Genomic DNA, 53,858 nt, shown 5'->3' with positions numbered 1-53,858 from the left:
CAAAATTGTCAATCTGAGACAAATGTCCTCACAGGGCAAGAGCCTTCTGTCAGGTAAAGGCACTCATCTTTCTCCAACCTCACAAAGCTTAAAAACAACAAAGCTAGATAGCTTACAACCACCTTCCTCTCATTAAAACCTCCAAATCTGACTTGAAATAGCTGCAATTTGAACCTATAAACCCCCAGATCTCTTCAAATGCAAACATAATCACTGAAATGGTGACAGAAATTCTGTTTTGCAGAATATTTAGAGCATTCTTAGTAGTGATCTTAGTAATTATTGTTATGTTCACTAACTGGGCAGTTTTTATTAGGTAAACATTGCTACTACTGGGTTGAACACCTTTTAATTCTTTGTGGTGTAGATTCAACAAGGCGTTGGAGTTTTTTTGGTCCACATTGACATGACTGGCATGCTATTACATGGCCAACAGCTTAAACTGACAGGGTGGATCCATGCTTTTCAGGCTGTTTATGCCAGATTCAGATCCTACCATATGAATGTTCCAGTAGAAATGGAGCCTCATCAGAACAGGTAGTCTTTCCAGTCTTCTGTTGCCTAAATACAGTGATAACCATGTGATGTGACTGGCTGATTAGATATTTGCATTAAAAGAGGTTGAACAGGTTTCCCTAATAAAAGTGACTATAAATGGCTTACTCTAGAATTATTGCCCTTATTCTATAAAACAAGCAAATATTTCATGTTTTGTACGATAAATCAAATGCAATTTTTTATATTATATAAATAAAGTATCCACATAAGTATGAAAACTGCACATTGTTAGTATTTTATATGTAATTTCATTTGTAACAAATCATTAGTGGATCTACTGCACATAGCGAGGAAGTGCAACAGGTAGAATTTTTTGTCAGATGGACTGAAAAACACATGCTTTGAAGAGTTATGACTTTTTAAATATTCTTGCACAAGTTTCTTTGCCTCAAAAATGGAATTTAGTGAGAATAGGGACAAAATAAAGACAATGGAAGAATGCAGGCTGTCAGTGCAATTAGAAGAGCTGTCTGTAGGGTGAAATGAAATACAATGAGAACCAGGTGCAGCCACAATGCATCCCGCTCTGTGGTCCTGATAAAGAGAACCAGATGATCACTGTGTATGAGAAATAGAGGATTTGTTCTGTTTACATGTGCTGTGCTTTAAGTGAATGAATGTGAGAGAAAAGAAGCTAAGAATAGCATAAACAAAGACACATAAAGAAGCTGCTATCTTGTTGTTTAAGTGTCAAAACAGGTCGTGTATCAGTTTTTGTAATAATGATACACAGTTAAAAGGTAAAAACAGTAAGAATTCACCTCCCCGTTAGCACAACAAAGTGATTTTTCATAGCAAATACATCATTTAAGAGACAATCATGATGTCAGATTTCATTTCAGACAGTGTACCAGCTTACATTTACCATGATGAGAGATCTTTGGGTTAAGACCAAGAATAACAGAGTGAAAGCCTCCTTCCGCTGACTTCACAGCACCATTCATATTACACTTTGCACGAGAACACTGAATTTCATACAGCTGTGCAGTCTCCAACATACCAAATGAAGCCCAGGTGTTGAGTTTAGTGTTTTATATGTAAGATTACAATGACATGCTAACATAATCAAATGCACAACAGCCTCAGGTCAGTATGAGGTCGCACATGATGACATCACAAGGGGGAGGACACGTATAACATCAGTCTCCAAATCATAAACACAGACAAAAGATTTAAATTTGTACAAATATATTTGTATGCATAGTAAATTGAGATAACTGACCTGCCACGATGAACAAAAAAACTCCAGGGACCCCCAACCTTCTGGTGACCACAAAAAACTTGTTCTAATCTGAATAGAAGAGTATTTTGGAGTCTGGATTGTGAAAAACATTGTCAGCTAGGTTTACTGAAAAGATAAACAACTCAAGGTAAACACCTTAAAAAAGCCCCTCACTAATATTGACCAAATCCTATGAATTGGACCTCTGTGTCTACCTTTGTGACATCATGAATTTTTTGTTTTGCTTATATGATGCCTAGTAGAGCCACAGAGAGGGTCACCTTAAAGCAAGGACATCCTAGTTATTAACAGTGGGCATGCCAAGTATGCAAAGTGCACAGCTGACTTTGTGACTATGTGAGACTGTTACATGTGCACAAATTAATGCACATGAATCGCACACAATTAAATCAACCTCAGTGCAAGTCTCAGCCCTGAAAGTTGGCCCTAAGTATATATTTTTTAATCCAGGTCCCCAAGTAAGCATCTGTAGACCCATGCAAAAGTGAATTTTGTAATGTTTACTCCAAATGTAGATGGGGCTTCTCATAGCTCAGAATGAATCTTTCTGGGGTAACCTGAGATATAAGCACATGTGGGTCCTCATACATTGCATTTTTCAGTGCTTTGAAAAAATATCCGACCTCTTCCTGCTTTTTATTTGCAGAAAGGAAGGGGTATATACTTTTTCACAGCACTGAGCATGCATTAATGAAACACAGCTGGCAATAGCCTATTTTTTTGGCTCAGTGCTACTTTGGGGAGACCAAGAATTCCTCTGTGCAGGAACAAAAAGAATGAGAGTATTGGCTGCGGGCTGCTTTATCCACGAAATGAAAGCAAATGCGAATAGCAACACAAAAGCTGTACAGTAAACTCTATGAATCAAGCGGAGCCTCATATTTAGTAAACTGTAGTAGAGCGCGCCTCAGTGGGGCCATGCAGAGTTGCACCTTCAACGTTTTTTTATGCATTTTTCAGGTACATTACAGAAATGTGCTCATTAGTCTTTTCCAGCACATGGAAAGGCTTCACCATAACTTTTCGTCTGATTTAAGGCTGTTAAGGCTGTAAATCTGATGACCTATAATATGTGGAAAAGTTATCATAAAGCATAAAAGGAAACGTTGACAAGACAGAGAAACGGCACTGACAGTAACAGCGCAACATGCGCCGCCTGATATCCTCTGACGCATCTCCCGTGGTCCAATCACGTCTCTGTGCCGGCCGCTTCTCCTCACTCCTTCCGGGTCGTCGCAAAGTTCGCCTGTGCTGCACAGAGCCGGGGACTGTCTTCAAAGGTCAGTCGAGTTATCAATCGTTAACCTCTCCACTCTCGCTTTCCACCATACATTTGTTTCGGTTTGCATTTCTGCGAGTGTGCGAGGGGCCTTTTTGACTCACACGTCGCCTACATGTATGAATCAGAACCATATGACTTTGTATGCAAGCTAGCGCGCTTTATGTTAGCTCGGGTTAGCTTCCTTACCCCCCCCCCCCCCCCCCGTTATATATTTTGTCACGGGTATAGACAAAAAGAAGCGAGCAGCCCGCCTGGATTGTGAGCGTGTTGTCTCTTGAGTCGCAGGGGAAGCTGTGTGAGAGCTGGCCCGCCTGAAATGCGTTTAATGCACCAGCTTTTATGCTCCAGATTCTTTGAATGACACCGCTGTGTTGTTGTTATTGTAAGGAAGCCATTGATATGTGGTTTTGTTTTACTGGTGACTCACGAGGTGGTGGAAAGGTTAAGGGTGCTCAGAGCGGGTTAAGCATAGAACACAAAGCAGCAGACCCAAGCAGCTTGATGATGATGTTGGTGGTTATTTTTATGTATCTTTAGCTAACTGTTAGCTGAAACTCAATGACGTGGTAGTTACAGGTTAAAAAAAACAAACAAACCCTCAACTACTGCCTTTAAATGATCCACAATTAACTTTTATCGACCTTTATTCGTGTTGTTATTTATTTATTAATTCATACACGTAGTTCAGTTTGCGTTTATGTTGCCACGTTTCATTCAGGCCTGTTTAACTTCAGCCTTGGTTTACTGAGGACTGCTGAGCTTTTGTGCTCCAACTGAATGCCTGAAAAATCAATAATAATGATGATAATAATACTACTAAAAATGTCTAGCATGAATATCCAAACAGTGTATGCACATCCAAGGCTGTACACTGAGAGATCCCATTGTTAATGAGCTTCTTAATTATCAGTAAACATCAAATGATTGTTTTTTGTTTATGAAGTTGTACAGTTTGGTTTTCTTGGGTAGTTTTTGAATATTGTTGGTCATATGTGGCCTGTTACATTTTCACTACTGTTTAACTCTAGATTGAGAGCTTAATTCAATAATGAAATAACAATAAATAACTTAATTTAAAATGTTTGCAGGCATACTCATTAATGTGCCTACGCTATGATTGTATGACTGTATTTAGATTTAATGATGTATTGATTGCTGTTTATAATTTATCACTTGTGTTTTTTGTGTACTAAGACATTGTTATTAGCTCTTTAAACTTTTTACAAAAAAATTACGAACAGCTCAATTAATAGCATTGATTGCAGTTTACACAGTAACTATATTTTCCACTCACAAAGGTGTAGCAGCAAATAATATGATTTTTTTGCTTGACAAATTACTTGAAATATTGAGGATTCCTCAGTTCATTGAGTCCCTTGAACGCCACTCTCTGCACTAATGATTGGTGCATGTTTTTAACCTTTACTCAAGACATAAAAAGTGGCACAGTAGAGCTTGTAGCCAGTGCGGTCTAGTTTGAACCCTTCTGCACCAGCCTCCTCTCCTAGTTTATCCCAGTCATATTATCTTCTTTTAAAGCAAACATACTACGCCACATATGCTGTTTACTGCCTTTGAATCATTTGGTTTGTTGCAATTAAAATAAGTGATTGTAGTTCTCTGTGGCTTTATTAGTGCACAGTTAGGTTGATATGCGATCAAACAACGCACTCATAATAAGGTGCTGAATTTTAGTGCAGCTATGTGACCTGTTGCATAAACAGTGGTCACTTGCATGTCCTTGATGTGCAAGGGAAGGACAGTTTTCTGTGAAAGGATTTGGCATGTGTGTAGTTGGATTCTAGTTCTGGGATCGAGAAAAATATTCAACATGCTTATTTTTTCCTCTCACTTCAACATAGTTTCATCCTGCAGTTCTTCTTAACCTCTAACCACCCTCCCCTCTCTCTCTTTTCATGTCTCCTCCCAGGAGGGCTGTTGTCTGTCCTCTATAGCTCCTCCTGCAGTGTGAGTGTCAGGTGTGTGTGCGTGCACCATGGCTAGCCTCCTCCGAGTTGTGGCAGCCAGCTGCTCAGCACCTGTGTTCAGCGGGGTTTCTGCTGTAAAGCTGCAGAGTGGCCGTACCATCAAGTCAACATGTCTGCGTTTTTTTAGGACCCATCAAGCCCTCGGGCGATGTGCTAGTCCAGGTAAGGCACTGCACAGTGAGGAGCGTAAGTTAAAGAATCATTAATGCTATAATCAGTGTGGTGTGACTCTTTGTTTTATTGACTGTCTTCGTAATCCATAAAATGGGCAAGGTGACCCAGGCCTGGAACAGTGTTTTATTGCTAGGTGTAAGCTTTTGTGACCTAGTGTTCCTATATAAGAATAATGCCATGAAATTCACAATTATGTATGATTGGTCATTCTTTAATAGCAGGCTGGGTTTTTCTGCTGTTTCATTGAGACATGTCTTTGAGATATAGGTAGATATTTAACCGCTGATAGCCACAGGAGCAACACCACCTGTAGCATCCATGTCTTTTCTCAGTGTCAGGTGTACAGCATGAGTGTTACAGGTGTCTGCTACGCATTATATAAAACAGATAGAGGGTTATTCAGTTCACCTTAATCACTGTTGTAGCATTCTATTCATTCATTCTTGCATGCTTGTTTTGAAGGTCAGCGTTATGAAATAGTTAATCCAGAGGACAAACTTCAGTCTCATCCAGCAGTTTTTCAGTTTGGAGTTTTGCTTTAGAGTCGGTGTTGCATACTGTTTAAATATCATATAGTGCATAACCCAGTTTCAGGGACATTCTCAGTTTGAAGGCTCTGAGGCAGCAGGTGTGATGACTGTGAAGCCAGTACCAGCTGGTTAGAGGAGCTTTATGTCTGCGTGTGCTGGTTTCCTTTGCTTCATGGTGACATGGGTTGATTTTCTACAGTTCAGCTCGCTCCAGTAACAGCTGGCAGCGTTTATTCTGGACACACAAGTGTCAGATTATGATCTCATGTAGGAGGGGCACACATGCTTACGTGTGATTATGCTTTGACCTCCAGAGAACCTATATACTCACAGCATAACCTGAAAGCATGTGTTTACGTGAGACGGGTTTTGTTCTTTAAAGTGGACAAGATCAGACTTTGCTGCATGTTGTGTATGGTGTTGGCATAACTTGCAAGCAAGCTTACAGACATAACTGACTGTGGGATTAGAGTTAGCAAATGAGCACAGCATGATGCTTCTGACTTCTTTTGTAAAATTGTCAGAGAACTGCTTCAGCACTAATCTAAAAAAATAAAAATCACCGTAATCTTATTTGTAAGTTTTTATCTCAGCCCAATCAATGATTATAATGTCCCTGTATAATAAAAGGCTGGTTTGCCGTACGTCTAAGCATCCCCTCCTTTGAAACAACCCAGGTCTGTCAGCCTCTCAGCATTTCCTCTTGTCCTCATTTCCAAGAAAATCGGCACAGTGTAAACATGTTTATTTAAAAACAACAATCACGTGCCTCTGAGGGTCTGCCCTTTTCAATGTTTCATTCATAGGGGAAGGTGTCGAGGCTGCAGGCTCAGGGTTTCAGTCGTGGAAGCTTTCATTGCTCTCACAGTAACGTAATAAGTTATCTTCAACTCATAAGACTATCTTCACTTGTCTTGTCTCTTGTGTCTGCACCGGGTCTTCCGAGCACGTCTATGTTGCAAGTGTTGTTGATATGTGAAGGGATTAACACGGATCACTTTGATCATCATCATCGATCTATCCGTATGTTTGCAATCGGACTACATTAGTTTAGTTTGTTGAAAATGTCACGTTACATATGCGGTAATTGATTAGGTCTTTAGCAAAAAAAGGTAATCAACAGCCCTTGGTCACTGCTTTTAGTGAATGGATTTATCTGCTTTTGTCTACTCAGCGTGCTTATTCAGAGCATTTTATTTTGGTAGATAGGGTTCTTATATCAGTACTGACCTTTGATTTATAGACCATATTCACATGGTTGGCTCAGAAAAATAAATTCTGAGCCGTCTTGTGCTGCAACGCTTCCTGTAAAAGTGGCCATAGGATGGGTCACTGCAGCAGCAGGAGCAAAAAAGAGTAAAGGTTCATGTGTATGGGTTGAGGAGGCAGCAGGAAGGAACTGCAGTGGAATTTCCCATAGGAGCCAATAAAGCATGCGCCTGCCTGTCACTTGAAAAAGAAAGTATTATAAAAAGACTCTGACGTTTTCAGTTTGTTCTTTCTGTTGTTTTCTTTTCAGTTTCTCTTTTGCTACTAATTTATCCCTTGTTATTCTCTCATATCATACTCCCCTTTTTATGTCACCATTTGAATCAGTAAATGATTTGATTAGTAAATGAGAGATTCAAAATAACTGCAAAACTGATGAATTTACCAGCAGTCCAAGCTGTAGTTTGTGTTTACTGCTAATTTGCAAATGTCACATGAAGAGAAAAATCTTATCAGGAATGCAAACAAAGGCCGTTATTTATATGTTTATGGTAAACTCAGCTAAGTTGTCCTTTCATGTAGTAGTAGCAAAGATCCATAGCATAAGCAAAATGTTGTGGCTTGTTTATTGTCACTATATCTTTCTGCTGTTTTGGAACATGGCATCTTCAGTCGTACAAACCCAGAAACACACTGCACATTTCTACCATCTTTCTTCATTAAGGATTCAATATTTATTTATTTCACCTTAGCTTTTGTAGCTCATTAAAAAATTTCCTTCAGTTTGTGAGTTTCACCAGATCATTTTCCCCTCTCTAGGTATTCCATACAAACAACTCACAGTCGGCGTTCCCAAAGAAATTTTCCAGAATGAACGCAGAGTGGCGCTATCGCCTGCCGGCGTCCAGGCACTCATTAAACAGGGTTTCAATGTTGTTGTGGAGTCCGGAGCTGGAGAGTGTTCCAAGTTCGGTGATGAACAGTACGCCCAGGCTGGAGCAACAATTAAAGACCTCAAAGATGTCTTAGCCTCTGATGTGGTGGTTAAGGTAAGTCTTAAATAAAGAGAGGGTGTGTTGTGTAGAGAGGGAAGAGGAGGCCACAAAAGGCGGTTGAATGAAACCTGTGCCAGAAATGTATCACTATCTGACTGACTGGTTAAGAAGAGGTAATGAAGGATAATAGAAGGAAGTGGGGGAAAGGAAGGAAGTCATAGTTTTGATGATGACAGCAGCTTTTGGCGTGATGTGTGTCTTGTGGTGTAAGTGTAGGAGGATGTGGAGGGATGACAGAGTATGTGAATGCAGGGAAAAAAAACATGTCACTATCCCAAAACAATTAAACTGTCTGTCTTCACGTCAGACATGGTGGTTGAGGATGAGAAAAAGGCAGCGATTCTAAGAAAATGAGAAGCAGCTTCATGCTTTTACAGGTTCTTATTTGATAATCATTTATAATTAAAGGTTTGTTATTTTATAATCTAAACTAATATGAAAGTGGAAAAATGTCAGAGAGAAGTGAAGGTTGCTGTGGATGACTTACTTTAAACAGAACCTACTGGATCCTTACTTCCTTGGATACTATACGTACCAGTATGGACCTGAGTTTTAGTACATTGGTCACTCATGAAAGAGCCTTGGTAACTGTAATATACTACTGATGAAACCAGTGGGTGAGTCTGGACTGGAACTGATGGTGTTAACTTCATAGCATAAAAAAAGTCAGAACTAAAAAACACTAAAACTAAAACACTGCACTGTAGTTGGCTGATGTCGAAGAAAAGGTAGAAATATACATATCTATAAAAATATAGGAAACACTTGCAGTATTCTATAGTAGCTTTGATATATACTCTGGGATAAACTGATCTCGATAAGATCTGATCAGTTATTTCTGGTCACACTACGTTCGTTTTGAACTATGTGAGCTTTGTCTGCTTCCAGGTCCGTGCTCCTATTTTCAACCCTGCTCTGGGTGTGCATGAGGTGGATATGATGAAGGATGCATCTACTTTGATCAGCTTCATCTATCCAGCTCAGAACCCTGAGCTGATGGACATGCTGTCCAAGAAGAAAGCAACTGTCCTGGCTATGGACCAGGTGCCCAGAGTCACCATTGCCCAGGGTTACGATGCACTGAGCTCCATGGCAAACATCGCAGGGTATGTTCACGGTGCCTTCAAGGCATGTATTGTTGACTGCTTGCGTCCAGTTGAATGATCTGCTCCTGTCTTCCTGTACTCTTGTCTTATAAACAAAATGTTGAATTACAGACCCAGACCAGAAAAAGGAAAACATTTCTTCAGATGTTTTAGCAACTGCTCAATTTTTCTTTCTTTTTTGCATGTAGCACATCTATATTCATTGTTTTCTTTGTTATGAATTCCCTGTCTTTTCAGGTACAAGGCAGTGGTGCTGGCAGCTAACAGCTTTGGACGGTTTTTCACTGGACAAATTACAGCAGCCGGGAAAGTGCCTCCTGCAAAGGTGTGTAGTCTGAGTCCGTGTACTTTTGGAGGTAGCATTTCTTTTATTTAGAAGGTATGCGTCTGTGAATGTGACTCTGCCAGTTTTAACTTTAAGCATGGGCCATAACTCTGGTCATCCTTAACTAGTATTTGTACGCCTTCTTTAATAGGTGCTCATCATTGGAGGTGGCGTGGCTGGGTTGGCAGCAGCGGGCACCGCCAGAGCCATGGGAGCCATTGTCAGAGGATTTGATACGAGGTTAGAAAAGTTATTGACTGTAAAATATTATTTGTTATTGTTTTTTGTTCACCAGCTAATATAGTCAGTATTATTAATTTAGTGTAGAACTAGCGGCTACAATGGCAACATCTAATATCGCAGTTAATCACAGCGACAAAGGCGTTGTGTCTCCTTTGGCTTTTTCACAATAAAAGCTGTCTTTGGCAGTTGAACACTTTGAAGCAGCAGCAGTAAAAAGCTAAGAGAAAAGTGAAGGAAATGTGCAGTAATGATGTAAAAAATGGGATAAAATTATGACGCATGCCTTCTTTCCTTTGAGTTCCTTATACCTGCTATACATGGAAAATTCAAAGAAAACAAGGGCTTTGTAAATGTAAGGGCCTTCATCCCTTCATATACTATACCGTTCAGTTTTATAAAGTTAATTCTACAGTCATGCTAATTTTCTGTGTGCAGTGAACTTGCTGTCCTATAGATTTTATTTTACAGCAGTTAAAGTCAGCAACCAGATCTCGGACTTGTCTAAGGAGCTTGGAAAGAAAAGCGTCTGGACTTCTTTGAGTTGCTTGAAGAGAAAGAAGTCCAGACGCTTTTCATTCCAAGCTCCTTAGACTACGATGACCTGGATGACTGAAAACAATCACAGACAGATCTCTGACTATTTGCAGACTTTGTAGACCTAACAGATAAAGTCAAAATTAAAGCCACTATTAAGCCAGATTCAGTCTGCAATCTGTCTGCGATTGATTGGGGTCCAGCTGGCATACTCTGTTTGTGATAATATAGTGATTAGCTGTGATAAATTCAGTCACAACCTCATCAATAATGGGGACGTAGTTGGTGCAGTTGGTAACCATCTGAGTCACGTTCCCTACTGCAAAAACATGCCAACGATTGCATCTGAGAATGGCTGAGTTGTGCTCATTAAGGGTGTTGTATGCTTAACGTCTGGTTGACCAGCTTGTCGCCACAGCTACTGCACAAAATTCAGTGCAATCACTAGACAACCACCAATTTTGTTTTTCCTAGTCACAAGGTTGGCTTCCTATTTTTACTCTAGTGTGACTGAGACATTAACACATGTTATTGCTGTAACACAGTATTCACAGTGTGTTTCTCTTCAAGTTTTATGGACATACAGTGTTTCTCATATTGTACCACATAATCATTTTTAGAAGTGATTATTCTTCTGATATTTTCATGATTATTGTTTTTCTTTATTGAATGTAGTGCTTGTTATCTCTCATATCCCAACTTGATATCTTGATTTGGGTGACAGTTACTTTATTTTCATGCACAAAGTGGAAAATAAAGTTCTCTGATTTCAGAAGGCAGAACTGCTAAATGTTTGGGACTTTTTCCTTTAACAGAGCACAGGAAGGATGGTATTTCCTTCAGTAAATGGTTACCAAATAGTTTTCCATTAAATAATATATTAATCTTTGCAGTTTTTATCACACGTGTAATGTGCTCTCATCTGAGATTTCGAAATTACTAGTAACCTCTCATTTTCCTCTCTCCTAGAGCTGCAGCTTTGGAGCAGTTTAAATCTCTGGGTGCAGAACCACTGGAGGTGGACATTAAGGAGTCAGGAGAAGGCCAGGGAGGCTACGCCAAGGAAATGTCTAAGGAGTTTATAGAGGCAGAGATGAAGCTGTTTGCTAAGCAGTGTCAGGACGTGGACATTGTCATCAGCACTGCTCTTATCCCTGGTATGCAGAGAAGCGCAGTGTCAGGCAGAATAAGAATGTTGGCTGTGGCCACGAGCCCTGTCCTCAGCATCAAGGTTGCATAAAGAGATTTCTCTCCATTTGAAATAGGATTTGAGATGTGTATTCTCGTCTCAACTCTTAGAAAAGTGCCCATTAGCTCCAATAATCTTTTGGTTTTAACAATTTTTAAATGTAGTGTGGGCACAGTAAGCTTAACTGCAGTGACTATGAGTTACTTGCTGGGTTATACTTTGAGATTGAGGTTCCATTGAGGCTGATGTGATATGATACTTTGTAAATGTGGGCACATTTTAATCATCTTTCCAGTGATGCATTAATAGCCTAGTCATCTTTGGTAAACCATACATTGGGTGTGGGGGAAGACTACCCTCTTTATGACCAAGGATGTTGTTCCTGCTTTTAGGTTTTATGACCCTTTGACCAACACACACACACACACATTCTCACATAACACACACACATTCTCACACACACACACACACTCAGTGTATACATTTACATACAGTGCCTTGTCTTTGTAACCAAAGGGGGGTTGCAAGGGGAGGTGTTTTGTAAACTATTGTTTGAAGTTTGTCAATAAAAGGCGGCGAGAGGAGGCCACCAGGGTGGTCATTTCAACGTGCTGGTCACAGACGAGAGGCCTCCCTTGCGCAAGAAATCGATCGAACACTGTTGCCTTGCTTTTCTTTCATGGGAATAAGTCTTGGATACAGCGGGGTCTGAGTTTAGACCCAACACTAGTCTTTCTGTTTTAACAATGCAGGTAGGCGGGCACCCATCCTAATCACCAAGCCAATGGTAGAAAGTATGAAAGATGGCTCGGTGGTGGTGGACCTGGCTGCTGAGGCAGGTGGAAACATTGAAACCACAGAACCTGGAGAGCTGTCTGTATACAAGGTCAGTGCATACACTCTTCAGACGTTCTCACACTTAAACAAAAGGAAGTTTTTGTTTGGTTTTCTTTAATTGATTGGCTTAGTTTAATTTTTTTAAATATTAATTTTTTTGTTACAGGGCGTGACCCATGTTGGCTACACAGACCTACCCAGCCGTTTACCAACTCAGTCCAGCACTTTGTATTCCAACAACATCACCAAGTTGATCCGGGCGATCAGCCCTGACAAGGAGAACTTTTACTTTAATGTCAAGGACGAGTTCGACTATGGGACCATGGATCACGTTGTCAGAGGATCTGTTGTCATGGAGGTATGAGGTCTTGTGCAGTCCAAAGCCAAACGTGCTGGTATCGCCAATGTGATCTTTGGCTGGGTGGACATTTTCTGCCTTTTCTCTGGCTGTCCTTACCTAATATTTTCTAGCTGTTCTTTACTGGTCCTTTCCATCCATCCATCCATCTGCACATGTTGTAGGATCATGTCTCAGTCACTAGATGTCACTCTTAGCATGCATTCTTCTTGCATCATAGTCTCTATAGAGCTGCAAATGAAGCAGTGTCCTCTCATTACACCAAACCCCAAGGCAAATTAAATCTTTATGCCACATGATATACTCTAATTTCTATGTTATTTAAATATTGCAGTCAGAGGTTCTCATTTTTGCTTTGTCTAATGATTTACAAGCAACGCTACCATCAAGTTTATTTTTCGCCTCCTGTTTATGGAATTCTTCTAAGAATTTTAGGTTAAGCAAAGTTAATGCAATAATCAGCTGAAATATTGACTACAATATGGATGTCCGTATGCAAACCACACTACAGCTGCTGCAGATTTCTTCAATCCATGTTTTTTAGCACAGGAAAAGAGAGATAAGAGATTATTTTGCTTATATTAGTCTGTAATCTTATTCACTTCTTCAAAAGAGCAGATTTCAGAGATGAATTAACTCATATAGTAATGGTCTTACAAATGCTGCTGAAACACAGCAATTTTTTATTGTACCTGCCCATTAGCTTGCCTCATTGATCTGAACAGTTAAAAGGGTAAAGATTGACCATTCGTGAGGGGGGTCAGGGTAGAGCTGCTATCCCTCCACATCGAAAGGAGTCAGTTAAGCTGGCCTTGGGCATCTTACTGGGATGCCTCCTGTTATCACCATCAGTGAGGTCTTTGCTTGGACTGCTTTCATGATAAGTGTCATATATTAAATTCATAACTTTGCACCGTTTTTTTTTTTTTTTTTTAAATCAGACAAAGATCATCACCAGCTGAGCCATAAAAATGGTTTGCTCTTTTTGTTTCTCTATTTGTCACCTCCAGAAAGGAAAGAACCTGTTCCCCGCTCCTCAGCCTCTCAACGTGCCCGTCGCAGCGCCTCCTAAAACGAAGAGCATCCAGGAACTGGAGGCAGAGAAGGCTGCACAGATTTCCCCTTTCAGGGCCACACTCACCAGCGCTGGGGTTTACACTGGAGGTTGGTTGTTGCAGATAACTGTGGGTGTACCATTAAATTTAGATTTAGGGTGGAGTAATTCAACTAAAGTGTGCTTTAACACAGTTTACTCTCATATATTTTAACTGTCATCAAAGGGTCTTAGGGGAGGTCGAGGTCTTTCAGCTTTTTGTTAACAGTTGGAATGTGTACAGGAGGCGAGAAGTGACAGAGGCAGGTTACAGATGCACACACCGGCACCCTGTTAGTGTCAGGAAGTGTGCATTGTAAAAACAGCATCACGCTGAGTGTTGGTTTGAAGTAGAGCTGTGGTGAGGTGTTCCTATGGTGCCTCTGTGTCAGTGCAGCACATGTAGTGGATGCGGTTCACACATTGTTTAGGTGCTTGAGTAGTTTCCTACTTAACACCAACACACAACTACTGATGTTAGCTCCTCTTAATCAGTGTGGACTGCCTGTAAATACCCATTTATCTGCAGCCATTTAGATCATCATGGATGTGCATTCAGTGTGTAAAAGAATAGTCGCCAAAGTAATAAAATAAACTTGTCTGCTAAAGTGAAGGGAATTAGGACAACATGGGTGGTCAAGTGCCCACCACATATGCGCCCTTTATTTTTCCAGTTACGTATATTTGAGATTAAAATGAAGACAGAACTGTTTTCTTAGACTTCAGCTCCAACATAAACCAGTCCTGACAGTTTCAGCTCCTTCTATAGAATATTCCAGGAAAAAGAGCCAGCACATTTAAAACACTTTCTCCACCTAATTCTGTGAATAATAAATAGGAGCTTCTCAGTAGGCATACATTTTGCATTTCACTCTTAATGTGTCCTTCAGCTGTGCAGTCAGAGCTACTCTACTTCTTTTATTTCCTTAACTTCTCTTCTCTCTGTGCCAGGCATCGCCACCCTGCTTGGTCTGGGCCTGTCAGCTCCCAACGCTGCCTTCACTCAGATGGTCACCACCTTTGGTCTGGCTGGCATCGTGGGATACCACACAGTGTGGGGAGTCACTCCTGCTTTGCACTCTCCTCTCATGTCTGTCACCAACGCCATCTCAGGTCAGTTATTTGCAATGTGTCTCATTACAGTTTGTGAGTTAAACTTCCCATAACGGAAGTCATTTTTCTGTCTAGTATGAATGAAGTCATCGTTTCTCCCCATCTGTGTAAGCACAAATCACAGATCCACACAGTGCCTGATTTATAGCCGCGTGATACACATTTATCACGTTTACATTTCTAAGAATAATTGTAATTACAGACATGAATATTGATGTTTCCTTATTCAATCTGAATCACACGAACCGGTAATTTTATGCACTTTTTGACTGGACGCTGGATGTTTTAACTAATAAAAAAAGAACTTTTTTGAAAGTTTGACTTTAAGCTGTTTAACCAAAATTATTAATCATGTGTACTCACAAGTGTCATTAATCCCCACTGACACCCGTACATCTTTACTGTCCAGCAGAGTAGAATTTACTGAAACACAACATCCTCTACCTCGTGGTATATAGATATAGAATAGCAATACATTAATTAAAAAAAAAAAAAATTATATATATATATATATATATATAAGCATTAACCTTAATCTTTGATCGATCACACCCAGCTGGCTGCTGTAACCCTGCTGTTGCCTTTTTGCCCTTCGTTCTAAAACTTTCAGGATCGAGTTCTTATTGCGGCTGCTGCTTAACACAGAAGGGTTAAGAGGTTAGAGAGGTAAATGGTACGTGTGTGTTCTCACAGCTTTGATCACTCCACAGCTACACACTGAGGTAGGAAGTAACACGCCGTTGGTGATCTCTGAGGGTCAGGGAAGTCTTTTGCTCGTTTACTCGTGTGCACAGCCGGACATCAGAGCTCGCCTGCAGAGCCAAGCAGTGTAATATCTAAGAGATAGTTTTCACTTTCTTTGAAATTTTATTAGCGACACCTATATATCATTTACCCTTCTGTGAAGTTTGTCCAGTGCTGTCTTAAATGAGATGGCTCGAAAAGGCACATGGGGTTCGTCGCTTAATATTGGTAGAACTTGATAGATTTCCCGACACGTTTTTTTGTTTTTCTTTCCATCTTGTCTGCTCCCTTCACCTCCTTTCCCCTCTCACCTTCCTCTTTGTCCAGGTATTTTTTTCCTCTCATATTTGGCAGGGACTCACTGGCTTTTTTAAAAACCTCTGTCACTGACTGTGGTTATGGAAACAGTGAAACCTGCAGAATTGTTGTTGTTGTGCCAGGCATCATAAAGACACACACACACAATAACTTACAGACATTAGGGAATCATGTTGGAATTTAGGGTTGCAATGAGGGACAGTTTTATTCTTTTCAGGACATTATTGTGTTACAGCCAGTAGTGACTCCGACTGGTGGGTCATCTTAGATTCTTCAGATACTGGTTTCACATCCAGTGGCTCATTGAAATGTATCTTCATATCTGGTGACTTATAATAAGGCTTTAATCTACTTGAGAGCCCTGATTTACTGCCTGAAACCTAATGTTTGATACATAGACACACACACAGGGCGTTAGGCCACCCAGTGCAGACATCTGTTGATACCTTACAGTTTGCATGTGTCCACTGATGCCTATTGGCTTGCTTTTGGGCTTATCCGTTCATTAAGTTGGACAGGAATGTCTTTGATCTCCACCTACAAGATGTAACTGCATCTGTTTTCTTTTCTTTAAAAAAGAAAAAATCAAATTCTCATTTTCCCCCCTTTTTCCATTGTTAGTGACTAGTTGCAAGGAGTTAACTAGTTATTTGCTGTCCTCCTAGTGACTGATCAGTTTATTCTGTAGGTCCAGTTTAGTTTTATTTATTTAGAAGTATTTCAGAACAATTAGCTCAAGGTGCTTTCTATATTAGAGAGAAAACCCCAGCAGTCACATGCACAAGCCCTTGGAGATGGTGGGAATGAAGAACTCCCTTTTAATAGGAAATCTCCAACCAAAACAGGCCTAATGGCACTTTTATCCTCGCTGTTAACCCCATCTTGTTTGTTTCTCCTGTGAATACTGCAGCAGCGGCTTGTGTGTTATTGGCGAGCATAAAAAGACGTCGGTTTTATCATAACAGTGGCACACAAGGCGACCAACATGGCGGGTATACTGGAGTCTTAAGGAGGGGCACATTCTTGCCATGACTAATTACAGCATGGACTTTTTTTTTTATTGTGCAGCTCAGTTCCTGTTGACAAGTGGCAACATTGCTTTTGTTTGTTTTTTTGTTTTGTTTTTTTCAGTCAGGTTGCATTTGCACACATTATTCATTGATCAGGAGCAGAAAGAAGTAAAGACCGTAGTGCCCTAATGTAACTCTTTGTTGAGTCGTCAAGGCTTCTAACATCAACATATATATGTTGACATTAGCTGTAGGTAAAACAAAAACAACACACACAAAAAACCTCCCCTGAGAAAATGCAAAAAAAATCCCATTCAGATTACGTTTAGGAAGTGGGCCCACCTGGTAATTTTATTTAACCATTTAACCATAACAGATACCCATCTATATGGCAAACAAAAGGACAATAAACATTAAAATGAGTATGTGACCTAAAAAACAAAGTAGAAAGAGGGAAGGAAACTTGAAGAATAAGCTTGAAATAATCAAGGCCATGCTTAATACGCTGCAACTTAAAAGCTAAAAGTTTGTTTGTTATCAAATTTAAAGCAAAGTTGGAATTCTAAGGACATTTTTAGATATTAAAAAAAAGAAAATACAGTTTAAAAAGGCTGTTAGTTAAAAGAGGTGAAAGCCAAAGAAAAATGTAACACACCTACTGGACGTATATACTTGCATCTCAAGAAATTTGCATGTGGTATAAAAAAGTTTAAAACTATTTGGTTGTTAAATTTAAATAGTACCAACTTCAATGTATTATGTAACTGTTGCTTGTTAAAACCTCAGTATTCAAATTTGACTTGCTTACATTGTATTAGTATCTGTCGGTCTAGTTCAGCACACGCAACCACATTCATGCAGAAGACCGCTGACTTGACAGATGATTGTTATCAACGACCAGTGTCGAGGCTGGCTGTTTGCAGAATGCTGTAGTAAGCAAATTAATGGAAAACTGACTGGATCAGCGTGGTTGGAAAATGTGGACAGTTACAGGGATCATCACTAGGTTACATACGTAAATACAGAACATGGATTCAGTTTGTGTGAGATGTATACAGAGTGCATACGGTCACTTTGTTCATGAGAGTGTAACATTAATCATTATTAAAAGAAGATTGATTAGTGGCACCCTGACTCATTTTTTGCTGGTTTCTGTGGGGTGATTAAAAACCAACTTTAAAGTATTAATGCTCCAGGTTATCCTGCAACAGTGGTTTCTATTTGCGACAGCTAATTTAAAATGAGGTTGTATTTACATAAATACAAGTGGCGAAAGAGTGTTTGGCAGCTTTAAAAGTTGAAGCCGACATACAGGCGTGTTTATAAAGCTGCATTTTGTCTGAGAAAAAAGGAGGTCAGACTTCCTTTTTTCCTCATTTGAAAGTCCAATCTAACACTGTTGACTTCAAACACACAAACACACACACTACCTGTTAGTCAACCAAAATAGCACACAGTCACAAGCCCATGTGAATGCAGGCTCCAATGGTAGTTGTGCATTGCATCCTACTGCCTGTAAATCATTACAGGACTGATGTTATCGAGGTTTCCTGAGTCTCTTTTGGTAAAAACGCACACACTCTTTTCCTTTCCATCCATTTTTTTTTATCTCCGTATCTTTTTCCTATCTGGAAAACAAACAGTATTCCGAGGAAACTGTCTGATTAAACCAAATCTAATAAGTGTCAAGATTAACTTTTTATTTTTTCGACAACTGAATTCATGTTTTGAAGTTCTGTGCTGTTTTTGTGACATCTTCACCAAATTTTTGAACCCCCCCCCCCCCCCCCACTGTATTATGTGTATTATGAAAGCGTAGGTTCATGAATACTGAAATGTCTGTGGTCTACAGGTCTGACGGCTGTGGGTGGTCTGTCCCTGATGGGAGGGGGCTACGTCCCAACTTCGACTGCTGAGACACTGGCTGTGCTCGCTGCCTTCATCTCTTCGGTCAACATTGCTGGTGAGTCACCCTAACACAGACACCTCACGGTAACCCCTGCCAGTTACAGCAACCCAGAGCCAATAATATATCATCTTGGGCTGAAGATTGAGGTGTTTAATATTGATTGTGCAATAACATCATTTCAAACCCAAGTTTTGCAGCTGCCCTCTCTGCCCACCTGCTCAGCCCAGAGTCGGTGGCTCTCGCTCGGACCACACACATCCATTCCTGCTATTAGCCTCAATAATTTCCATTATAATGACAAACTGTTCCTGGAGTCATTATAATACTCATCGCTCTGTAATAGTCCTGGGAAAAACAGAGTGTTCCTCCAGGGCTGAGCCATGATTTAGTTTTAATTTCTCCTATTAGCTCACTGCTAGACACCAGGACAGACTTTGATGCAAGCAAATAAACAGTTGATTTGCATAACAGATACATTTGGTTTGTTTGTTAAAATATACTGATGCGTCAGTTGAGTGTTAGAGATGCAGAGGGCATTAAGTGGAATCTTACCACAGATCAATCATTGCTTCCAAATGCATCACTGTACAAACAACTTTTTAGCGCTTTCACTTAACTTTGCTCTTTCTTCTGAAATACCACAGCCTTCATTGACATACCTACCAGTTATTTTTTTAATGTTCCCTTTGAGTTGGGTTCCTCAGACATATTTCATAGCAGTATACCACATTACCATAACCCCATGGGAACAAACTTAACACGCCATGGAAACGGACAAACACAATAAAGACAGAGCGCAATTAGGTCTATGTAAAATGTGAACATGCTGCCTTATCAATTCCATCTGTTAGCAAAAATCTGAAAAATGCCTGAAAGCTCCAGTGTGGTGGTTGCACTGCAAGAAGGGTAAAAAACCCAGAGCTACGTTTTTCTAAGCTACCGAACTGAAAAAATAAAACCAAAAACATGCAAAACTGGGATTCTGATATCTGCATGTTCAACAGGCACTTTCTTGCTGATAAGTCAAATATTCAAATGCCTCTTTAAAGCTAATATCAACTAATTGGCCAGTTTATTACGTATACCTGTTTTACTGCTCACTAAAAGCAAATTACAGTAATAGAAGCAAGTAGCAAGTAAGTATTAGTAGTAAATAACTACTTGTTACAACCAAAGTACGCAGAAAAGTATCAAGAATGAACAGCACGTCATATCTTGAAACATATGGGCTTTAGCTGCAGAAGATCATACCAGGTGTCACTCCTGTCAGCTAAGAAACAGGAAGCTGAGGCCACACTTAACACAGGCTAATCAAAATTGAACAACTGACAATTGGAAAAACGTTGCCTGGTCTAGTGAGTATAAAAAAGCTCAAACTGGTGTCTTGAACAAGAAAATTGGTTCACTGTACTCCATAGTGAGCAACTGTGTGATGATGTCATGTCAACATGGACTAGAACCTCTGAGGAATCTTTCCAGCACCTTGTTGAATCTGTGGACCAAGGAATTAAGGACCAACCAAGTATTAGCAAGATGTACCTAACAAAGTGGCCATTAAATGTAGTCATGTAAGCGAAGCAAAAGCATTTTGACATTTTAAAGATTGTATAATTGATGTTTTAACATTTTGAGTATTTAATTTGTTTGCTATCACGTGATAGCACGATGAGCTTTTTTTAACAGCTAGTTGCCTTTTTCTTAACTTTATTAACGGGTCAAAGTTTTTACTGGTCTTGTGAAATACCTCATCTTTTACTGAAAATAACAGGCTAAAAATGTTGTATGTACATTCTTTGGTTACCGGCAGCATTCCCAGCACAGTATTTAGCAGATGTTATCATGGTGAGGTGCTAAATGAAGTAAGATAAGCAGTGTTTATCAGAATTTCATAACTCTGTTATTGCTTAATCTGACACAGTAAATCAATATTATGCTGTCTGAATGAGTTCAAGCACAACTCTTCCAGCATGAGTGTAAACTCTTAATCTTGTTTATAGGCTGTTTTTCTTGCAAGCTTTCCAAATATAGTGCCACTAGCCCCATTTTTGGTTAAGAATTACCCCCAAAAAGAGACCAATACTGGCTCAGCCCATACACAGACGTTCCTCCATATTAATATACAGTTAGATCCATATATATTTGGGCACTGAAACAAGTTGTTTTTTGTTTTTGTTTTTTTTAAAAACCTGTTTACTGAAACATATTCCAATTATAGTTATATAATGGACATGGATATGATGTGTACACTCAGTTTTCATTTGAGGGTGTCTACGTTCAAGAGGTGTAGGACAAAAAATGAACGACACTCTCCAGGAGGTAGGCGTATCGATATCTAAGTCTACAATAAAGAGAAGACTGCATGAAAGTAAATACAGAGGGTTCACTGCAAGGTGCAAGCCACTCACAAGTCTCAAGAATAGAGAAGTTTGACTGGATGATGCAAAAAATCAAAACAAAAAAATCCCCAGCAGTTCTGGAAAAACATTCTTTGGAAGGATGAAACAAAGATCAACCTCTACCAGAACAATGGCAAGAAGAAAGTATGGAGAAGGCGTGGAACAGCTCATGATCCAAAGCAACCACATCGTCTGTAAAACACAGCAGAGGCAGTGTGATGGCTTGGGCGTGCATGGCTGCCAGTGGCACTGGGACACTAGTGTTTAGTGATGATGTGACACAGGACAGATGCAGCCGAATGAATTCTGAGGCGTTCAGAGACATACTGTCTGCTCAAATCCCGCTAAATGCACTAAAATTGATTGAACAGCGTTCCATAATACAGATGGACAGTGACCAAAACATACAGCCAAAGCAATCCAAGAGTTTATTTGAGCAAGAAGTGGAATATTTTTGATTGACCAAGTCAGTCACGTGATCTTAACCCAGTTGAGCGTGCATTTCACTTGTTGAAGACTAAACGTCCATGAGTTCAAGACTTCAGACTGTTATTGCCAGCAAAAGGTTTTCAACCAAGTATTAGAAACGAACGTTTTATTTTCAGTTATTTAATTTGTCCAATTGCATTTGAGCGCCTAAAATGAAGGGATTAGGCTTAAAAAATACTTCAGTTCCTCACATTTTATGCAATCTTTTTGTTCAACCCACTGAATTCAAGCTTAAAGTCTACACTCAAACTGCATCTGAGTTGTTTCATTTAAAATTCATTGTGGTAACGTACAGAACCCAAAATTAGAAAAAAGAAAGTTGTCTCTGTCCAAATATGTAACTGTATTGACCCAGTCTAGTCTGGAATAATAGTCGATTATTAGTACATGTTTTAAATGGGACATTATGTGACTAAAATTACATGTACGGGACAGAAAGAGATGCTAACCTCCGATTCACCCCTCTGTGTATTAGTGCATGTGCATGCACGTGGCTACAGCCATGCCAGAGGGGAAAAGGGAGGCATACATGCAGTAATGTGATCTTGTCCTGTAAAGCAGTAAGACACTGTCTGCTCCCGGTTTGACACTTTTGAGGTTTTCTACTTGAAATATTTACCCTGACATAAAGTAGACTCATTAAATTCCTAACATTGGTTATTGGGCTTGGCAACAAATTTTAGCTATGGCCTATAAAACACCTGTTAGTCTAAAAATGTAGAAACTGTTTTTCAGGTGCGTCAACTATTTTTACTCTTTTTCTTCTTCTTCTTCTTGTTTTTAGTTAAAGTTTTTTGTGTTTTTCTGTATAAATGATTATTTTGTTAATTTTAATTGACTTAGCAGTTGTCAATATAAGTGTCTTCATTTCCTCATCAGGTGGTTTTCTGGTGACTAAGAAGATGTTGGACATGTTCAAACGTCCCACTGATCCCCCAGAGTACAACTACCTCTATTTGCTACCTGGTGGTGTCTTCGTCGGAGGCTACGCTGCTGCCCTGCAGTCTGGATATAACATTGAACAGGTGAAAGAGGACATTTAAGTTGTGTCCGTTAGTTAAAGTGTTTTCATGTTTTCTCACTGAAGCTATTTTCTTTATCCATGTGCATTGATGCAAAACAGCTCATGACTATATAAAAGTCCTTGAGACCTCCAAAATGTATTCTTTGATTCCACAGATGTTGTGCAGGAACTCTAAGTAAAATCACTTGGACTTTTCTTTTTTTTTTTCTTATTCATCCTGTGGTTCCTTAATCCTTGTCCACCCTTCTTTTCCATTCTCGCTCTTTCCCTGACCAGATGATGTACTTAGGCTCAGGCTTGTGCTGCGTTGGTGCCCTGGCTGGCCTTTCTAACCAGACCACAGCCCGTCTGGGTAACACTTTAGGTATGATGGGAGTCGCAGGCGGGATTGCAGCCACTCTGGGTGCCCTCAAACCAAGTCCTGAGCTCCTGGCACAAATGAGTGCAGCCATGGCTGTGGGTGGCACTGCTGGTGAGTCTGTTTGCATTTAGAGTTGCAAATAAAAACTTTAAAATTACCAGGATCTCAGTACTGATTACTGATGACATGCAGTCTGATATTCATCTAAGTCACAAATGGAGATAAAAACAGTCTGAGTAAAGCAATGACACAGAGACATTTGTCTTTATTTAACATGGTGAGTAATAAATTACACTGCAAGCTTAAAACCTACTAATGTCTGGTGTTCAGATTTAAGACATGAGATTTGATGCGTGGGCTGCAGGAGGTGCCATTCCTGTAAATAAAGGCATGCAAAGTCTGCTCCTCTTAAGGAAAACCTGCTTGGCATTTAACATGCTTTGATTGCGACAGCTTTCACAAGATCTTAGAAGCATTACTGAGGTAAAAAGAAGTGGGAAAGGCTAGAAAACTACAGGGACCTGAATGTTCATCAGTCTACAATGAGCCAAATTGTTTTAGACGTACTGCAAAGATCATCCCAAGGTTTCAGTGCAAAAAGAGGTAAGCACAAGGGTAGCAGCAAAACACCTGCAGACATCTTCACACACACACACACACACACACACACACACACACACACACACACACACACACACACACACACACACACACACACACACACACACACACCTTGCAACAATATAATGGATATATATCTAAATGAAATAATGAAGCTAAATTGTATGAAGTAACTTTGTCAAGGCAGCAGTCCATAACCTTGAGATTGGGAGAGGTTGGGTGTTGCAGCAGTATTGATGCAAAGCAACAAGCACACAAGTTAATTAGCACCAGAAGAGCTGGAAGACAATGAAACAAGATTCAGGTTTTGATTAGGTTTGACTCTAATCCAGCTAAGATCCTGAGGTATGACCTTTAGAGGGATTTTTTTGATCTTGACATCCCGGGAGTTTTGTATGAAGGAAGGCTCCACTGTTCCTCGTCAGCATTCTGCATGTTGCAAAAGCACTTACTGGACATACTCGATTGTTAAAGGATGTTCCACAAGTTACTGAATTCAAGAGTTAATGTTTAACTCTTTTCAGCTTCCACCATAACTACTTAATGTGTTCAATTAAGCAACGAAAAGCACAACTATTTGTGTGTTAATTAGCTTAGTCAGGTTGTATTCAAGTTGATTGAAATCATCGTAACTCCAAATGATTCACAAACTCCCTTCTTGCAGCTGTGCATAGATTTTAAAAGATCGACTTGTCCTTCTCCCCTACACAGAAGTAGGAATGTCTCTTGACTCCAATATATTGAATGCGGCTTTTGCATTGTTTGCATGTATTCTGGCCTTGGCTACATTAGGTTAGCAGGTGTGTTAAGAGCAGTGATATTTACATCATGACTAAATCTCTGCCAGACAAAGCAGATCTGTCAGAATGGTCAGCATCACACATTACTCACTTTCTCTCTCTTTGAGGATTGTTTGATCATTTAAATGCTAATTGTTCCAGCCACAAAGCCGAAACCCAGACTAAACTATCCACACAGACAATAATGCTGTTTTTCTTTTTAACCCCAGATACGGGAATGTATTTCACACACGCACATGTACAGAAAGTGTAGACCAACTCACACACACGGAATTTCCCCAAGCAAGCCTCATCAGCAACACCTGGCTCTTTAGATGGGCCCACTTCCCAGCAGTCCTGAGTGCATGTGCATGTGCTTGTGATTTGCATGTTATTTGTGTGTGGGTCTTTCAGGGCCACTAAACTTTATTTACTTCTTATCTCTCCTTCTCTCTAGGCCTGGCCATTGCTAAGAAGATCCAGATCAGTGACTTGCCCCAGCTGGTGGCTGCTTTCCACAGTTTGGTTGGCTTGGCTGCTGTGCTCACCTGTGTGGCTGAATACATGATTGAGTACCCACACTTCGCCACAGACCCTGCAGCCAACCTCACCAAGATAGTTGCGTATCTTGGAGCCTACATCGGTGGAGTCACTTTTAGCGGCTCTTTGGTAGCATATGGCAAACTGCAAGGTGAGAGCTGCAGTTGCATATACTAAATATTGAATGGAAAAGAAACATTTACACTTGCTGATGTACAGGCACACTTTGGAATAATGCTGACATGTTATTATAAAGCATATTTATTACACTTTTGATCATCCTGGTTGCCAGAGAGGAGGCAGATACAGTCCATCATGAGATGCTACTTTTAGGTGCACGATACATATTAGGAAAACCATGGATCTGGGTCAGCTGTGATCTGTAAAGCTACAGTTAATGTTAATTTTGCAAAGCTCTTTTTAGAAAAATATTTTTTAAGCTCAGATGTGCTCTTTCTTTACTTTCTTTCCAAGAGCCAGATTAGAAGATCACTGCCAATCTCGAGTCTCTGCATTAATTCTTCAACTGGAGCTGGGAGTCATTGAGCTTTGCTTAGCATAAACACTATATAAGCAAAAGTAAACTCCTTGTTTAAGTTAATAAGAAGTCTTAATTATGGGTGGCAACCTCAATGCCTGAAAAATGAAGCTGGTATGGAAGTGCCAAAAAGTACAGTTCTCTTACTGGCCACTTGAGGCTGCTCCTAAACCACCTCAGTCTCCAGAGACTTCCATGTTAAAATGCCCAGCTTACAACAGTTTGGTCCATTATGGATAGTTTCCCGCTTCATAACAACTTTGTACTGAGTGAATCCGTTTAGATACTGTTAAGGCCAAAAGTTAGGGATGTGGTTTCTTTGGCAGATGTGCCAACACAGAGTGTAGATGCAGATAGCTTGAAGCTAGGTTTCACACCTGCTACTCAGATTTACTGAACTAGACTTCTCAGCCATGCTTTTGCTGTTTGGTAGGAACAAGTGATGTGGATTACAGTGTGGTACAGACCATCTAGGAAGTTTGTGTTTTAGCTTCAGTGAGTGAATTCTTGTATTTTGTTATTGCTGTGTTGTTTCAGATAAGCAGACATGTGTGCATTGCAACTTACTAACCATACTTGCTAGATAAGAGAACTTGGAACTGTTTTCTTCAGGTACCTTCTGACTATAAAAGTCCAAAGCGTTACTGTTGAGACCAGGTGCCATCACGGCAGCTCCATCCATCTTTAGTTTCTAGTTCCTGTCTGAATACTGCAATTCGTTTAACTCACTTCTTGTTTTTGTTATAATTGAGATGATTGAGCCACGATCGAGTTGGCAGTTCGTCTTGTAATCGGAAGGTTGCCGGTTTGAGCCCCGGCTCAGACAGTCTCGGTCGTTGTGTCCTTGGGCAAGACACTTCACCTACCTCCCTCGCTTCTGTCAGTCTGCCCCAGGGCAGCTGTGGCTACAACTGTAGCTGCCTCCACCAGTGTGTGAATGTGAGAGTGAATGAATAGTGGAATTGTAAAGCGCTTTGAGGGCCCCGAAAAGTGCTATATAAATGCAATCTATTATTATTATTATTATTATTATTATTATTATTATTATTTCATATGTATGGTAAAGTTTTATTTGCGATTGTTTTTCCTAAACATGACCAGTTAACTGACCTGCAATTATTTTTTGACATTTGGAGGTGAAAAATGATCAAAGAAAAAAAATGTTATCTTTATTGATTAACAAACTTAACTCTAACCTGCATCGACTATATGCACAGACACACATATGCACACTTTGCTGCCAGCTTGATCATACTGTGTTTATCCACATAAGGAAGTCTGCTGCTTCGTGTCACCGCTGCTAGCTGTGAAGCGTTAAAAAAGAAGCCCAGTTCATCAGGTTCATGTGCTGGCTCCAGTCCTTGTAATCACACTGTAATTTCCATGTTGACTGAAAGTGTTTCATAAGGACAAATTATGCATCTACATGGCATTCAGTTAATGACAAGTCTCAAGTGGTGGTTGCGAAGGAAGAAATCTAAAATGATAAATGTCACACATACAAAAAAAAGCTACTGCTAGGAGTTTGAGTGTACACCTAACAGATTTTTTTTTTTTTGTTCTCACCACTTTTCTCCACATGCAGGTATGTTGAACAGCGCTCCTCTGATGCTCCCCGGTCGTCACGCCCTGAATGCCACTCTTATGGCAGCAAGTGTCGGTGGGATGATTCCCTACATGCTGGATCCAAGTTACACCACAGGCATTACCTGTCTCGGATCAGTGTCTGCTCTCTCTGCTGTCATGGTATGCTGTGTTTATGTATGAAGTCTGTTTTTTCGCTCTTAAAAATCACAGATTGAGAAGTTATTTCATACCGACAGACTGGACATGATGGTAAAAATTTTCACGAGTGGTGAAAGGGCATAAAGAAGTCAAGAGAAATGATGCCAGAGAGGTGTAGAAAAGAGACAAAACGAAGGGATTTGCTCATAAATGTCAGGAGGCTTTTTGCACAGGAAACAGTAGCTGCCCAGAAATTCAGAATGGAGCAGAGAGTTGGCAGTGGCCAAACTGCTGGGTTAATATTCTCCACTGTCGTTAAGCTTAACGTTTGAAATTCTGTAGAAATCAGAGACAGACATCTTCAATGCAGGCATTTCTCCATAGCAGTGTCAAATGTTAAGCATGTGACAGTGAACAATAACAATAAACAACAACCCCACCTACTTTTAAATCTATTTTTTACTGACAGTCTTTAGATTTACAATTAGCAATAGTTATATTCTATGAAGTTAGACTTAGGATCTATAGAGAAGCGTTTTACAGTGTAAATAATAAAGGAAAGTGATAATTGTTCTCTTTAGAGAGTCTTTAGGCCTTCAAAGTTTCATTTACTGATGCTGAGTACTTTATACATTAAGTGAAGCCAGGCAGTACATGTTAAAAACGGAAGAAATTTTATGCACAGCCGCGTGTTGGAGTTTCAGTTTTTACACGTGCCAATCCCCCTAAAAACATTAGCATGTCCCTGGAGAAGGTTGATGGATATCATTTCACAGTCTGTTTTATATTTCTGTCCTCTAATCAGTCGTTCAAATACAGTATAATGCATCATCTACTGTACATGTGTGCGTTTCTTAACACTTCTGGATCCTGCTGAGGCTTTCGTAACTACAGTTGGCTCTTATTAAACGAAAGCTGTTCAGATGATAGCGGGAATGGAGGACAAGAAAAATTTGATTGTGAAAAATATGTCTAAAACTAGGATGATGTTTTTATCCTTTGAAAATAAAATGTTGTTTATTTAATTATTACAAAACACTAAGTGGACAGGAGTTTCATTCTAGTATATTTAAAAGTTTGTAAGGTTTTGTTTGAATGTGAGTGTCTCAACACTAGAGTGCGACTATTGCATATATTACATTACTTAACCTTAATCCTAACATTGTAACATTCAGACATTAACCTAACAAATTATTAGTTGTATTTTGACAGTCGGATTTTATGGATTAGCACCTACCAAGGGAAGTAAAAGAAAGAAACATTAGTCTTGCTCTGTGTGCACACTGCTGAGGAAGGACAGAGATGTTTTCATTGTGTACCAATCTCTGTATAAACTGTAAAAGTCACACTGGATCCTGCTCTGCTCTGTTTCAATAAAGCACCAAGTTCATGTGCAGTATCACGGAGCAGGAATGTGCAGGGCTCGGCTCTATACACTCAGAGTGAGGACTAAGTGTAGAGTTGACACGACAGAGCCCAAGTTTTGGCACTCACACACGCTACAGGATTGTTTGGTCTGTTGTTCGGTGGCGGCTTATGATGTCATAATATGTCATGCATAATGAAAGTTTTGTGGTTAGAAATTAGATATCATTGCCCTGGAATTAAAATGACACAATGCTTTTTTTCAAGGTGTTACAGGTGTATACACACCACAAATGGGTCATTGTAGCCTGTTGGTATGTGGTTGCTGAGCAACGCATTAAAGCTACTTTCAGCTGCTACTTTGTCACCTCGGTGGGTGGGTCCATATCTGTTCTGGGTTTTTTTTTGGTTTTTTATACCAGATGCTCTTCTTAATGCAGTCCCAAAGGGATTTGTGTCTCCTCCCAGAGTCAAACCCGAGATGTTTTGTTTGTTAGGTAAATGTGTAAACCACTACATTATGGAGCTGCTGCACTGGCTTCATAATATCTGATATAGACAAGAAACGTCAGGGGCCTTTGTGCCAGTTTTAGCTACTCAACTCCTGATTGTGTTGGAGGAATTTGCAGTGATGATTTAAGAACTCCGCTGCTGCGCTGCTGTATGTTCGCAGCACAAAGTTCTAATATTGGCACATACTGGACAACATATATGCAAAAATCGCGGCCAATATCATTCGACAACGTCAGCAAACGTGTCTGTCAGTTGAGCTCATAGCTGCTCTCAATTTTACTGCTCTAACGAATACTTAAGATGATCACAGGAGTGGGTTTAACCACACATTTCCTACTCCTTTCTTCCAGGGTGTAACACTGACAGCAGCTATTGGAGGTGCTGACATGCCGGTGGTAATCACCGTACTCAACAGTTACTCAGGCTGGGCCCTGTGTGCCGAGGGCTTCCTTCTCAACAACAACCTGCTGACCATCGTCGGAGCTCTCATCGGGTCATCTGGAGCCATTTTGTCATATATTATGTGTGTGGTGAGTGGAGCACAGACTCAGCATCTCATGTAGCAGATAGTTTAATGTGGTTTTTCCTTATCTGTCCACCAGGAGGGACTCTTAACTTTTCCATTATAGCAAGACTGTGGAGTGGCTTTTCTAAATATTCCGGTCACAAATGTGTGAAATTCATTGCCATGTTTTGTTTTAGACAACAGCGTTTAGTGTAAAGTAAATATGAAAGAAAGTATCTTAATTTCCCCCCCTCCTCTAGGCCATGAATCGCTCACTGGCTAATGTGATCTTGGGAGGCTACGGCACATCTTCCACCGGCACAGGAAAGCCCATGGAGATCACAGGGACACACACAGAAGTCAATGTGGATCAGACTGTCGAGATGATTAAAGAGGCCCAAAACATAATCATCACTCCAGGTAAGACATACACACACAACCCTATACTCACACTGAGGATTTTATGTGAGTGGAAAAATACAGTACTTTGACTTTGCCAGTCTCTTTTTTGCCATCATTAGCACAGTGTGTTCTGTTTATTTAACCTTTTGTTAACCCGTGTTACATCATTTTGCTGGGTTAATTGACAAGTGCTGGTGGAGCGCACGTGCACGAACACACACAAAAGCACATGCACACACACGTAAACCCGCTGTTAGGTTTCTGTGTGGTCGTCAGTGCTCGTAAATAGACATTCTGCAGTGCAGCTTATGTATGCAAGGTCAAAGGGGGAAATTAGATGGAATGAGGCTATGTTGGTTTTTTTGTTGACAATTCAAATACCACACTCCAAATTGGCTTCTAGTTCCTTTTTCAGGGTTAAAGAGTGGGTTCCAGTCTTTGTTCCAGCTATATGATTTTCTTTGTTTCACGTGTTTTCAATATTTGTCTAGATATGTGCCTGAACCTCCCACCTGGACTATAACGATTGTCCTTGGAGCTGCTGCTCTAAACTCATTATTGTGTGGCCCACTGACATTTCGGTCCCCTCGTCTAGACTGTTGTTAACCATTCGCAGTTCCAAAGGGTTGTTTCGCTCACGTGGGTACATGTAAACACAGACCAAAGGCATCTAATCTGCAAACTGGTGATTCCAGTCACAGCGCTGAGTGCCTGTATACAAAAATGAAGTCTTCAGAGGAAACCGCTGCAATTTACAAGAATTGCAAATTAAAGTGGTCACGTGGTCAAGTGAAAAAGAGGTGATCCATGGAGAGAGTGGCATCCAATTTAGGTTAAACCATCCCACCCCCGCTTCTTTTCTGGGAATAATGGCAGATGAACAGGAACACGCCTGACAGCTAAAACCAAAACCAGCCCCCCAAAAACAGATATATTTTCTTAGCCTTTTCTCAAAAATGTTTCACAAACAAATCAACACCAAGACAGGATGAATAATAAAATACCAGACATGTCTTCAGTTGGTCTGTTATTACTTATTTCCTGCTCCATATTTTGAAAGGTTTTGAATGATTTACATTTCAGAGTAATAATCGTTTCTCTTGTACTTGGACCAGCTTCTCGGGTCATTCATTGCTGTCTTGTTTAAACCAGCTTTCTTCTGATTGGCTTCCCCTCAGAAACAGAAGGTTTGAACAACAGGTGGGTGGGGCTTCTGTGTTAATGGCCAGAGATGTGTGCTTGAAATTATCATATGGAGGATATCTCCTCTCTTTGACATCATACAGACTCAAGAGTAGAAAAAACTGGCTGAAACCAGGCATTTTGGGCAGCTTCCAGCTAGTAGGGACACATGCTGGACAATATGAGCTTTTAATAAGTAGCAATCAGGAATAATTAGGAATCAGTCTACTTGAAAAGATTCCAGCGCAAATACGATGATTAAAATCATTATCGTTCGCTTATCTGAAGTTGACTCACCTTGAAAGCAGGCGAGGTGAGTCAAGGGTATTCCAGATGTTCTTCTCCCTCTCACAGTTCTCCATCTCAAACTCTACTCAGGCCATATGATAATATAATCTCACCAGTGAATTCTGGTACTACTTTGGGATCTTCTTCAAGTTTGTCATGCCCAGAAAATCTCCAATTGGAGGCACTGTGACATCCAGATGTCTTGGCTCCTTACTCTCTCTTTAAGGCTGATTCTAACCACCCAGTGGGGGAAATGCATTTCGGCTGCTTGTGTTCTGGTCATTACAAAGATCTCATGATCATGGGTGAGGGTTGGGACGTAGATCGATTGTTAAATGAAAGCTTTGCCTTTTGGCTTGACTCTCTCTTCACTGTGACACTCTGTTACATCTCCGAAATTACTGCTAAAACCGTCGCCGATCTGCCGGTCCAACTCCATGTGCTCCATGTTCCTATCACTTGTGAATAAGATCCCAGTCCTGGGAACTGAAATCCATTAAAACAAATTATAAAACAATCTGTTGAATAATTGGCCGTTTTAAACAACATCAATCAGCTATCCAGACTTTGTTGCAAAGTCTGGATGTCAGCAAGCTTCTAAAATTCCACTTAGTGTTAAACATTCAAACATTCTTAATCTTAGATTTGTTTTCAACTCTGTAGTTTTACAGTTTTAAGGCCTTTTCACTGCACATGTGCCATTTGTCACCTGTGATGACAGGTAAATGTAAAACTTATACAGCCAGACTGTTTCCACTGGAGACAACGCTTCATATGTCGCTGTACAGAACCCAGTACATTAAAATGTGCAGAACAATCGGAAATTTAATTGCTAAAACATGACAATAGCCAGAGTATAGAAGTAATATTTTTTATGGCTATGCCTGCATAACTCACATCAGCCAAATGCATGGTTTGTTGAGCTGTGTGAGGCAGCAGTAGTTTGGTGTTGTTTCTCTTTCAGTCAGTGCCCTTGTTTTCATTTCACCAATTCCCTCTAAATTGAAGCTGTCACAGTCAGTTTGCCTGACATCTGTGGAAATGATTAAGACACTGCCCCGATAAACACGGTGCATTCTTGGCATTCATCCGGCTCGTGTCTTCATGGCCTGGGTCCACTTGTTGTTCTTATACGAGAAGCTCCACTGAGAATTTTGGAAGCGCAGAGGGATACAGTAATTTTGACAGAGGGAGGCAGAGAAGTGAAAAGCGCTACATTTTTCATTTTTGAGCTGGGTGGCAGTGGGTCAACCAATTTTCTGGAGATTTTTTGGGGGGTGGGGTCTCTGTTTGTCTCCAGTAGAACTGTCATTTTGATTGGTGTGCTGTAACATGAAAGTTTTTGACTGGTTGTTGTGACAAGGTTAGTAAACATCACCGGGCCGTTTGACATGTGTTTGTGTGTGTGAGCAACAGCGTGAGTTTAAAAAAAGAAAAAGAAAAGAAAAAATCAAGTAGCATACTCCAGAATTATTATCAAACATGAGATAAATCCAAGGCTGGGAGGCAGAAGTACTCTGTGTATTGAGTTTTATGCTACATTGACATTAAATGTCAACATGAATTTATGTAAGAAATCTTAAAATGACAAAAGCAGGATATTACAAGGAAATAAAGTGGGTTAAAAAATACTCTGTTTTTACTCTTTGGTCATTCAGTTCATTTTCAAAATATTTATATTATTGGTGAGTCATTAAAGCAGCGTAATTAGACTGCAGAAATTAGATTTGAAGATTAGAAGATTGTTTCAGTCACAGAGACTGAGTGAGATGAAAGGGATTTTACAAATAAACATTCAGGCGCTGTGTTGGCTGCCTCACTCTAGCTACGCTCCTTTCCTGCATGTGCTTTCTGTAAGCTATATAGCTGTAACCACAAATATGTTTTGGCTAAATGTAAAGGGTTTGTTTGTGCTGGGTATATATAATCATCTAATTTTTGTTGTCTGTTACTGCTTTGAAATCTATTTCAGGTTACGGTCTCTGTGCTGCAAAGGCCCAGTACCCCATTGCGGACTTGGTGAAGATGCTCAAAGAGGCGGGCAAGAGTGTCAGGTAAAGGAATGATAAAGTTGACTTTTTTAAAAGTAGATTTAATTTGTCAAAATAAACTGCTGCCAAACGACAACAAAATATACCATCAATTTTGTTTATGAACAGGATTTTTATGGGTTGTAAATCTTGATCATCTCTAGGTCATTTTCAACATGGCTGCTACTTTTAGATCTACTTTTCACTTGTGCCTCAGTGAGAGGCACCGAACCTCCTTTAGTGCATCAAAATCAAAATGTCCCATCCTTCTAAGTGATTTCCATTTTTGGAAGTTCCATTGAGGCAAATCAAATGAGCGAAAATTATATTTGTAGCAAAACCCTCCTTTGTTTTGAGTGCACTCTGTGCCACCACATGATGACACACACCACAGTCCAGTTTCTTCAGACACCACCTGGTCTAACTCCTCACCTGATGTGCTGCCTTTGGCATTGGAAACGAAGAACTTTTTAACCGAAAGCTGCTGGAGGCTCAGTCCCAGTGATGATCCTCTACGGGAAATTTGGGTCCGTTTCGAGCTAAAGCCGATGTTCGCTGTGCACAAGTTTAAGGTCTGTGGTGATATCACATAACGGGCAGTGCGTGCGTGTGTGGTGGTGAGTGTAAGTGGTCAGATTTGGACTTCAAATGAGCCATCTAAAAATGGTAGCTGCACTGGAAGCTGTTTGGGTATATCGATACATAATGTAAAAGTTATACTACGAAGGACATGACCAACAAGCGGAGACTGACAAGGGCAACAAGACGTAGTGGGCATGTGTGTGTGGTAAAAAAGGAAATGCGAAAGAGAGGATGCGAAGGACAAGGTACAGTGGAAGCATGTGTAATTGTCCTGCCTCTGTCGTTTGATCGTGGCTCTTGCAGCTGCTATTGCTTAGAGCATTTGTACTTGATTAGAGGAAAGTGGGTGGTCAGAGAAAAACAGAAAAAACCTCCTTCACTCTGATCTCTTTCTTTCATTTTTTTAAACTTTGTTCTGTATTATTAAAACTCTTTTTTTGTCACTTATTTTCTTACTCTTTGTACCTGCTTTTGTCACCTCTTCCGCTTGTCTTTTTCATCCAGCCTCCTCCTTTTTACAGGGTACTAGCAATATAACACTTGGCCACAACTTCTGCTCATCCAGACCAAAACTACTGTGTTCCCCACTGTCGTCCTGTGCATGCAGACCGTATCGAAATACACAAAAGGCATAAACTGACTTGCTAATTCACCCCAGAATCAGCGGGCCATCTGCTGTCTGTATCCGCCGAAGCTCATCAAACAAAAATAAAAGATCAAACCTCCAAATAGTGGCCAAAGTGATTGGAAGGTTTCAGAAAAGGAGAACCAGCCACCAGTATTCAGTGGCTGGTGCTAATTTCCTACCATGATTACATTACATGGCTAATTGAGTTTGAGAGCTGTGTATGCCCAGAAACACACTCAACAAATAACACTGGTGGGGGAGTGCAGTAGGTGTGTTTGTGTGGAACCAGACTGTAATCACACTCATCAACTCCATTTGTCCAATTCTCTTTGATTTAAGGAAGTTGATGGCAGTCAAGAAGAACTACGAACTAAGTTTGTAGTAGGTGGGACTGATTTTAAGTATTCATTTTAATGCATTTTTTTTCACCCTCAGGTTTGGTATTCACCCGGTTGCTGGCCGCATGCCTGGTCAGCTAAATGTGCTGTTGGCTGAAGCTGGTGTCCCGTATGACATTGTCCTGGAAATGGAGGAGATCAATGAGGATTTCCCTGGTGAGAACTAGTTATTTCTGTCATTTAAAATCTGTACATTGTCATTAATTCATCCATAAATGCTGCTGCCTTTTTACAGAGTTTACAATCAGACCCATTTATATTTACGAATGTAGGGTTAAAAGGATAGTTTGACTTCTATTGGAAAACCTTCAAAGGCCTTACATAGGTGAGAACAGAATTATTGGCCCTCTCATGAAAACCAAAAGTATTGCCCACGTGCTGTTACAACAGAGCAAGGAATTTTTAACACAGCTTTCTAAGCATCCCAGTTTTATTTTGGATGCTTACATTAGTTTTAGTTTGCACACAGAAACAAAGTTATTTCATAAAAACTACCAGGGCTAAAAGTATTATTAGCTGTTGGTCAGCTGTGTGTCCTTTTTGGCTGGTAACAGCCTGCAATCGCTTGTTTTCATTTTTAACAAGTCTCACAAATGTCTTCTGAGCAATTCCAGCCCATTTTTATTTAGTGACTCTCTCAAACGCCTTTAAACGTGATGATCTTCAGGAATGGGTCTTGACCTCCAGTTTATCCCACAGATTCCTTCCACACTGATGAGATTCACAGTTCCAGGCACATTAAAGCATCCCCAGAGCATAATAGTCCCATGTTTCAGTATTAAATGAACAAACAAAAATGAGTGGGTAAAGTGTTTGGTATTTTACCTAAAAATAAATAAATTGATGTGAAATAATGGAGATGTGTTCGTACATCCTATCAGAAACTGACCTGGTCCTGGTGATTGGCGCCAATGACACAGTTAACTCAGCGGCCCAAGAAGACCCCAACTCCATCATCGCTGGTATGCCCGTGCTGGAAGTCTGGAAGGCGAAGCAGGTGAGAAATCTGGCGCATGCATGAGTGATAATAAGATTTATCCTGAAGCACAAAAACACGAAGAGGAACAAATGGAAGTGTTTACAACAGTTCGACTGTCTGCACCTGCAGACCTGCTTCATTTAAAGACGCACACAAACCTAAAGAAGACAAAAACACACATGTATAGACATATAAACCCAGGCTCTTACAGACTGTTGCAGTTCCAGGTGCAGTCCCATCCTGATCTCATTACTGAGACTGTGTCCGTGTGGAATATCAACATTTGGAGCATCCCACTGGCACTGATCAGAGATCTGTGATTTATACAGTGCTCCCACTAGTTTCCACACAGGAAATAAAACAGGACATTCTACCTAACCGCACATGCAGCGACACACATACAGATTTTAAATCACTATTTTTTAAGTGCTCAATTACACTTTCATCACACACCACTTTTATAATTTAAATAATCTTTGGCTTTGACTCAGAGACTCATTCTTACTAGGAATTGCCTACTAAGAAACTAAGGGTAAAAGTTGGAGTGTTTTTAGCGTTTTTCAACGAACATTTCGTTTAATGGACCATTTTGAAATTTCATTGTCTAGACAACTACTTCAGCTTAGTCCTCCAATTTTTTTCTTTGTCATAAAATCCATAGTGGTCGGAAAATACGAGAGAACACCATCACCACTTTTAAATATCAGTATCAACAGAAATTTCAGTTTCCTTAGATTATTTTGGATTTGACACCTGAGAAATATGAGAGTGAAGTTGAATGAAAATGTGTTTTGTTTGTTGTTTTGTTTCCATAAGCTTGAATATCTGTCAAACCATTCTCCTAATTTGGACTGTTTTAAACGATATTATGTTCCTTGTATATGAGAGGCTGTAAATAAAATATCATCCCCCTGCCTGCAAAAGTTTGCTTTCTGCAGACGTCCAAATCTGCTGTCAGAGATTGGGGATTCAAATATTTCAGAGATTCAAGCATCCATAATTCTGTGTTAATTGGAGCTACAATCCTTTGAGTCCAGAGCCATAGTGCCGTAGATTTACCCTGAAAAGATTGCATCACACAGAAAGCAACTTTAATCTCTAATGGTTAGATGAGAAGTTTTTTGATCCTCCTTCCCTAGTTGCCAGATTTGATTCACTGTGACGTTCCAAGAAATTCAAGTTGAACCTTTACCATTTTGATCCATGCACGTGGCATGGTGCAGATTTATGCGCTATAAGTCGTGCGGCAGTGCCTCAACCATTGTTAATGGAGGGATTGAATGGAGAAGATGAGGAAAACACTTTTTGCAGATGGTCCTTATAAACTTTTTCTTCTGTTTTGTCATCTGTTTGTTGTCCAATCAGAAGCTTACCAGCCTGTGTGAATTTGTCTCCTTCCATAGGTGATTGTGATGAAACGCTCCCTGGGTGTGGGTTACGCAGCTGTTGACAACCCCATCTTCTACAAACCCAACACTGCAATGTTGTTAGGCGATGCTAAGAAGACTTGCGATGCCCTACAAGCCAAGGTCCGCGAGTCCCAGTAATGTGCCCCCTGCCTCAACCAGGCACCTCCGCTGAGAGCACACACATGGAGAGAGAAAGGACGACAACAATAAGGCTTAGTTTTTCCAAAAGTATTCCAGCATTCAGTTCATCTTTGTCCAATTTGTAACGCAGCCAAGTGAACAAAGATGATTAATAGGGTAAAAGCTTTTCTGCAAACCCTTTCTGTGATCTATAAATAAAAGCAAATTTGCTTTTGCAATCAGAGCTGAATAATGCAGATGATGTAGATTTATCATTTCCTAATGAGGTAATGCACAACTCTTTTATTTCTAGATCTTGAAGAAAGGGTTTGTCAACTTTCTGCATGTCTTCTGTTTAATAAGGGGAGCAGCTGACAGCGAGTCATCTTCATTACAGAGACGTATATTAATGTAAAACAGCCACAAATGTAGATAAGATGTTAGAGATGATGCATTTCACTGTTAAGGTGTTTTAGAAAATAGCCAATAGCTAAAAGAAATATTAGACTTTGATTGGAATTTAAAAAATATGATGGTGAATCACAAGAGGAGGTATGACAGACTTAAGCGCTAACATTTTACCACCCTGTAAAGATTCCTCGCCCCTTTTTCCCCCCAATTTGGTTTTGTTTTAGTCATGTGTTCCCTTTGATAGATCTGCTCTTTTTCTCCCCTGTACAAGTAAAAGGGAAAAAGGCAGAATAGTGCAACATTTCAGTTCCAGTTTTATACTGTATTGGGAGATTTTTTTTGTATTTGGTCTAATAATTATTTTAGAAAATGTCTGTATTTAGTGCTGTTTTGCTTTTTCTCTTTTCACTTGAGTGTATCTCATGACCTTCCATCAAGAAAACAGCTGAGAAAAAATCCATTCAGACTTCTTCCGTCAGATGAGCAATGCAATAAACCAAAAGGATCTGAACGTTATGTGTGCCACCACAGCTGTGCAGAACGCTAGTGAAGCCCGTCTCACTCTTACAAACACTCTGATAGCCGACTGGATTTTTATGATGTGTTTGAGCCAGATGTGTTTCTTCTTTCTGTGTGGTTCAGATATTACAGTACACTAAATGCTATCCTGCTGGCCTTAATGGTAAAGAAGGTTTAGTTTTTCTCCTTTTAAGTGAATGTGGCTCATCCACTCCAATGCGTGCCCTCATTATTGCTCTGCGGTGAAATGAAGGTTTGTAAAGTAGGGCCATATGTCAGTCGGCCTTGTTGCGTCGAGTCTAAGCAACTAAGCAGTTATTTAATTAAAATTGTTGCCACGATCCAGCAGATATGAGGTGTCCGTTATCATGAAGTACTTCTAAAATCTTTATTTCTTCCTTTCTTTTATTAAAGTCCAAAACACAAAAAAAGTGCCAAATGGCCCCTCGAATTCGGAAAGATTTGCGTTATGAAAAAACACTCGAGTAGATCACAGACCGAAAAAAGATGGCAGCTTCCACTTTCTACCTATTGTGTCACAACTGAGTCATGTTTGAATGTGCTCCATTTATTTTCTGCTGCGGTTGCACTGCTGCAGCAGATCAATTGGCAAGAATGTATATTGTGGCGTAATTTGAACTAATATGTGAGCAGTCTTCATCACTTTGTAATCTACAAGTACTGTATGCATTAGTTGTTATAGTATCATCCTGGGACCTGATATGTTGACAACTGTCCTACCTCTCCATGAAATGGCCAATACCTTTCCACGGGACCTTCACCTGACCAGTCACCTATTACATAATCAAGCACAGGATCAGGACAGACAAATTCCAACCAAACACAGGACCAATAGCCTTCTGTTTTGTGTTTATGTTGCATTTTTTTTAACCACCTGACCTCAGTTTGCTGCCAGCATGTTTGCTTCATTGTGCAAGTGTAGAGCTGCACATGTCACTAGTGCTCATGAGGGCCTATCATTCTCACGTCTTAGCTTCCACAAGGAAATGCATTCTTTGTCTGATATCGAGCAAATTAAAAGTGATGGAAAATCTTGATAATTCTGCTAGTATCCCTCCCCCCTTATGCCTGTTGTGTTTCTTCTTCTTTTTAAGGAAAGTATTTTTGTAAAGAGGCAGGGCAACAATGAGCTTTTAAAGTTGTACAACGTTTCAGTGCACCATGTTATGGAGACGAACTGATGAAATGTACTGTGAACTTGTTTTTTCCCCTCTTTTGTTTGTCATGGAACATTTTCATCCCTAATAAATCTGTATTTACACAAGTTTCCTGAAAGCGTAATTTCTTCCCTGACGTACACTTAAAGGTGAAAGGTGCAGTTGAATTCCCTTAAAGTAAACATGCTGATCTGCAAGGATTTCCCTGAGGTCCGCCACAGCTGTGAGGCTAATGGTACCAGCCCAATCTTCTATGGCAGAGTTGAAAACTAAAATACTTGCAGCAATTAACTAAATGAAGGATCACAAGCTGGAGGAAGGAGTTTTATCCACACACAGCCATTGTTTTAGATTTAGTTTTAGATTCTGTTACTCCAGCTCACCATGCTGTTATCACTTTTACACTTACAGCACATGTTCATGAGATTACATCGCCTTTGATATTCCATTTGTGAACAAAACAAGGAAACGCTGCATTTTGAAGCTCAGAGTGTAATTAGAGTAAACAAATATGTCATCTTGGAAAAGTTCAAACTTCTGTTGGGTGACATATTAATCAATGCATGCTCTTGTTTTTTGTTTTTTAATCTGTTTTCTCTTGACTAGATAAAAGTCCTGTGCAGAACTAAGTACATGTGATGATTCGGTAGCTGTTAGAACCACCTTTAGAATAAAAATTGAAGTAATCAACAATGTGAGAGATTTTTATCACTCTTGCATTAACATTAAATAATGTGCAACTCTCTTAAGGCCCCATCAGAGCATTTCAACCTTCACTGGGTTTTTGTAACACCTTGTTTTTTTGTTTTTCAGCCCTTCTGTTGTAGATTTGCTGCTGTGCTTGGAATCTGTAGTGTGACCCTGTGTGACCAAGATTTGGTTGTTGGACAGATGGCCTCACATCTGACTCTAGAATCCTGTGGCAGGACTGCGTGAACAAATTGCAAATTGCCCAATTGATAGCAAAGTGTCAGGGTCCCCAAATCGTCACCCCTGTGCTTCACAGATTGTATGAGATGTTTGTGCTGATATGCTTTGTTTTTCACCAAATGTATTCAGTTCGGTCTCATCCGTCCAAATTTGTTTGGACATTTACTTAGAAGTCTTATCCTGTTCGGATGTCTTCTGGGAAGATCAGCAGCTGTCTTGAATGTTTGTGGATAATATTTCTCATCGTAGACTGATGGCTGTCAAATTGTTTGGGATTGGCCTTATAAACCTTCCCAGATTGATGGGCAGCAGCATTTTCTTCTCTAAGATCACTGAAGATATCTTTCCAACTTAGCATTGTGTTAACACACATCTGAATGCTGCACATTAGCAAACAGCTCAAAGCAGTGAAAGGGTTTCCTTTGTATTTATTCATTTATTTATAAAGTATTGCTGAAAAACATGACTAACATTTTTGTGTTATAGATAATAAAAACAGCATGAAAAATTTAGCAGCATTTTTGCTTTGATTTTTAAAGCATGAAAGGAAACTATAAAGACAAATACATGCTTAAGGCAGCGCACTGATCGCTTCAGATGATAAGATGGTAGAGTTCACGATAAGATATGATACATTTCGTGATGATACTAAAAGGAAGACAGCCATAAAAATAAGACACTGAAATACAGCTGGGAAGTGACGTAACTCCGGCCACAAACATGATTCAAATTGTTGTTTTCCTTTAAAAATTAAGGTATAAACAAAGAATAGTCCTGGTTCTCTGAATGGCAGCGGGTAGAAGATGAGCACAATGGGTAGGAAAGCCACTTTAACTCTAACTTCAAGGTGTCCCTCTTTTACAGAATGGGATTGCATGAGTCTGTGATGAGGGTTTTTACAATGACTGAAATGTAAATATCAGGCTGTGTGATATTTTCACCTACAAGCGGCACTTGATTGCTATTCATCAGCAAAGAGTAAACTAGAGGCACTTAGAAGGGGAGTGGTACCCACATAGATTGAGTTGATTAAACTGTAGATAGATGGACATGGGGATTGCATGTGTGCATGATGAGGGTGGTTTCATCCTGTAACAAGTGCCACTCAGACAGGCTGTTATCTGGTTGCATGCTTGAGGAGATCTAAGGAGAGCTGTCACTCCCAGAGCACAGGCTAACTGCTGTGATAATTATAAAAGAACAGGTTTGGAAATCACTGTCAGGGAATTCCTGCATGTTTATGTTTGTTTGTTTGTTTTCTTCTTGAATGCAAATAGAAAGTATTTTTCATATGTCTGCAACACGCATCAGAAGGACTTCAGGTCATTGTAAAGGTGTGCGTGTGTGAGAGTGTGTGAGAGAGGGAAGATCACTGCAGAGGTGACAGTCTCATCAGCTGAAGTAGGGACACGCTGCCAGTATTTACTCAGAGCGCAGCATGTTCCAGACACAATAAACCTCCATCCTTCCTCCCAGCAGGGATAGTCTGCTCTCCTTGGAAAAAAACACTCACACACACAGACAATTTGCTTAATTTGTTTTTCTTGGCCTTGCATGCGATTTGATGTGGAAGGTATTTAATTATTTATGACAGGAGTGTGTTTTGATGAGAGAATACTTTTTAATCTTTTATCTGAGAGAAATCGCAGATAAGTAGAAGTATCACAATGTGAATCTCAAAAACATTTAAAATATGGCATGCAGCTGAGATGAAAATAAAATTAGATAAAAGCAGTCATCATAAAGCTTGTCCCTCAACACTCATTGTTTTATCTTGTTTTTTTTAGTCCAACGCTCATTCATTACATATGTATTCATACGAGCGCATGTTTCCACCTTATCTAACACTCTGATGGATACATCAGGGGCAACTCAGGGTTGCCCAAGGATACTTCAACATGCAGACTGGAGATTACTTCCTGAGCCACAGCCCCCTCTGCCCCCAATTTTATGAATAAAATTATAGCTTTGTACTTTTGTTTGTATTTCAATTTAATGTTTATTAGTTTCAGTTTAAGCCTTTTTCATTGCTATAATATGAAGAATATTTATCAGAGGCATGATTTCAGATAGCACTTTTGAAAGCGGCTGACTCACAGTCAAACATCCTGAGTCTCAAGAAAACAAGATGCTCCATGAGCCAAATGTAGTGTAAGTACTGAATTGTCTGTATATAATTATGAATGCATATAGATTAGACTGATTGTGTATACATGCTTGTAAATAAGTATATCCATGCGTGTGTAGAAGTGCTTATTCGTGAGCAGCAATGTTCAAATACTGTTTTATTTCTGTTTTTCTTTTTAGTTTTTACTTTATTTCTTAACTGTGTGAGTTATTATGAAAAAAGTCTCTTGAGGCAGGTTGTTTGACCCAAGTGACAAAAACTACGACTAACAACATCTCCCGTGTTTATCTTTATTTGAACTAGCTGGAAAATATGGTTTCAGTTAGTTCTCATTTTTATAAAGTCTAGTTTTTATTTCAAAAACTTCTTTAAATCATGGGGTATATCGATAGTCACATAACTTACAATCTTCTGGCATCACATTCAAAGTGAATTGATTATATCACGTGGTGAATCTGGCTGATCTTACTGCACAATGGAAACGAAAGGCAGACTGCCTCATGCCCGACAAAAGTTCTCGCAGTGAAAAGGAAGCTTATGCTGCACACAGATCTGAGTTGGCGTGTGTGTCTGTGTGTTTACTTTCCTCTGTGCAATAGACAGATATTCTCTTGAGTAAATGAGGCAATCTTGTTGAAAGGCATGTAAATGTAACTGTGTGACTGAAGGGTTATGTGGATGGGTCCTCCAGCATAAAGTTGGGCTGTGTCATGAAACCTTTCCAGAAAGTGTGTTTGACATGTCTCGCAATGTGGTAATCTACTGATGTGCAAATAAGGACAAATGTGTCACTTGTCCATACCCTAAGCTCACCACAGACAGAATTATTAAACATTTTTAACTGGAATCCCAAATCAGAGCAATATGTTCTAACTGGCTCGTTAATATTACAGCTTTGCTACAGGAGAAAAAAATGAGCTCACATACAACTACTTTTGAAAGCTTTGACACAAAGCTAATTGTGTTAAAGCTTTTATTAACACTTCAAGTGGTAGTTTCTACCACTGTTATCCTATAGATGAATAAACTCCAACAGCACCGCAATAAATGTACCGAAAAAGAAACTCCAAAAATAGAGCAAACTAATTAAAAATGTCAATGGGAAAAATCCAACATTAAATTAAAGCTACTCATACATGTCCATGCTCAAGTCCTTTTAGATTATGTAATTTCAAATGTTTGTGTCTGTAAATGTGATGTTCTTTTTCATTAAATTAAAACAATAGGATGCTGTCATGTTTTAGGTGCATAAAGGCTAAAATCAGGTTATTTTAGCACGTTGCTAGGTGGTTGCTAGGCATGCTGACCCCATAATGTCTGATTTAGATAAGAACCTTCAGGGGCCTAAGATGTACCTGTGTGACACATTTGGTTGGCCACGTCTTGATGGTCTAAGAAGAGTTTGCAGCCAAAGAAAGCGTGTGTGTGTGTGTGTGTGTGTGTGTGTGTGTGTGTGTGTGTGTGTGTGTGTGTGTGTGTTAGAGCAAAAACAAGGCATTGTGAAGTGAATGGTTGCTTGTAAATTCAAACAGACAAAACAAAACAAAAACAGTAGATATAGTAGATGAAAGACAAAGTTATCTACCATCTTAGCACGCCTTACACTTTAAGTGGCCCTCTCTCGCTAAGGTGTCCTTGTAGAATTAAAAAAAGGTTTCATAAAATATATTCTTCAGAAGCTTTTATTTTTATTTTCAAATGAGATAAGCCACTATCTGTCCAGTACAGGCTGTAAGCTAAATCAAAAAGGAGGTGCACAATGCTACACTATGCAGCACCAGTCTTCTTATATTTACAGATAGAAATGATAACGTGTCATCAGTTGCTGGTAAGATGTACCAGAGGAAGCTCTTTCATCCTTGATCTTGGGCATGTTCCCTCTTCTAATGTCTAATCTGATCGTCCTAACAGCTTGTTTGGAGAAACTGCGCTATTGAGCTGTGTTTTAAAAGCCCCCAAACCCAGGCCTCTTGGATACATCGCCTCATGAACTTACACAAACATACGCCGTGTCTGCCCCAGAATGTCCTAAAGTCGCTTTGACTGTGGCAGCCAGAGATGGATCTACACGCACAAATCTGGCTAGCGACCAAAACAACTGGCCTCTTTACTCTTCAGTTTGATTGCTGTTCAGGGCTGGTTAACATAAACACTGTGGGAGTGTGTCCTTTTAAGCTGCTTTTATTGTCCAGCTGCTTCTCAACTTCTGGATGTAAATTGTTGAGAGGTTGGGATGGAGGGATGAGAGAAGAGGAAAATAAGGTGGGAGTGAAAAGAGGTTCGAACTGGTTACTGTAGTGGCAAAGAAAGAGGGGATTTTCTCATAAGTACGACAGTATTCATTTAGATTGGTGTGTGTGTGTGTCTCTTTGTGTGTGTCTGTGCATCTGTATGTGTGTGCATATGAGCCATTAAAGCATCACAGAGTTCAGAGAAACAAATTGTTTATTGAAACATCTTCCCAGACCGCTTAGCTTCAGTTTGTTATGGTCTTGTGGCTAGTGGAGAGTTGCAGGAGCAAAAAAGAAATTCAAAAAGAAACAAATTGTATTTACAGTGAATGGTGAAGGAAACCCAACCTTTGCAAATTAAGCAGGAATTTACTGAAAAAAAAAGCTTTGCTGAGGTAGCCTCACTGAGTTGGAAATCCTTGAAAGTATGTCTGCTATGCAACTTTGGTATTTTTCACCACGATATTTATCCAACTATCCATTTTTTTTACTGCAGACTTTTCTCTCTTCTGCCACCTACTCCAGTTCTTCCGGGGGGGACACTAAACTGCTCGCAGACCAACCAAGAGACATAATCTCTTCAATGTGTCCTGGGTCTACCTTGGGGCCTGTTCTCTAAGCATGCCTGAAACACCTCACCCAGAAGGCATCCTGATCACATCTCTGAACCACCTCAATTGTCTGCTTTTCATGTGGAAAAGTACTGGCTCTACTCTGATTCCCTCCAAGCTACAAGCTCCTCACCTATCTTTAAAGGAGAGCCCAGGCACTCTTCAAAGAAAACTTTTTTCTGGCGTTTGTGTCTGCGATCTCATTCTTTTGGTCATTACCCAGAGCATAAGTCAGGGTGGAAAGATCAGCCGCTAAATCGACAGGAGTACTCTATGTGCCAATCATGTGTTCTCTTCTCCCCTCGCTTGTGAACAAGACCCTGAGATACTTGAACTTTTCCCCTTGGAACAACAACACATTCCCAACCCAGAGTGGTCACTCCACCCTTTTCCAGCAGAGAGCCATGGCCTCAGACTTCGAGGTGCTAATTCTCATTCCAGCTACTTCACACTTGGCTACAAACTGTCCCAGTGTAACCCGGAGGTCATCGTTAAATGAAGCCACATAAACTACAAAAAGCAGATACACAATCTTAAGATCACTGACACACTAATTGTTTTGACTGAACCTAGAAAGTCTGTCCATAAACATTATGAATAGAATTGGGGACAAAGAGCAGCCCTGGCAGAGTGTAACACCCATCAGGAACAAATATGACTTGTTGCTATCAGTTGTGACAGTTCTTGCTTGACTAAAACATCTGGATTATGATAGACTCTCTGAAACACACTAAGTTAATAAAATGCACTTATAATTGATTGAAGTCATATTTTTCATTGTCTGAATAATAAGACTGTTACTAAAAAGTGTACTAATAAATATAGTTGTGATTTTATATTCGGTTGTTGGGGTTTAATATTTGACTAATTATTTTCAGCTTATTCTTGCATCCCCATTCTTTTTTAACTGATTCTCCATTTAGTTACTTCCTGTTTATTTTGTTTGTAATTTGTCTCTTGAGTCTTGCTGTTGGTTCGACTTCCTTTGTTTTAGTCTAAATTAGTTTCAGCTGCATCTTGTTAAACTGATGTTTCCATTTTCCTTGATTACATCATGTATGTATATAGAGCCCCAGGTTGCCTTTGTCTCTCGTTTGTCATTGTTGGCGTTTCTTTGTTGTTGTGTCCCATGGACTCAACCTTTTTTTTTTTTTACCAACAAGCTTGTGAGTTATTTTGCCTGCTTTGGTGTCCCCTCAATTGGGTCCTTTTGTCCTACAAATACTGACAACCACTCTGCTGCCATGTCCACTTATGTAAATATGATCAAAGCTAGATTGGCAAAAACCGTGAGCAAAATAGTAAGTTATGTTTATGCTAAACGCATCCTAGTACAGGCCCTAGCTGAGCGACATTTTATTTAGCACATTCCTCCTTTTCTTCAATTTTTAAAATCTACTTATGCATTTATTGTACTTAACTATCCTGCCTCACAGTCATTTGACATTTTGGGTTGAAGAACAAGTCAACAATTTTGCACAGGCTTTACTGCATGGTTAGCTAGCTAGCTAACTCAATACAATAAGCTTGAGTGATGTGAAGGTTTTCACAACAGCGTAAAATATAGGGGTACTTTTAATTTTCTTTTCAACTCTGCATACACAAGACTCAACCCAGCACAAACTCTCTCTTGCTCTTGCTTGGTGGCAATATTCACATGGGTGGTTCATGTCAAGATGATGCCCACAACAAGGCTAGGACCCAAGATGTCCTGGGGAAACATCGCATTGCAATGAGGTGATCTGCCTCTGCGAAGGTATGTGGAGGCTTGTGTGTGAGAGATTTAGTGAATGCTGCTTTAGTCAGTCTTCTCTGTTTTATTCATTTTTGAAACAGCCCATCTCATCTGTCTTTGAGTTTTTACTGATCTGACACCAAAGCAAAGCACAACCACTCAGATCTAGGATTTATACCTGTTTATAAAAATATTTTCTTTACACTAGAGTTCCAGCCATCAGTTGCAATACACCTCTGATCTTGCAACAGACTGTACAGCAGGGGTAATCTACAGATTAATCTACAGGCAGCAAAAAGCCCCAAAATGACCTTGAAGCAGACATGAAGTAAACTGTCTTCTTAAAGTGTCAAAGAAGACATCTACAAGACACTTATATGTGAATAGTTTCTGTACACCTTTCTGTGCAGCTGGGGTGGGGAACTCTTGGCCTCGAGGGCCGGTGTCCTGTAGGTTTTAGATGTGTCCTTGATCCAACACAGCTGATTTTAATGGCTAAATTACCTCCTCAACATGTCTTGAAGTTCTCCAGAGGCTGCTAATGAACTAATCATTTGATTCAAGTGTGTTGACCCAGGGTGAGATCTAAAACCTGCAGGACACCGGCCCTCGAGGCCAAGAGTTCCCCACCCCAGCTGCACAGGAAGGTGTACAGAAACTATTCACATATAAGTGTCTTGTAGATGTTTTCTTTGACACTTGACATCATTATCACATTGCGCTGTGTGGCAAAGAAGAAGACAGTTTACTTCATGTCTGCTTCAAGGTCATTTTGGGGCTTTTAGCTGCCTGTTGATTAATTCAAATCTTCAGCTTTATTAATCTATTCAATTTTATTTACTACAATAATACAAATGTACATGGATTTGGCAATAGAAATCTTTTAAATTTGCCTCACCAATCCAGAACAGTGCACCCTGAAGTAAAATAGTTCCCAGAAGTTCAGTTTTCAAGGGGTTTTAAGTCTCTCTTTCTCAATTTTCAATGAAAATTGAGACCTTTTCTGGAAACGAACATAGAACTTGATTATAAAGCATTGCTTAATTGTTAAAACAAAATCAATCATTAATGTCTGAACCATTGTTACTGTTTGAATCGTTCTTCCAGAAAGTTAATGGTTATTACCACAATTAGTAGTACTACTATTAAAACTGGCTCTATTACTAACACTTTTGTTAATGCATCTTTGATGTATAGCAGTTTGTCTGCGATCTGAGTCATAAGACAGTGGTAATAAAATCAGTTGTAGCTGTAGCTGCAGAAAAATCAGAGTGGCAGATGTGTAATCATCAGGAGAAAGACAATATACAAATCAAGGTTTGAGCTGTAATTGGCTTAAAAGCCTCTGTAGATACTTGTTCCAGAAATTCCTGTCATAATGAGGCCCCTAAGCCTGTTTCTGAACAATCCCGTCCCATCTCATAATATAAAACATGGTTTTCATGTTTTCCACTTTCTGGCATAATTGAAGCAAGATTTTTATCATTTTGTTGTAAGGAATTCCATGTATGCATGAATTACTATCATGATCATTCTTATTCTTATGTGCACTTAAATGTCTTGTTGTATATTGTGGTTATTGATTTAACATGTCACTAATGTTTTTTTTCCAAAAAGGTGTCTGTCATCTAAGATGGCTTTCACCAGAAGGGGAATTTTAGAGTTTTCATTATGAGATGTTCCAAGAAATGAAAGAAAAAAATAAGTTGAGTGTTTGGGAGGTCTCAAGCTTTCATTGGTGGTTTGTTAGAGAGATAGATACAACAAGTAAGACTGGAGAAAAAGAACAGATAACTGGGACCTAAAAAGAGGATATCTTCCTCTGTACACCCCCTCTACTTCCTCACCTTTACCCCCTCTTGACAGTGATGTGTCTTCTGACACTTCTTCTTGGTATCGGCTTCAGCTTAGCTTTGTTGGTGAGTGCAAAGAGGTGACTAAAAGACTTGGAACAAAGAATAAAGGAATAAGTTGAGACAAAGGCTTGTGTGGAGGAAGACTAAAGAAAAGAACACTGTGGATGTGTGCATGTAAGTGTGCACATGTTTGAGAGGAAAAACCTCTTCAATGGGAGTCGGGTAACCTCTTCAGTGTCAAAGGGCCTCATCAGCAATGCACACAAGAGAGGCTGACACAATGGAAGAGGGAACGAAAGCTAGATGGGGTTTCACAGCCGAGGCAGAAAAAGGAAAACATTGTATCTTTTCCCTCCCCGTCTCGTTTTTTTCGCAGTCACTTTCTGTCTCCTTTTTAAGACTACAAAGCCAAAAACACCTGAGTCCCCTATGTGGTTTATTTGCATGTCTGCTCAGTTAGTTGGGTGAGAGAGAAACAGAAGCAGCCAGCATACTTTACTTGCCTACCTTCCAGACTCTCTTTGAATGCTCTCCAGCTGTATGGTGGTCTATTCAGTGATCAGTGGCTCACATGAAATGTTTGATCATCCCAGTCTGAGTGGATATCTGATGAAACCTCTATGTTAGCAAGGAAGAGACCCCGTGTGTTGGCTTGCTGGTATTTTTAGCTCATATTGGTGTTACACATAATTTCAAATAATGGCAACTAAAATGCAACAACATCCTCTTTTTATCTGACCAAATCATCTTAAGATAAAACTTCTGTTAAATGTTCAGCACAAAAAGCAAGACAATATGTATTTGGCTGATTATTGTTTTGTTGGAGCAATGCTTCTTGGCAATCCTGGTAATCTTAAACTCTTATACTATAAGCCTTCTAATTTTACACTTGCATGCTGCCACATTTGTAATGAAAATGCATTTGTAGGTTGAGTAGCAGAGTTGAGTATGTGGCTTGGGAAACTGCCAAAAACCTTATTCTGACTAGTTTTGAGCTATTATTGCTTCATATTGACACTGATTTTCCTGCACTTCTGGTGAAAACTGCAGTATTATCACTTGAGGGCAGAACTGCTGACAAAAGATGGTGGACATCGGAACTGCATTTCAGTTCAGTTACCTCACCTTTTGAAGTCAATTTCTATATTATCGAGTTGGTAAGACCATCAAACAAGAAAGCTGGGCAGCTGAATGATATTGCAGCATATGAGCAGCCTGCCTCTAGGGGAACAATATAGGAAGTACTGAAACCAGCAACTAAACTTTTAAAATGCACGATATTGCCAAAAGTATTTGCTCATCTGCCCTCATGCACATATGAACTCGAGTTCATATGCATGCAAAGGGTTTAATATGATGTCGGCACACCCTTTGCTGCTATAACAGCTTCCACTCTTCTGAGAAGGTTGTTTAAAGGTTAAAAGGTTACTCGTGGTGCTTGTGGGCTTTTCATATCCATAGGTTACTAAGCACAGGGTTGACATGAATGATTTAGCCTACTGTAATTAGTGAATGTAAGATAACTTAAATTATATATAATCAACTGTTGCTTGCCTCTTAATACTAGTAGTAAAACATCCTTTGAGTGCTTGTGTAGCAAGTACATAAGCTAAAATAATTTAAGTTGGTTATGAGTAGTTGGGCTAATTCAGAAGATATCAGATTCGGCTCTAGGAGGTGAGTGAAGTACAATAAACATACAACCACAGATATTGTGATTACAGTTATTATTTATAGTGAAAATAAAGTGCAATTACCAAATACCAACATTTACAAAATCTGCAGACAGGAAAAGATAAAACATAATTCAAGCTTGTAAAATATCCGCTGCACAGCGGTGCAGCAACCTCGTCCAACCTCTGGCAAACAATGTCCATAAAGTTTATTTCATGATTGATATAAGTCCAACGCGTATGACAGTCTAGACAGGTTGAAATTGGAAGTATGATGATCAGCACTAAGATTCCAAGACTGAAATCTCGGAGGTGAGATTTAGGGGACTGAAAACCAAGAGGGGAGAGTGTAGGCCGCAGCAGCCTCCTACCAGACCGCAGGAAGTTGTAGCTGGGGTTCTGGCTCGTTGGGCCTAGCTCGCCATCCAAAGTAGTGGTGTCGCTGTGGTCTCTCCAGGGCACCACTAGCCTGCACATTCACTACGTGCGATGTCACATACGAGCCCCCACGCATCTACCCACGGCGGTATCAAAGTACTGTTGCTTCCATCCGCTAACGCCTCTCCCCCGCGTCCTTTTCGAGGCGACAACCCGGAAGGCATATAATAGTGCCTCGCGAATAGGATTGGTCACAACAGGCACGTGCAGCGTGGCGTGCGTCATGACGCGTCGCGATGCCTTCACGGACACACTCCGGTTGGAATTTAAGATTCCGATTTAGTTATAGATTCAGTTCTTTTTATTTTTATGTGGGTTACATCCTCCCCGCCTTAACCATGCACGTCCCGTCGCATGTCAAATGCTAAACAACGTGAACAGACGAAGGACGGCTAGCATTATGGCCCAATGCATCGGAAAGACTATGCAACATCGTTTGGACAACGGAAATCAGAGGATTACCACGAGTGAAATAGTGAAGTCGATCAGGTGGTGCTCTTTGCCATTGTGAACGTCTTAGCCCGTCACCTATGTCAGTGTCCTGCTCAATAACACTAGACTCTTCAGGAGAATCTTCAACAGCAACGACAGGAATGTTGACAAGTATGTCTCCATTTCCAGGTAAGTTTTCAGGTAAACTATCTCTGTTTTCAGGGTGACTTTCAACAAGTTCAAGTAGGATGTCTCCCACATCAGAGTCAGATTGCCCACCACCAGACTCCACTGCTGGAGGAAGAACACTAGACACAGAGGCTGGTTCTCCTTGCACTTCCACTTCAACTGAAGGATCCAAAATCAGTGGTCCTAGGCTCCCACCGTCTGATGAATCTGGAAATTGATTCTGTTTTTCCACAGTGAAGTGCAACGTTGGAGGATTAACATACAATGAAACCAAGCTTCCTGTGTCCTCATCCTCAACCAGAGGTTCTGTGAGTGAATTTAAATCTGGGTTCTGCTGCCGAGTTCTTGGTCTGTGAGGAAGTGATTGCTCTGGTGATTCCAAGTTAACCTCACTGTCCGTGAGGAAGCCGCATGGAAGGAGGAGGTCGCGGTGAAGGGTCCGCATAGGTCCATCGCTGTTCTCAGGTTTTACCTTATAGACCGGGAGGTCCCCAGCCCGATGGACAACCACATAAACTTCTTCCTCCCATTTATCTGAAAGTTTATGCTTCCCTCGAAGGCGGACATTCCTCACAAGCACACGATCACCTGGTTCCAATGCTGATGGTATCACACGGTTATCAAAGCGTTTCTTATTTCGGTCGGCAGCCTTTGTAGCGTTACTGGAGGCAATACTGAAACTTTCCTCCAATCTCGATTTGAGTGACTTAATGTACTGTGAGTGACTCTTTTGCTTGGATTCCCGCAGTGGCAGATTGAACGCCAGGTCCACAGGTAGACGAGGTGTTCTACCGAACATGAGTTCGTAAGGAGTAAACCCTGTAACCTCGTTCCTGGTACAATTATAGGCGTGAACCAGCGATTTCACATGCTCTTTCCACCTTGTTTTTTGTTTTGTCTCCAAGGTCCCCAACATTGCCAGCAACGTCCTGTTGAATCGCTCCACTGGATTTCCCCTCGGATGGTAAGGGGTTGTACGGCTCTTCTGAATGCCTGCAAACTCACACAATTCTTTTAGTAGTCTTGACTCAAAATCTTGCCCTTGGTCGGTATGGATTCGCTCAGGAATGCCATAATAAATGATATAATTCTCCCATAGACACTTCGCCACAGTTCTTGCCTTTTGATTGGGTGTTGGAATGGCAACAGCGAATTTAGTGAAATGGTCAGTCAGGACTAAGATATCACGAGTGCCACTAGTGTCAGGCTCAAGAGCAAGAAAATCCATGCACAAGAGCTCAAGTGGTCGCGATGTTTTTATGCTGACAAGTGGAGCAGCTTTTTCTGGCAAGGCTTTTCGGCGCACACAGCGGCCACAAGTCTTGATCTTCTGCTCAACATCCTTTGCCATTTTGGGCCAGTAGAATCTCGTACGGACAAGGTCAAGTGTACGTTCAATCCCCATATGGCCCATATCCTCATGGAGGCTTTTCAGGACTGATGGTCGCAACTCCTCTGGAAGGACAAGCTGGTATGAAAGGTCTCCATTGTCCCGTCTCCTCCTGTACAGGACTCCATCCACCAGCTCCAACCTGGACCATTCTCTGAGCAGGAACGGAAGTTCAGGGAGCTCAACTCTAGCTGTTGGTGGAACCCTCTCCCCCGTCTCAAGCTGGTGAATAAGCTCTCGAATGCAGGGATCTGAGTGTTGTTTCTCTTTGATGTTAAGAGTAGAAACGACAGGCAGCTGATGACAGTCCTCAGAACAGTAACTGTCAGGGATGGTATCCATTTGAACTGACAAAGACTCGACAAGTGTGAAGCCAACCTCACCGCAGTCACCCGGCCGTGTGGCTCTGACCAAATGACTTTGGCAGATTGCTCTCACAGTCTCT

General features: G+C 40.3%; 1 protein-coding gene across 1 annotated transcript; it reads left to right on the top strand.

Moving 5' to 3' along the window:
- Positions 1–3,001: 3,001 nt before the first annotated feature.
- Positions 3,002–39,907, top strand: nnt (nicotinamide nucleotide transhydrogenase). Its single transcript, XM_026174011.1, has 22 exons — positions 3,002–3,081; positions 5,014–5,233; positions 7,804–8,033; positions 8,928–9,145; positions 9,383–9,470; positions 9,622–9,710; positions 11,217–11,404; positions 12,189–12,322; positions 12,440–12,631; positions 13,642–13,795; positions 14,676–14,837; positions 18,762–18,872; positions 22,583–22,728; positions 23,004–23,199; positions 24,946–25,179; positions 27,152–27,312; positions 29,520–29,699; positions 29,935–30,094; positions 33,519–33,600; positions 35,222–35,340; positions 36,066–36,181; positions 37,567–39,907. Exons 2-22 carry the CDS (start codon positions 5,080–5,082, stop codon positions 37,708–37,710), a joined length of 3,258 nt encoding a protein of 1,085 aa, XP_026029796.1. The 5' UTR covers positions 3,002–3,081; positions 5,014–5,079; the 3' UTR covers positions 37,711–39,907.
- The last annotated feature ends 13,951 nt before the right edge of the window (positions 39,908–53,858 follow it).

Source organism: Astatotilapia calliptera, chromosome 7 (assembly GCF_900246225.1).
Source record: "Astatotilapia calliptera chromosome 7, fAstCal1.2, whole genome shotgun sequence".
NCBI lineage: Eukaryota > Metazoa > Chordata > Actinopteri > Cichliformes > Cichlidae > Astatotilapia > Astatotilapia calliptera.
The sequence above is the reverse complement of the archived record's forward strand: the minus strand, read 5'-3'. Positions and strand labels throughout refer to the sequence as shown.

Excerpts from the sequence above, each read along its gene's own strand:
- nnt (XM_026174011.1), top strand. The coding sequence starts at position 5,080 with ATGGCTAGCCTCCTCCGAGTTGTGGCAGCCAGCTGCTCAGCACCTGTG. Across the intron at positions 12,323-12,439 it reads GAGAGCTGTCTGTATACAAG|GGCGTGACCCATGTTGGCTA; the intron begins GTCAGTGCATAC and ends TTTTTGTTACAG. Across the intron at positions 12,632-13,641 it reads GAGGATCTGTTGTCATGGAG|AAAGGAAAGAACCTGTTCCC; the intron begins GTATGAGGTCTT and ends TGTCACCTCCAG.